The sequence below is a fragment of the Lepidochelys kempii genome, chromosome 19, assembly GCF_965140285.1.
Source record: "Lepidochelys kempii isolate rLepKem1 chromosome 19, rLepKem1.hap1, whole genome shotgun sequence".
NCBI classification, from domain to species: Eukaryota; Metazoa; Chordata; order Testudines; family Cheloniidae; genus Lepidochelys; species Lepidochelys kempii.
In genome coordinates, this window is record NC_136398.1 from 17,769,762 (window position 1) to 17,841,482 (window position 71,721).

The window sequence follows — 71,721 nt, forward strand, 5'->3', positions numbered from 1 at the left end:
CTGTGGGGTCAGCGTGCCCAGGGCGCTGTGGGGAGTGTCCCATGGGGTCAGTGTGCCCTGGGCACTGGAGGGGGGTGCCCTGTGGGGTCAGTGTGCCCTGGGCACTGGAGGGGTGTCCCGTGGGGTCACCGTGCCCCGGGTGCTGATCGGCTGATGACGTGACTCAGGTCGCATTTGGAGCAGCAGGCAAGCGAGAGAGCTCTGGTGGGGGGGACAGTGTCTGCTCACTATCCCCGTCTCAGCAGGATGCTGCCTGGGCAATGCCCTGCCTGCTCTTGGCAGTACACCGTGGGCCCCATTTGCACACAGGATTGTGTGGGGCAGAGGGTGGGGTAGGGTGGAGACCTGGCTTCTGCTCCTGTCACTGCCAGCAACTCACAGCATGACCTGCCCTCTGTGTCCTTCCACCTGCCCCCTGTGTAAAGGGGCCGCCACACGGACCCTGCGCCGAGCCGTCTGGGCCCGGGTGCTGAGGGCACGCCCAGCTATGGCGCACCAGGCAGAGCAGAGGTAGCCTGGCGGCTTGATCCTTTCACCAGGGTCTGCTCCCCATTCCATGGAGCCGGTCAGGGCACCTCCCAGAGCCTCAGGTCTCCAGTGCTGGGAGGAAAAGGCACGAAGAGCCTTCTCTCCCTGCAGGAGGGGCTGCAGCCCCGTGTCGTCTGGGCTGCCCGTTGCCAGGAGGGTTTCCTGGTGAACATGCCACCTCCCTAGCTGGGCAGGCTGCCCGTGGAGGCAGAGCAAGTGCTGCAGATGTTTCCGAAGAGGCTTGCGGATGGGGCAGGCTCCGAGCTGAGTGTCTAAGGAGCAGCTTTTGAAAAGCCAGCCCCATTATAGTCCATGGTAAACTGCCATTGGCTTCAGGGGAGCCAGGCTATCGCCCCAGCCCCGGCTTCCTAATTCAAACAGGGAGTAAGTAAGGACAAGCTTGTGGTTAATGCGCCAGACGTGGAACAAGGGAACCTGGGTCCTAATTCCTGGTCCTGCCACAGCCTTGCTGCGGGGCCTCGGGTGCGTTACACACGTGCTCACTGCCTCGATTTCGCCATCTGTGAAATGGGGATCATGACACTTCCCAGGGTGTCGTTAGGCCAATGCTAATTAGCGTTGGCAAAGTGCTTTCTGCTCCTTTGCTAGCAGGCAGCAGAGGACGGGTGATTATCGTCAATACTGTGAGCACAGGACAGTCACCATTCCACATGGGTGAGACCTTGACTCAATTCAGCTACTCCTGCAGGAGGGCCGGTGTCAGACCTGGTGTCCCCCCAGGGTTTGTTTCTTTGGCGAGCCTCAGAGGACCCGTCACCTTGCCATGTGTGAAACAGGATCGTGGGCGATGGACTTTTATTTAAACAAAGGGTCTGAAATCAGGGGGGAGTTTGTTTCCTGGAAGTGTCACTCTTTCCCTGCCCTCCCCCACCCCCACCGGGTGGGTCATGAAGGGAAGGTCACGTTGCGTCTTCAGCTCATATTTGTCATTGTTGCAATTCACCTCATTAGTAAGGACACTAGCCATGCAGTGTGTTATCACAGCCAGTGGTTGAGTGAGCCCGGGTTAGTGTGTGTGTGCACATGGCAATGTGTGTGTGTGAGTCTGACCTGGCATGTGGCTGTCTGCAGTGGGAGGGTCTATGCACCGTCATTGTGTAACACAGTCCATACCGTGCAGTGATCACATGCAGTAACAGAGTCCATACAGCACAGTGACTACACGCGGTAACACAAACCAGATGGTGTTCTGACCACACACAGTAACACAGTCCATACGGCGTAGTGACCACTCGCAGTAACAGTCCATATGGCACAGAGACCGCACACACTCACACCATCCCTGGGTACCAGGCTTTCCTGTGAGTCTTACATTACAAATTCTGGCCAAAGTGTTCCTAGCTGTGTGGCTCAAGTCGATGGCGGCTGCAGCTGCTCAGCTCCTCTGACAGTCAGGACACGTCTCCATATGGATTTGGGAGCCTAACTCTAGGTGCTCAATTTGGCCCAGGGGCTGGGGTTTGAAGGCCAGGCAAGGCAGGGCTCTAGTTGCTGTTCACTGTCAGCAGGAGTTGGGCTCTGCGCTCCTTTCTGTTCTTTGGGGACAGCCGGGGGGAGCTGCCTTTGAGGTCTGTGGGTCAGTCATGGGCAGTGCAGCCTCTCAGGCAGAACTGCCATGGCTTGCTCTTCCAACTCCGTCTCCATGTGTCGACCCAGCTCCACCGCTGAGGCTCTCATTGGCCTCCTGGACAGGGGAAGGAGACCAGCCTCCCTCGTCCATAACTACATGGTCAGCGTCCTTTTCAGATCACTATTTCTTGGACATGTATCTAGTAACAATATGTGGGTCTTCTCTTCTCCACCTGCCTCTTCTAGATAGGTCACAGGTCCTCATATGTTTATAGCAGCCTCTTGCCCCTTCTTTCCTCCCAGGTGTAAGGGGGCTGTTGGCCCCTCATTAACACTCGGGGGGCGGAGGGGGTTGGGTTGCTCGCTCCCAGTCCCAAAAGAAAGGGGAAGGGTGGATGGGGCATCAGGACCCTGAGACTGACAGTCCCCAGGGGCAATGGGGAGAGGCCAACGCTCCCGGTCAGCCTGATTGACAGGGCGGGCAGGCCAATGAGGGAGTCAGGAGGCCAGGGGGGTCCCCTCGTCCCTGGGAGCTGGAATGGCCTGGGTCAGACCGAGTAGGGCCGAGCTCATGGGAGAGCAGGGGCCCGAGCTGAGCTGGGGAGCAGGGCCGCACCGGCAAGAGGCAGCCCAGGGAGCAGACCGGTGCTGGGCGCAGACGTGCAATAATCAGAGCCAGAGGGGCCAGAGAAGCAGCCGGGGGGAGGGAGGCAGAGCAGCAGCAGCAGGGCTGGGGCTGGAGCCGTCCGGAGCCGGGTGCAGGGAGCAGCTGGGGAGGGCGAGGGGGACCCTGGGCAGCGGGCCCAATGCAAGGGGCCCTGCAGGCCAGACTTGGGGGGAGGGACGACCGTACCCCAACGGCATGGGGGAGGACGCTGACACTGGGAAGAAGGGTCCTGCCACCTAGAGCCTGAGGGCGTGTGGCCACCGCCAGAGCGATTGTCCGACCCGCAGCATCCCTGCAGCACACGTGTGAAGAACAGACTGAACTGCCCTGACATGCCAGAGACGCTGGTTGTGGCGGCCCCGGGCCACAGAGCGGGGAGACGGGTTTCCCTTTCACCTTTCCCAGTTTTTCCTTATTTTTAAATTGGTCGCTGTTTAATAAATTGTATTTGCTTTGAGCTGTATGCAACATAGGTGCCGACTTTCAAAAGTCGACCCCCGGCTCTGCCCCAGACCCCACCCCCATTCCACCCCCTTTTCCCAAGTCCCCACCCCGGCCCCTTCCTGCCCAGATCGGCCCCCTCCCCCAGCACACTGTGCCCTCGCCCCTCCCCCCTCCCTTCCAGCCTCCGGCATGCTGCGAAACAGCTGATCCGCAGTGGGCAGGCGGGAGGCACGGGGAGGGAGGGGGAGGCACTGATCGGTGGGCGGGCAGGAGGCACTGGGTGGGGGGAGCTGATAGGGGGCTGCCAGTGGTGCTCAGCACTAACCATTTTTTCCTGTGGGTGCTCGAGCCCCAGAGCACCCATGGAGTCAGCACCTATGGTATGGAATGGTCAGTGGGTCAGGGAAGCATCCATTGCAGAGAGAGCACCCCAGAGTGGGGACACCCTAGCCCCTGCCCTGAGTGCCCACAACAAGGTTGGGGGTTGAGCCCCCCAGGAATCCTGGGCCCAGCCTTGTTGAGGTTATGAGGACTCTGCCAGACAGGAGAGTGGAAGGGGAGCCCTCGAGTCAGGCAGGCCTCTGGGTGAAGGAAGCGGGAGCGAGGACTCAGATCTTTCTGCTAGCCCATTTCTCCAGGGAAGCCAGGAAAGTTCTCCACAATAGCGGGACCATTCCCCCACTTACATATGTAAGGCTGGTTAAATGTTGTCGAGTGAAACTGCTTTTTGATACCTTAGAGACTAACCAATTTATTTGAGCATGCTCGGGGGTCGCGAGCATGCTCAAATAAATGGGTTAGTCTCTAAGGTGCCACAAGTACTCCTTTTCTTTTTGCGAATACAGACTAACACGGCTGCTACTCTGAAACCTGCTTTTTGATAGAAAATTGGGCTTTTGACTGACCCTCCCTTCCACCACCACCCCCTCCAAAAAAGTCTCTGTTTCCTTGGAAAATTTTGCATTTTCATCAAAAACCTTTTGCCCCCAAACTGAAAATTCTCGAGGTGTTTTTTTGATGCAAATCAGATGGGGGATTCCCAGGGCTGGGGAAGGGGTCCCAGGTCCCAGCCACATGCCTCAGCACAAACACCAGCCCCTCCTTCTGGGGGGAGGAGGGAGGTCTCAGCATTAATCTCATGGAAAATGGGCCAGGCTTGACAATAGAACAACACTTTTATCTAACCCAGGCAAAGCCAGGAACACACCCCGGGAGGTCTCCGGCAGGGGTTATACAGACGGCTTTGCACATGCCTAGCTAGACACACGCAGACTCTGCCCTGCCTCAGTGCAAGCCCCTTGGGTCAGTGCAACCTGTCCTTTCACTCTTACACTGGTGTGCTCCGGGAGCTCGAAACGGGGGTCCTATTGCTTGGCCTTAGCTGTCCCGCCAGCTCCAGGCTGCTTGTCTGCAGCAGTCCCCTCTGCAGCCTCTCCACAGCAGCCCGGGCCCAGAGGATGAGAAAGGTGAGAGGCAGCAAGCTGTGATGGGGGGCAGCAAAAGGAACACCTCCAGATGTCAGTCACTGCTATGGAGCAGGGTGACGGCCGCAGTTTTGACTTCACAGCGGCTGGTCTAGCAGCGCCTAGTTCGGGGCCTGGCTGCCCCTCGCTTGGCAGGTGAGGCTGGTTCTTCTGCGGCTGGGGTGACTCCTTCTTTGTTCCCCTCCAAACTTGTGGGGCTTATTTCCCAGCCTCCTCCCATCTTCTCATTGCTGCAAACCCTCCCCGGTGGTCTGTAGCCAGTTCTGGGTCCTTGTCTCGGAGTGGCACTCCCCCAGCCAGTCGTTTGGTTGTCCTGTGGCCAAGGCTGCACAACGGGCTGCAGGGCAGTGGGGGAGGGGAGGGGCTTTAGCCTCCTCCCTGGGCCCAATCCTCCTCACTCTGCTCCTCCCTGGTCCTGGCCCTGAGGCAGGGTCTGGGGCGTCCAGTGGGGCTCCCCTCAATGTGAGCCACCCTACTAGTGTGATCCAGTGACCCCTGGCCCTGACTCCTGGCTTCTAGGACCAGGATCACTATCCCCTGCCCCGTTTCATGGTGTGGGCTCAAAGTGGCCAGGCCTCAGCACATTTCAGCAGACCCCACCTTCTTGGTCTATCTGCTGACTCTGCTTGGTCTTGTACCCCGACCATTTGGGGCATGGGATCCCACAGATGACGTACGGTTCAGGGCCCCAGGCTGCATCCAGTTTAGGGCACCTCTGCCGCTTGAGTAGGATCCACGCTCAGAGCCAGCATGTCTCGGGCTTGGCCCACGTTAATGGCCATGATCCGGCCTGCCTCACAGAGGCATCGGTGATGCTCCTGGACCCACGCTGGTCCCCCTGGCTCCTGGTTCCCTGAGGTCCCCAGTCACATGCCCAAGGTCATGTCTATTGGCAGCTGGCCGTGCCTGCCAGCTGTCAGGAAGCAGGGGGTGTTTTCAGAAGGGGGGTGCGCCATGTTGTTCTACGCGCCGTTTCAGCTCTGGAAGGTAGGAAGACCAATCTCTCCACCGTGTCTCTGCCAGGCTCCTCAGCCCTGCTACAGTGTCTGGCTGGCTCACTCGTAGAGGCCATTGTCTTGTGGGTGGTAGGCTGTTGTCCTTCGCTTGTGGTTGCTGTATAGAGAGCACAGGTCCTATACATGCCGTGGTCAATGAGCACCTTGGTGGGGTAGCCGTAGGGCTGGACAAAGTAACTCCAGAAGGCTTCTGTGGCTGCTCTGGCCATGATCTCCCCAAGGGGCCCGGTGACCAGGAATTTGATGCAATGATCCACCATGGTCAGGATGCAGGATGCACGCTCTGGCTTGGCTCCATCTTCAGCTGGCCCCATGCTGCCAACTCCAACGGTGCACCGCTCTCTATGGACTGGAGGGGGGCCCAGCCCCCCACTCCAGGGGTCCTGGGGCTGGTGTAGACCTGGGAGTTACTGCACCACTCCCGCACAGCTCTGGCCATCCCCACCCAGCAGAACCTCCTTTGAACTTTCATGTCGGTCTTTTTGGGGCCAGAGTGGCCCAAAGCACGATGGTAGGCTTGGAGGACCACGTCAGCTGCTGTCTGGAGCAGTGCCATCTGGGTGATTCCTTCATTCCTGGGGCCTTGAGTACCGGCCTGCCTTCCTCTTCTTGTAGGTAGGCCTACTGCTTCATTAGCCGGTTCACTCCTAGGAAAAGACTGCCCTGCTCCTTGCTGGATAATTTCTAGTACTTTCTGAATAACAGGACTCTGGCCTTGGATCTGGATGCAGAGGGCCTAGTCCTCTTTGAATTCTTCCAGGGGTTCCTTGTGAGCCTTGCAGTTGATGGAAGCTGTCTGGCTTATCTCTTCAGGGATGGCCACAAAAGGTAATGTCTCTAAGTCCTTGCAGTCATTGGGCACTTCTGGTCCAGGTGTCGTAGGCTGCCTGGACAAGGCTTCAGCCTTGGAGTTGCTCTGGCCAGACCAGAGTTCCACAGATAAGTTGTAGCTGCCCAGTCGCGACGCCCAACATTAGAATCATAGAATCATAGAATCATAGAATATCAGGGTTGGAAGGGACCTCAGGAGGTCATCTAGTCCAATCCCCTGCTCAAAGCAGGACCAATCCCCAATTAAATCATCCCAGCCAGGGCTTTGTCAAGCCTGACCTTAAAAACTTCTAAGGCAGGAGATTCTACCACCTCCCTAGGTAACGCATTCCAGTGTTTCACCACCCTCCTAGTGAAAAAGTTTTTCCTAATATCCAACCTAAACCTCCCCCACTGCAACTTGAGACCATTACTCCTTGTCCTGTCCCCTTCTACCACTGAGAATAGTCTAGAACCATCCTCTCTGGAACCACCTCTCAGGTAGTTGAAAGCAGCTATCAAATCCCCCCTCATTCTTCTCTTCTGCAGACTAAACAATCCCAGTTCCCTCAGCCTCTCCTCATAAGTCATGTGTTCCAGACCCCTAATCATTTTTATTGCCCTTTGCTGGACTCTCTCCAATTTATCCACATCCTTCTTGTAGTGTGGGGCCCAAAACTGGACACAGTACTCCAGATGAGGCCTCACCAATGTCGAATAGAGGGGGACGATCACGTCCCCCGATCTGCTCGCTATGCCCCTACTTATACATCCCAAAATGCCATTGGCCTTCTTGGCAACAAGGGCACACTGCTGACTCATATCCAGCTTCTCGTCCACTATCACCCCTAGGTCCTTTTCCGCAGAACTGCTGCCTAGCCATTCGGTCCCTAGTCTGTAGCGGTGCATTGGGTTCTTCCACCCTAAGTGTAGGACCCTGCACTTATCCTTATTGAACCTCATCAGATTTCTTTTGGCCCAATCCTCCAATTTGTCTCAGTCCCTCTGTATGCTATCCCTGCCCTCCAGCGTATCTACCACTCCTCCCAGTTTAGTATCATCCGCAAATTTGCTGAGAGTGCAATCCACACCATCCTCCAGATCATTTATGAAGATATTGAACAAAACCGGCCCAGAACCGACCCCTGGGGCACTCCACTTGACACCAACTGCCAACTAGACATGGAGCCATTGATCACTACCCGTTGAGCCCGACAATCTAGCCAACTTTCTACCCACCTTATAGTGCATTCATCCAGCCCATACTTCCTTAACTTGCTGACAAGAATACTGTGGGAGACCATGTGAAAAGCTTTGCTAAAGTCAAGATACAATACATCCACTGCTTTCCCTTCATCCACAGAACCAGTAATCTCATCATAGAAGGCGATTAGATTAGTCAGGCATGACCTTCCCTTGGTGAATCCATGCTGGCTGTTCCTGATCACTTTCCTCTCATGTAAGTGCTTCAGGATTGATTCTTTGAGGACCTGCTCCATGATTTTTCCGGGGACTGAGGTGAGGCTGACTGGCCTGTAGTTCCCAGGATCCTCCTTCTTCCCTTTTTTAAAGATTGGCACTACATTAGCCCTTTTCCAGTCATCCGGGACTTCCCCCGTTCGCCACGAGTTTTCAAAGATAATGGCCAATGGCTCTGCAATCACAGCCGGCAATTCCTTTAGCACTCTCGGATGCAACTCGTCCGGCCCCATGGACTTGTGCACGTCCAGCTTTTCTAAATAGTCCCTAACCACCTCTTTCTCCACAGAGGGCTGGCCATCTCTTCCCCATTTTGTGATGCCCAGCGCAGCAGTCTGGGAGCTGACCTTGTTCGTGAAGACAGAGGCAAAAAAACATTGAGTACATTAGCTTTTTCCACATCCTCTGTCACTAGGTTGCCTCCCTCATTCAGTAAGGGGCCCACACTTTCCTTGGCTTTCTTCTTGTTGCCAACATACCTGAAGAAACCCTTCTTGTTACTCTTGACATCTCTCGCTAGCTGCAGCTCCAGGTGCGATTTGGCCCTCCTGATTTCATTCCTACATGCCCGAGCAATATTTTGATACTCTTCCCTGGTCATATGTCCAACCTTCCACTTCTTGTAAGCTTCTTTTTTATGTTTAAGATCCGCTAGGATTTCACCGTTAAGCCAAGCTGGTCGCCTGCCATATTTACTATTCTTTCGACACATCGGGATGGTTTGTCTCTGTAACCTCAACAGGGATTCCTTGAAATACAGCCAGCTCTCCTGGACTCCTTTCCCCCTCATGTTAGTCCCCCGGTGGATCCTACCCATCCGTTCCCTGAGGGAGTTGAAGTCTGCTTTCCTGAAGTCCAGGGTCCGTATCCTGCTGCTTACCTTTCTTCCCTGCGTCAGGATCCTGAACTCAACCAACTCATGGTCACTGCCTCCCAGGTTCCCATCCACTTTTGCTTCCCCCACTAATTCTACCCAGTTTGTGAGCACCAGGTCAAGAAAAGCGCCCCCCCTAGTTGGCTCCTCTAGCACTTGCACCAGGAAATTGTCCCCTACGCTTTCCAAAAACTTCCTGGATTGTCTCTGCACCGCTGTCCTGCTCTCCCAGCAGATATCAGGTGTTGTTCTAGTGCTGCCAGCATGGCAGAGCCCATGTGCTCCCAGGGCTGGTATCCGTGATTATTGTGAAGCAGGTGGCTCCAGGTAGCCCTTAAGCCTCTTGGTGATGGCCCAGACCGGGGCCAGGAATTCTAGTTGGATGGAGCTGTAATACTTATTGTTCCATTATGACTGTTTCAATCCCCAGCTGGCATACACGATTGCCCTCTCCTGACCGTCCTGGCCCAGGGAGAGCAGAGCCCCCAGGCACTGATTGCTATCATCTGTACAGAGTTTAAATGGGAGGGTGTAATCCCAGTAGGCCATTATCAGTGCCTTCACCAGGGAAGACTTCAAGCATTCGAAAGCCCTCTGGCAGCCTACATCCCAGTTCAGAGGCTCTTTCCGGGCAGCCCCGCCATTGGAAACCCCCGTGTATAGGAGCGCAGCCAGCTTGGAAAAGTCTTTCATAAAATGTGTCTAGCATCCAACGAAACCCAAGTACTCCTGGACATCTCATACCTTGGTGGGCGTTGGCCACGTCTCAACGACCTGCACCGTCTCTGTTTAGGGATTACGCCCTCTGCTGTCACAACATGACCCAGGTACGCCACGTTTTCCTTCAGCAAAAGGGTTTGATTGTCAGGCCATACCAGGTTAGTTGGGTGAATGCCATGTCCTGGTGTTCCAGGCGCAACTCAGGTCTCCGAGTGTACAATGGCGTCATCCAGGTACAGAAGGACCGTCTGGACGTTCTCCCTGCACACACAATACTGCACCAGCTGCTGGACCGTCCCTGGAGCATTATAAACCCTGAACATCGTGCGCATGAACTCATAGAGTCCCACGGCTGTGATGAAGGCAGTTTTTTTCCTGGTCCTCTGGCAGCATCACTATCTGCCATACCCACTAGCCAGGTCAATGATGGAGGATAGGGAGGTAGATTTAAGGGCAGCCAATGCTTCCTGTATGTGGCAGAATGGGTATGCACCCTGATGTGTAACTTGGTTACGTTTCTGATACCTGACACAGAAGCAGAGTTTCCCATCTTTTTTCTTGACTGGGACGGTGGATGCTGACTAGGGACTGTAGCTTTCTCTGATAACACCTGCCTCCTCCATGTCACTGAGGGTCTCTTTCGTGGGTGGATATAACCTCTCGGATTGGAGTGTGGCTGGTGGTGATCCAGTGCTGGTTATGGGTCGCACACCTGGAGTCAGTTGGGTGCTTGGAGAACGCGGGGTGGGAAGGCTTCTGAATTGGTTGGGCCAGTCACTTCCTCTGTTCTGCGGTAATCTGCGCAGCACCAATGTCTATCTCCTGGAGCCAGGCGGCTCTGCAAGGCACTCCCTGTGTCTGGTCTCTCTCCAGGGATCACCACGTCTTCTCAGCCAAGGCAGGGAACCGGTGCAGTGACCTGACTGTGGAACAGCCGTATGGGCTGATGGGTGGGGTTCAGGGCTCTCCGCGCCAGCCCTCTTTCCTGCCTGCAGGCCACCATGAATGGGTTTGCACCGGTATCAGGGTATGGCTCCACCTGGGTGGTAAAATCCTTGCCCCCGTGCCAGTCTTTGTCTTGCAGAGGAGGATGGTCCTGGAGTTCGGTTCTTTCCCCACAGGGCGGGGGCCGGGTCATAGCCTTTCCAATCTTGCCGCGTGCATCGGCGAGGTGCTCATGCTGCCATATTCATCTCACAGTGTCTGCAGGGGCAGCAAGGGTTCGTGAGCCCGCAGCACCTCTTGCCATTCATCCTAGCCGTGCTGGAGCAGGTTCGGGCCCAGAACAAGGGTTACCAGTGTTGGCGACGCATCCTGGAGCCCAGCTGTACGTCCGCAAGCACGTACCCCGCAGAGGGGACGCTGAGCCCATTCCCAGGAGCTAGCTGGGGCCAGTTGTTGGGTGGGCTCAGTAAGTGACGTGGCTGCCAGTGCTGGAGAAAAGTCCTTTTCTGGACAGTCGTCCCCTGGGAGGCAGTGTCCAGCAGGGCGTCCACCCGCATACCATTGAGGACGATGGGAACAATCGGCCACTGGCTGACGAATCTGGGTTGTTCCCATTTGGGTGTTGGAATTAGTCGCTGTCCCTTTGGGGCTTGGTCCCGTGCCCCAAGGACCCCCTATTGAAAGCCATCTCCTGTTGGGAGCACCTCCTCACAGTGTAGCTGGCTTCCCCACACGCCCCACAGATGGGCTGGCCAGCTGGTCAAACCGACCATTGGGCCTCTGCCCTGGCCCTCTCTCTACTGCTGGACTTGCATCAGGCCACTGGACAGTCTCTGCAGCTGGGTCTCTACCCATGTGCTGAGCTCATCCACGCCTGGACAACATGGGCAGTGGGGCCCTTGGGCCAGGTCCTGGGGGGTGGAGGCAGGGGCTACCGGTGCCAGTCTGTGAAATTAGGCCGCTTGCTGCCAGGCTGCTTCTGTGTCTCAGGGGGAGATGTTGTGGGTCTCCCCACTGGTTGGGAAGCTTCAGGCCAAGCGTTGGGTGAGGGCTACACAAGCCATGCCTGTGGGTGGCAGCCCAGCCCTGGCTCTCTGGTGCTTGTGACTCAACGGCCTCCACAGCCTCCTCCTTAAAGGCCTCAGAGCCCGCATTGGGGTGTTGGACCCACAGGGAGTTCAAAGCCTGCCAAGAAAGAGAGTCACAGGCCCGTGTACCAACCATTGGGCCAGGTTCTGCTCTAGGCCCTGGGCCAGGGTGGGCTCATCCTGGTGATGGAATGAGGGTCACTGGAGGCTATTGGTGAAGTTCATGAGTGTCTCGGTAGGTTACTGAGCCTGAGCAAAGAACTCTCTCATCTGTTTGGGAGGGAGAGGGGCAGAGGAGAGGATCCAGTCACATAAAAATATTTCTGACTGTACCATTCTGGTTGTCTGCACCTCCCTGGGTCTGCACCACCCACCAGGATCCCCCCCATCTGGTACTCAGGCAGGCAGTGCATGTTAAACTTGGACTCCGGCGCTGCCTGGAAAGTCGGGAAGCTGGTCTGGGGATCCCTTGTACACTGCGGTAAGCATGGGGCCTCCATGGGGTATTTCACAGTGGAGAGGGCAGGCTGCCTGGAGGGGGCTGGGTTGGGGGAGGCTGGCCGAGGGGCTGTATTCGTCAAAGATGCCGCGATCCTCCAGCTGCCTCTGCATCAGACACATTCCCAAGGGTCCCTGCCTAACTCCCCAAAGCCCGTTCGTGACGCCACTTGTCAGGTGGTGGATTTCAGGGTTGGAAGAGGGGTCCCAGGCTGCAGGGCTGGGGAAGGGGGTCCTAGCCACCTGCCTCTGCACAACCACCAAATCTGCTTCCAGGGGCTCAGAGTTAACCCCTGGAAATCCCAGGCTTAACAATAGAGCAACACTTGTATCTAAGCCAGGCAAAGGCAGAGTAAAGCAGGGAAGGCTCTCTAGCAGGGGCTGCCTTGCCCTGGTACAACATACAGAATCAAGCCAGGGGTTGAATCGCTGGCAGGGGTCACACAGCCTCCCTGGCCCCGGGGCAGCATATGGCCCCCAATGCCTCGAGCTTTCATAGAATCATAGAATCATAGAATATCAGGGTTGGAAGGGACCCCAGAAGGTCATCTAGTCCAACCCCCTGCTCGAAGCAGGACCAATTCCCAATTAAATCATCCCAGCCAGGGCTTTGTCAAGCCTGACCTTAAAAACCTCTAAGGAAGGAGATTCTACCACCTCCCTAGGTAACGCATTCCAGTGTTTCACCACCCTCTTAGTGAAAAAGTTTTTCCTAATATCCAATCTAAACCTCCCCCACTGCAACTTGAGACCATTACTCCTCGTTCTGTCATCTGCTACCATTGAGAACAGTCTAGAGCCATCCTCTTTGGAACCCCCTTTCAGGTAGTTGAAAGCAGCTATCAAATCCCCCCTCATTCATCTCTTCTGCAGGCTAAAGAATCCCAGCTCCCTCAGCCTCTCCTCATAATTCCTGTGTTCCAGACCCCTAATCATTTTTGTTGCCCTTTGCTGGACTCTCTCCAATTTATCCACATCCTTCTTGAAGTGTGGGGCCCAAAACTGGACACAGTACTCCAGATGAGGCCTCACCAATGTCGAATAGAGGGGAATGATCACGTCCCTCGATCTGCTCGCTATGCCCCTACTTATACATCCCAAAATGCCATTGGCCTTCTTGGCAACAAGGGCACACTGCTGACTCATATCCAGCTTATCGTCCACTGTCACCCCTAGGTCCTTTTCCGCAGAACTGCTGCCTAGCCATTCGGTCCCTAGTCTGTAGCTGTGCATTGGGTTCTTCCGTCCTAAGTGCAGGACCCTGCACTTATCCTTATTGAACCTCATCAGATTCCTTTTGGCCCAATCTTCCAATTGGTCTAGGTCCTTCTGTATCCTATCCCTCCCCTCCAGCGTATCTACCACTCCTCCCAGTTTAGTATCATCCGCAAATTTGCTGAGAGTGCAATCCACACCATCCTCCAGATCATTTATGAAGATATTGAATAAAACCGGCCCCAGGACCGACCCTTGGGGCACTCCACTTGACACCGGCCAACTAGACATGGAGCCATTGATCACTACCTGTTGAGCCCAACAATCTAGCCAGCTTTCTACCCACCTTATAGTGCATTCATCCAGCCCATACTTCCTTAACTTGCTGACAAGAATACTATGGGAGACCGTGTCAAAAGCTTTGCTAAAGTCAAGAAACAATACATCCACTGCTTTCCCTTCATCCACAGAACCAGTAATCTCATCATAAAAGGTGATTAGATTAGTCAGGCATGACCTTCCCTTGGTGAATCCATGCTGGCTGTTCCTGATCACTTTCCTCTCATGCAAGTGCTTCAGGATTGATTCTTTGAGGACCTGCTCCATTATTTTTCCAGGGACTGAGGTGAGGCCCTTTGATTAAAACCATTTTTTCCTGGTTCTTTGAAATTTTCCTCAGGGAAAAAAATACCCATGTTCAACCAGTGCTTCTCCCTGGGCTTCGGAACTGGTAGCTTTGTCCATGGCACAGAAACCTGGGAGTCTTGTCTGGGCCTTTCTCACTTGGAAAGGTTCTTCACCGAGTCCTTGGGCTCCCTCTGGTCTAAGCGCATTCAGTCTGGTTTGAAACAGTCCTGTTGGGGTTTCCTGTGCAGTGGTCTGGCGTGTGGGCCTATCTATAGCAGTTCTGATTAGCCGGTGGCTCACACCTCTAGAACGCTCCCTAACGGCACTCAGTGGGGTCAGAGCTATTGACGATTTTATTACAATCTAAAGCAAAGACAATTTCTCCTCTCTCCCCTGCACACCACCACTGCTCTCCGCAGACTCCTACACTTCAAGGGTAAGGTATCCTTTGGCGACCTCTTCAAGTGCATGCACAAATAGCAGTGATAGGCCAAGGGTCGTGAACATCAATACTTTTTCACTCTTACTCTTAGAATAAATGTAAGGGGTTGTGACTTTCTTTTTTATTTCCAGTAAGGGGTCTTCAGCCTGCAAGGGTGGAGAAACACTGAGCTGCAGACTAAGGGCCCGGTTGCAGTACCGCGCTCCTGGATCTTCCCTTGACTTTACTCTGATGCCTCTTTAGGAGCCAGCCCAAAGCATTCTGGAGAAGTAACTGGACTAGAGGGGTTTGAATTCATGCCTCTTGAGGAAAATCGGAAAGGCGTCAGAAACGAGCTGTGGCCCATTAGCCCAGTGAGCGCGGCAGGCAAACACAGCCCACGGTGCTCAGCAATCTGAGGAGCAGAAATTGTGCCAGAGCAGCCACTTCTGACAACTGGCTCAGCTCAGGGCCTTTGCTCACCAGGCCTGTGTCTAGCGGTTGCCCAGGGTATGTGACCCACACCCAAGGGCAGCGTGGAGCACTCAGTAGCATGTTTCAGGACCGACGCCCGAGTTCACATTGACTAGTTCCTCTTTCAATATCTGAGCCAGCAAAAATAACTGCTAGCCAAACCTCACATTTTCATTGTGCCTTGGAGATGCTCATGGGCTTGTTTGTGAGCAGCAAGGAATGCCAGAGCTTTGATATCTGTGTTCTTGCACCCCATGCGATATAATCATTCTCTGCTGACAGCTCCATCTTGCTAGAGGAGGAAGGATGTAATTTCTCATCCACCAGACAGCTTGGCTAGAAAGAGTGTGTTACATCACTTCCGGCAACACTGGGTTCTTGTTAGCGCCTGGGTCCCCACCACATTACTCCATTTTCACGTCAATGGAACCACTTTGGTTTCAATGCGGATACACTGTCCTGCACCTGCAGTAACTCAGTAATGACTGCAGCCCTTACAGCCTGATCCAAAACCCACTAACATCAATGGAAAGGCTTCTCAATGGGCTTTGGAGTCGGCCTTTCGTTTCTGTGGCTCTCTCCTCTTGGGCAAAGGGAACATCATTTAAGGCCATGTCTAAACTACACAATTATGTTGACCTAACTTATGTCGGCACAGAGCCACCGCAGTTATTAAATCACTTACGTGTGTGCACACTGGGCTCCTGGCGTCTGCAGTGCACACCCTCACCGGTGGTGCTTGTATCAATTGTATTGTTGGTGTGGGGCATTGTGGGACAGCTCCTGACAGCCAGTAACAGTCAATGTCTACACTGACACCGAATTACATTGGGCATGACTCTGCCCCACTCTGGGAGGTGATGTTACTACATCGGCGTAGAGAGGCGCTGATGTCGGCAGGAGCCAAACTTAAGTGAAGACACTTCCACAGCTCGGTCAACGCAAGGCAGCTTATGTCAATCTGAGCCTGTAGTGAAGACAAGGCCTCAGAAAGAGCCCCTGACAACTGATTCTGCCTCTCATTGTGTTACTGCTCTCAGAGCTGATCAGGAAAGCAGCATGTTGCCCTGAAGATGTCTGCTGGATACCATAGTGAGACCCGTCATGGCTGCTGCTGAGGTGGAATAAATATCACGATACTAGACTAGTGACTGTCCCCAGGGGTATGATCAGGGATCGTGCTACATTCTGTCCAAATCATTATCCATGAAGCTGAATTACTCTAGAAAAGAAGCCCCAGTGTTGCTGTCTCAGTCTGAGAGCAGGTGCTTCCAGCCTTTGTTAATGTTCCTGCAGGAAATGGGTTCTCATTCCCATCTTCCCATATGGGCAAAATCACGGCTTCCCTCACTGCTGCGGAAGCATGGCATGTGAACAGTAAGGGCAGCTGTGCATTCCAGGTCACCAAAAGGCTGGAAATCAGCTTTGCTTCTGCTTTTTCTTCAAAAGCTTTAGTTTGCTTATTGGTCCAAACCCACGGCATGTGTTTCTGTAACAATGAAAAGATTGAACTTATTTTGGTAGACAAGCTGGGAAGGCACCTTCCACAGCAGACTAACAGCACATAAAATGTTCTCAAATTGCAAATACCTTTGGGTAAAGCCATATCCTCCATGGCTTTTCTTATAAGGGAGGGGGCCCCTTCTGCACCTAGGCTATGCCCAAAACAAGCAGCTTAGTTTACTCTGAGCCAATATTTGTGTACCCTTTTTAGAACTTCTTCAATGTTTCTCCCACATTCCTCTGTGTTTCTACCAGTTATTAATATCTCATCTAAATGGGCAAATGGGCAAATGCAAACCTTGGCTGGCTCTGGCCACACTGACTCTTTGGAATGTGGCAGGGGCTGCCGCTACACTGGGTGGAACCCTTTCACAACCAAACTCCCTTCCAAGGTGGTCTCCGGGACATTTTTTCTAATGCCACCTGCTGGTGGGCTTGGGACAGGCCAGGTTTTGGGAGTGCTACTCCTTGACCCTCTGGCAGCTGAGCTAATGTCTCTTTTGAGCCTGGAATTAGATTCTGATTCAAGCTCAGCAATGGTGACGTTACAGTCCCACAAGCCCTCACCATTCCATCACTTCGAGCAGCGCACAATCTGTGCAACCCATTCACTAAACTCTACTGGAGAAGTTACTTTCTGCTTCTGAAATTCTTCCCCTTGCTGTTTCATGGGTTGTCGTGTAGCAGAAGGCACAGGATAAGCCTCGAGAGGTTCATATCTGGCACGTTTAACTCCCTGTCATTTTGCTCTCTTGCTAAGTTCTTGTCTGTATCAAAAGCAGACTTCTTTTTCTCTTGTAAAGCTCCCATCATGTCTACTTCCTTGGTGCCCATCCCCAGCCATCTTCACCTTGCTAAGCAAACTGCGGACAATTAGTGACGGGAGCATTTGCCAGTGTCACAATCAGTGGTCACAGCAAACAGGACTCCTGGTGCTTTACACTGGTCTGCAGCCATCATGAGACCTCTGGATCCCCTTGACTATAATTTTTCAACACCGCATCAGATTCTCTGAATTTAACATTCACATTAGTTATTTGTACATTTCTCCAGAAATCACAGCTCTTGCAGAACCTGCATCAATTTCCATTCCCATCAAACAGCTTCCAACTGCCAGTCTCCAGGCACCTGCAGGCAAAAATATGTTTAAAGAAACATAAATACAAAAAAAATATGGTAAGAAAGTGTTTTCCCTTTAATCTCAGCCTGTACACCCAGAGTTCAAACAAGCAGGCAGGCGCGGTAAGGATACTGCATGTTGCTTTCCTAGATTATGATAACTGGCTTCTGCAGCAAGTGTGACCTGGAATCCAGAGACAGACAGAGCAACCCCTTTGTTAGATGTCCCCTTTAAATGTCTTTTTGTGAAGGGGGGAGGTTACTGCCACCTTAAACTCTCTGCACTGATTCATGGGCAACAACAGTGACACCCAGTGGTGAGTCAGAGTAAGGGCAGACAGCTGTTCCTAAAGGATACCCCCCCAGGAGACATCCTGGTTCCTGTGCCTTATCTCAAAGGCTAGCGCTGGGGCAGACCCTTACTGCTGGCTCTACTTGGCACGTCAGAGCAAAAGTGCCTTCCCTGGCGGGGCGGAAGGAAGAGACCGCAGCAATTTAGAGACACTTCAGATTTCCTGAAAGTTCCCAAGCTGGGTGTCATTGGTATGCAGGATGTATCCTCGCTCAAAGGGACCAGAACTAATGCTGTCCTGTTAATGAACTGAGTGAGTAATAGCCATGGGTATAGAAAGCTTATGTCTGAAACTAATCCTAGTTAATGAATCTATTGTTACAGGTATTAAATGGTGACAGGGGGTTTCATCCATCAGCCCTCCATTAATCACAGCATCCCCGCCTATGCTGATTATTTAGACGCCAGCAAAGGGGGCTTAATGATATTAGTAATAGACCGGTTGTGGTACGTGACCTAGGACAAGCTGGGGATTTAAGGTGATGAGTGTCTGATTGTATAAAGCGCTTTAGAGGTGAGCCGAGCAGCTTTGCTCCCCATGGCATGTTATCTTGTCTCTGCCAGCCTGCTCCGTTCAGACAGTGTGCTGCTCTGGGAAGGCACTGTGCACAGCCCCAGTGCAGCCACGTGGGGAACTTCACCTTATCCTCCTCTGTGAAACAGACAATACGGAATAACCGCTGCTCCGAACCCCACCTCCACATCCCTGCACTCACACACACAAATACGCAGACACACACATACAAGTACACCTGCATGCCCACACACATAGACACGAATTTACACAGGCACATCACAAAGGGCTGGAGAATAAAAGATGCAGAGGTTTCTTTGGCAAGATGAAAGATGTTTGCCTCTCATTCACTCCAGGTTACTTTCTCCACGGAGGCTGCCAAGGAACACTGGTGTCTAGTAATGTACGCAGATGTAACTCAAAGACAGCCAGAGAGTAGCTGTGTAGCATGAGAGGATGGCATCTTTAAAGTCACTTTTCTGTCCACACCAGCTGGGTGATGGTTCCTCTCCTCTCAGAAAACCTTTTGTCATTCCCTAACTCCTTGACTGCCAGCTTCTCGTTCTTCAGCGCATGGCTGCGGTGCTGGGAATGCCCGTTCAGACAGACATGAACTTGCTGCTGTCATAGAAGAGCTCTCAGATAAGACAGCTCAAGAAGAAAATAAGAAATGGCCACAAAATTCTATTGCAGAGTCGCTGTGGGGAATACCTAGATATTACGGCAATGGGTGATGGGATTAGACAGACAGGAGCACACTTCACCAACAATTCACCAAATTGTCTGTGTCACTTTATTAGGGGCTGTCCACATGCATATGTTTTGTTTGTAGAAAGTGAGTTTTAGGCTCACAGCTGAGATTAGTTTAAACACAGACTGAGCTTCATTGTAGACGGCTGCAGAATTAGGTAGGTCAGCCTATCAGGAACAGCCACAACGCCATGTGGCTTAGGCGACCAATCCCAGAGGCACAAAATGCTTGATACACACAGCTGGAGGACAAGCCAGAGGTCCCAATATGGTTGCAAAGCCTGTGCCCTGAACAATTCCAGGTAGCAAACGAACTCTGGCCAACCATGATCTGCCCACAGACAATCTGCAACCTGAAAGGAAGCGACATTTGGGAGAGGAAATGTTTGCAACCAATAGTTCAATCAGCTCCAGCAGACAGGTTAGATTGAACGCCCGGCTGCTCTATAGACCGCTGCAGCATCAGCTGATAACATGAGCACCACAGCTCCCCAGCGATTCCAGCACATGGGCTGCAGCCAGCAGCTCAGGTGATGCTACGAACCTCCAGTTGTCAGGCTGATCCTCAGATAGAGCCGATAACCAGTGCGGTTGCCTAGCATTGGGCCAAAGTTTTCAGAGGTGGCCACATATTTTGGGTGTCTCCATTTTTGTGTATGCAACCTAGAGTGTCTCCACCCAGGCCAGGTAAGATGGAGTACTGGAGTGATGGCCCCCATCAGCCTAGTCCTGCTAGAAAACAGGCCCCAGTGTGTTCACGTAGCTGCACTGTCCTCAGGTCCTAGGCAGGGGGCACTGCAATAGCACAGCCTGGTGGAGGGGGACATGCCTCTCAATCTTCAGCCCTACCACAGTGTGAGGGGAGCCAACGAAACGTGGTGAAGGATGGAAATATGGAGCCCCTGTGTTTTGTTGCACATCCCACCATGGCTGGCGGATTATAATGTCCGTTTGACCTCTCAAGGGTGTTCTACGGATGATTTCTCATTGTGTGAATTAAATAAACCAGCAGTTTAAAAAGAAAACCAGAAAACCTGAAATTCCATCTTCTACCATCACATGGATCCCTGACATGGGGCATGGCAGGGTTGGAACCAGGCCTCTGCAGATTCCCCACACAATGCTCTACCACGGGGTGGATTCACCATCTCTTGAAGGCTGCAGATCAACACTGGAGGCCTTTCTGGAAGCGATGCTTTAATCCTGATGAAGTCCTGTGGCCAGGTGTGCCGCAGGATAGGCTAGGTAACCGAATCCTCCCTTCTGGCTTTATAATCTATGACCCCCCAAGCGGAGCTCTCGGCGTGGAGCTCTCGGCGTGGCCCAGCCGTGGGTGGGGATGTGACACACATTTATAATCTATGACCCCCCAAGCGGAGCTCTCGGCGTGGAGCTCTCGGCGTGGAGCTCTCGGCGTGGCCCAGCCGTGGGTGGGGACGTGACACACATTTATAATCTATGACCCCCCAAGCGGAGCTCTCGGCGTGGGTGGAGCTCTCGGCGTGGGTGGAGCTCTCGGCGTGGGTGGAGCTCTCGGCGTGGCCCAGCCGTGGGTGGGGACGTGACACACATTTATAATCTATGACCCCCCAAGCGGAGCTCTCGGCGTGGAGCTCTCGGCGTGGCCCAGCCGTGGGTGGGGACGTGACACACATTTATAATCTATGACCCCCCAAGTGGAGCTCTCGGCGTGGAGCTCTCGGCGTGGCCCAGCCGTGGGTGGGGACGTGACACACATTTATAATCTATGACCCCCCAAGCGGAGCTCTCGGCGTGGGTGGAGCTCTCGGCGTGGGTGGAGCTCTCGGCGTGGAGCTCTCGGCGTGGGTGGAGCTCTCGGCGTGGCCCAGCCGTGGGTGGGGACGTGACACACATTTATAATCTATGACCCCCCAAGCGGAGCTCTCGGCGTGGAGCTCTCGGCGTGGCCCAGCCGTGGGTGGGGACGTGACACACATTTATAATCTATGACCCCCCAAGTGGAGCTCTCGGCGTGGAGCTCTCGGCGTGGAGCTCTTGGCGTGGGTGGAGCTCTCGGCGTGGAGCTCTCGGCGTGGCCCAGCCGTGGGTGGGGACGTGACACACATTTATAATCTATGACCCCCCAAGCGGAGCTCTCGGCGTGGAGCTCTCGGCGTGGAGGTCTCGGCGTGGGTGGAGCTCTCGGCGTGGGTGGAGCTCTCGGCGTGGGTGGAGCTCTCGGCGTGGCGCTCTCGGCGTGGGTGGAGCTCTCGGCGTGGGTGGAGCTCTCGGCGTGGGTGGAGCTCTCGGCGTGGAGCTCTCGGCGTGGGTGGAGCTCTCAGCGTGGGTGGAGCTCTCGGCGTGGCGCTCTCGGCGTGGCCCAGCCGTGGGTGGGGACGTGACACACATTTTTGCTACTAGGTTTCACAACTAGCTTCTGGACAGCAGAAAACCATTGAGGCCCCTGAATTCCTGGGTTCTGTTCTTGCCCGGGGAAGGAAGTTGTAATCTAGTGGCTAGAGACCGGGATCATCAGGACTCCTGGGTTCTGTTCTTGCCCGGGGAAGGAAGTTGTAATCTAGTGGCTAGAGACCGGGATCATCAGGAATCCTGGGTTCTGTTCCTGACTCTGGGAGCAGAGTGTTGGCTAGTGATAAGGGCAGATGGATCAAGCATGCTCTGCTGAGCAGCTTAGAGACCTGGGTTCTGTGCCCAGCCCTGCCCCAAGTGACCTGGTGCAACCTCTCTGCTGCCTTATTTGTCAGGCGGTGGGTGCTGTCTGCCCCTTGTGGCACTGGGGAGCAAGGCAATGCTGAATAGGAAGGGGCATGGGTGCTCACCATCGCCGGCAGGCAGTGTGGAAGCATCCGAGCTCAGCGCACCATCCCCTGGACCAGAAGGTGTCCTGCTGCGGTGTCTCTCCCTCCTGCCCATGGAACATGGTCCCACTTGCTCGTGCTGCCAAACAGGGATGCAGAACATCCCTCATTAGCCAGGCAATCAAAGGAGAGGCTGCCCACAGCTGGGCCTGAGGAGGACTGGCGGCAGCTCTGAGCACAGCTGTGCCCTGGCCAGAGATAATGTGGGGGCCAGCAAGACCCCAAGGGAAAGGCCTCCCCTAATGGCTGGAGGGTAGATACCCTCCACAGAGCCTGGCAGTTCTTGTTCCTCCGCATTGCAAGGACTGAATGTAACCCAGCGACCCTCAGGCAGGGGCAGCTGGGAAACAGGGCGTAGTCTGCTGGCGCACAGCTCCCAGATCCGATCTGACAGAGGCTGAACAAGGGAGGGCGGCAGTGCTCTGGGGACGAGAAGCAGCCGCTCGTTGTGACTGGCTGTATCCCCTACGGCAGACGCCAGTGAAAGGAGTCTAACAGCTCTGCTGGGGAAGAACATTCCTCTTCGGGACAGGGCCAAGTCTCCCGACAGCTGGCACCAAGGGTCAGAGCAGTTTTCTTGCCACCGTCATCCACCCCTTGGTCTTACGGTTCCCGTGATGTTGTGCATGGTGTGTCTATGGGTGAGTGTTTGAGAGAGGGAGCGAGAGTTTCTGTGCTAGCAGGGAACTAGCAGGATTACAACAGCACCAAACGATAGCAGGAAAAAGAAAAAGCCCTTTCCCCTTGCAGAGATTTCCCTAACTAAACGCTTGGAGAGCTTGCACTGACAGGACAGATGAACAACTCCATAGCCAGCTGCAGGGTTTCTCAGCCTTTATCTGCTCTTTGTGGCGGCTAAGACCTGTGAATTCCCCATGATAACTCAGATCAGGTAATTTGCTGCTTGGTTTTATTTTTAGCTTAATAACAGATGTGTTTTTATATATCTATATTCTCTCCCCAAGGATTCAGTGCCAGTAGCTCACCAGTCGCCAATGTTTAAAACAAGCCCAGATATAACATCAAACACTGTACACACACCTCACCCTGCCAGCCAGCCAAATATTTCCCCTGCATTTCTGCACTGCTAGCTAGTGCTGTAACAAATCCATGGGCAGGCAGGACTTCCCAGCGCACCATGCTTCATGGCAGCATAGTGGAAAGAACTCAGCTTCTGGGGCTCCGAAGACAGGCCTCGGCTTCTTGAGCAAAGGAAAACCTCTGTTAGCTGTCTGCACTATCAAGCTTATGACACACAGTTGAGTAGTTCTGTTTCCATCCAGGAGAGGGCAGCATTGCACACACATGCAGATGCACACCCCTTCACTGCAGTGTTATGATCCGTTGCCTTGTGCTGAGCTGTGAGGTGTTCCCTGACTGTACCAGACCATGTAGGTTGCAGTCCCCTCCTGGCACCAAGACATGCATGAAGATGACTTTATTATTCACAAGGAGACACTGAGGAGCAGCCCACTGACCCCCGCCCCATCGCCCAGACATTCCTTTTGGCTGTACTTTCCACTTACAGCCTTTTCCCTGAGTTAAGCATTAGGCGCCTCTAGCAGAAGAGCTGAATTACTAGATCCTAATGTAGCAGAGCTATGGGACTAGCTCTAGGTTAGTGCTAGGTGCTGTATACATACATAGTGAGAGCCAGTCCATGTCCCCAAAGGGCTCACAGTACAGACAGAGGAAGGCCCATGGACTGCTCCTGCCAGAGCTGGGAACTGGAGGCAGATCTCAGTGTTAACCACAAGATCTTTCTGCAATAAAGCAGCAGGTGCTCTGTGCTCCAGGCTGTTAGTGACTGGGGGCTGCGGGAGGGTCAGCGCTTCCATCCCAAAGGGAAGAAAGGTCCATCAGGGCATTTCCTAAATGGGTGTTGACTTGTTCTTTAATGACAAGGAATCAGTCTTATCCATCAGCCCTCCCACACCCATCCGCTAAGCATTGGGAAGCCAGACTGGAACCAAGGGCCAGGCCCCCCAAAGTCTTGAGCGTAGCTTGAAAATCAGGAGTTTTTTAATGAATAATCAGTGTGGCAGATCTTTGCATTTGCCTTCTGCACATTGAGCCATCTGGGGTCACGTTTTTCAGCTTTTTTCCCCACCCAGGATGGTTAGAGGCTTGCTTCTTGTTTGAAATGAAAGCTGAGAGTCACACCTAACCACGTGCCTCCGCGAGCTGGGGCTTTAATTAAAAAGCCAGATACTGCGAGATTCACAAGGGTTGGTAGCACAGCAAGGAGTCACTGAGCCCATTGGACTAGAACCTGGGCACAGCCGCTGACTATGCTGCTGGCCATGCCATGAGCGCCTTGGCAAGAGCGGCCACCTTGTGTGTTTGGATGGCCCCCCATGCCGGCAGGCAGAAGGAAGAGGAGAGAGAATTCTTAGTGATTGAAACTGATTGAATGAAAGAAGGACAGATGCTCCCTGGTGGGCCTGTGGCTTAAGAACAGGAGGGCCAGGGGAAAACTCCGTCCCAGCCTGGGGTGTGCTGGGACATGAACTGAGTGCACACAAGCCGTGAAACCCACATGCTCGTGTACTGCGACTCTTGTAAATTCAGACACAGGAACTGGCTACAAAGTGAATCTCCAAATTCACCATTTTATGGGGACAAAACATTTTGCACTTATAGGCACCTTCCCTCTGAAGGTCTCACAGTGCTTCCTAACAACCCTAACTCATGCCTCCCCAGGGATGTATTATAGTCCCATTGTGCAAAGGCAGGAGACGTTTATGGGACTTGGGTAGAACCCACATGAGTCCAGGCAGTGCTGGAAAAAGGACCCAGGACTCCTGGCTACCAGGCCACTGCTCAGCCAGCCGGATCTCCCAGGACGTGAAGCTAGGTGCAGCGCTCAAAGCCTGGGGAGCCCTCGTGGCGCTCCCGGGGAGTGAAAACAGCCTCATTCTGCAGACGCTGAGGACTGGGGTTTTCCGCACACAGACTCCAGATCCAGACCAGGCCTCCCAGAACGAAACAGCACTACAGAGATTCTTCTTCAGAGACCTTGAGCTATCCAGGGGAAAACTGCAAAGATGTCACCGATGCGTAACCCGGCAGAGAAATGCCTGCTGAGCTGGCAGAAGGCCCTGTGATGCATGGGTCATGGTGCGTATTTAATGCCATCGAATATGGAGATGGAGGCCTTGTCTTGGCAATGTTACCAGCGGTTGTGACGTGTCTTTGGCATTAGTCCAGGTGGCTTTCGTGCCGGGACAGAGCAGCACCAGGGATGCATTAAAGGGACTGAGCGCGAGTCTCCAGCCACGGGCAGCAGTGTCACCCTGGGGACAAGCTGCACAGCTCTTTGAGACCAGACTGGAGCCCTTGAGAGGGAGATGCAGCCCAGGGAGAGGAGAGGCTGAAGTGCAGTGCCCCGCACGAATGGAGCAGCAGTGCATGCCGCACTTGTCGTCTGGGCCTGGGAAGGTGCGTGTGGTAAGCGGAGCACACAAACTCTAAGACTGCTCCCACTGGCAGAGAATCTCCTGCTGCTAGAGTGCTGTGGGGAACATTTGGGGAGCAAAAGGCCCTGGGTCCTGAGTTATATCCCTACTGATGACCCCAAAGTCCATGGGGTATAGCTGGCAGCCGCTGGGAGACTCGATGTCTGCCGTCTCTGTGTGAGCATATAGCTGAGATCAGCCATGGGCTTCAGCAATCCGCTACGGTAACCAGACTGATCCATGTGGTAACCGTCTGCAGATACTGCCGGGACTAGTGAGGAAGGCTGGTCCAGTGGGCTTGGGCGACCTTGGTTCAAGTACCAGCTCTGACACTGACTTCCTGCATGACCCTGGGCGAGTCACTCAGTCTCCCTGGGCCTGGGGCTCTGTCTGCCCAATGGGGATGAGAGCCCAGCCATGCGGGGTGTTGGGATAAATCCATTCACAATTGTGAGGGTCCCCACTACTGCAGTGGTGGGGACCAGACAGTACCTCAGCTAGGCAGGTCCACATGCCCCAGCTCAGGGAGAGGGACCGGTGGAACTAGTGCTTTCCCATCTCTAATGTCTGGGGTTTTCTGGGTGGCGGCCGGAGGCTGCTGCAGCGTTCGCTGTGGGGCTGAGCGGGTGACAGAGGTGAAGCACTCCCAGGTCTGAGAAACACAGCCCCCTCTCCCCCCGCAGGGAGAGCAGCCCAGGTTGCTATGTGCTGGTGGAGATGCATCTGGGCTCCCACCTGCCCCTCGCAGGAGCTCGGAGTCAGGACTTGTGGGAAGCCTTTGGGGCTGCTCCTGATAGAGTCTGGTGCTCACAAGGCCTGATGCTCAGGGGTCACTGAGTCAGCCAAAGGGCGCTGAGGGTGTGAGGCCACTGAGAGCCAACCCTGGCTCCCGGGAACACGGTACTGCTAGGCTCCAGGTGATTCTCACCGGCGTGGAGGTGTTTGCCTCCGTGTACTGGGCATATTGCACTTTAGCAGATCACATGCTGCACCCTAAAATCTCCCTGCACTTTCAGCTGGGTGCAGCATCTTAGTCACTTCCTGTTGCAGGGTGTTCTGTCACACTGATGGGTGCAGAGCGGCTGCAGTTTTCCACCCCAGGGGTGGCTGCATTTCAGTAGTGGGTGAAGCAAAGAGCTGCGTACACCAACATACTGAGCCAAATGCAGCTCTGTTACACTGCTGTAAATCAGGAGTGACTCCAGTGAACCTGGGCTTTACCCAGGGCAACAGAGCAGAATTTGTCCTTCTGGTTGAAAGGCACCATTTCAATCAAACACTCTGTAGTGTACACACCTGCCTCACTGGGTTTCCCCCTCCACCCTCTCCAAAGCATCTCATGGGCTTTTCTGGTCAATTTTAAATCTCACCCCAAAATTCAACACTCTGGTTTAACAGACAAGAATCTTCTCTGATGGGGCCTTTGGAGAAACAAAGGGTGCAGTCGTCACAGGGTTGTTGCTGTGATCTCCAGCCTAGTCTAGAGTCAGAGTTGCACCAGTTTAAATCAGTTTTAAACCCATCTTAAGTTAAATGGGTGCAAACCCCTGTGTGAACATCGAAAGTTTATGCTCAGATAAATTTGTTAGTCTCTAAGGTGCCACAAGTACTCTTTTTCTTTATGCTTAATTCAGTTTAATATTGGTTTAGTTTAACTCAACAAGGAAGTGACAGGTTAAATCCCAAAACAACAGTCTTGATTTCAATTAAGAGCATCCCCGGTGCCTTGGGCACCCATCTAACCACATCAGTTTAATGCCAGACCTTTGGGTGACCCAGTGCGGCAGTGTGTGTGGAGACAGACCCCTCCAAAGACGCAAGCTTTGACACCCTTGCTGCCTTCTCCTTGGCAGGCTGTGCTCCTGTACCCAGCTCTCCGGCGGGGGACGTGCGCCCGACCCCGGGTCTATGCCTTGCCCAGGGGCAGGTGCTGGCCTGGCATGGCACTGACCCCAGCCCCCTTCCCTCCACTTGCCAGGCCAAGACGCTGGTGGAGCGTCAGCCACTGGACCACAGACAAAGGCTCATTTCCCGGTCCACGGGGCAGGTTCTGATTTTAACAAGGCAGTAATGCCAGCGACACCAAGGGTCGTACAGTGAGCTGGAGCTCAGAGCCAAGCCCACGGCAGATGGTGCATGCTCATCACGAAACCTCGGCCAGCTAGAAAGGCCCTGGGCAGCCTCCCTTTTACAACACTACATCAGCCCTGGGCTGGCACCTGCCAGGCTGAGCTCTCAGGGACACCGAATGGGGCAGATCAGCGAGTGCCCAGTGCCCTCTACTGGAGAAAACGCTGCCCAGCAGCACAGCCCCGGAATATTGCTAAATTACCAGAAAGATTCTGTTGCCAAGGAAACGGTGTGTTCCACTCGTTATCACACGATGAACATTTCCTTTGGCCGTGTAACTCTTTTTGATGCGCTTTGGGGGTCTGAGAATCCAGGGCAGGCTCAAGGAATGTCAAATATCCCGGGGAAGAACATGGAAGCTGTGGTACAGGCAGCCAGCCGGCCCCAGAAAGTCAAAGTCAGGCGCAGAGGGACCTGCCAGCGTGGCCTGGAGCAGAGGCCGGTGCCTTGCAGGGCAGGCTCCTGTCTCTGGCAGCGGCTGGCACCAGATGCTCAGGAGAACGAGCAAGAGCCCCCAGAGTGGACAATCACAAAACAGGCTGTCCCTGGGAGACGCCACTTCCTAGTCTGCAGTGCGGCAACCCTTTGAAGAAGGGAGGACAGCCCATTCCCTGTAAATCTTGTCTGTTGTGTCATTATCCATATACATGTCTACTCCTTTTTGGAGCCCTGCTAAACTCTGGCTTTCAATAATATCGTGTGGCTGTGAGTTCCACGGGCTAACTGTGCACTACGTCAAATAAAACTCCTTTTCCTCATTCTTAGAGCACCAGAAAGGAGCCCAGTTGCCTTCCCAACACCATTGCCCATTGCCTAGTGCCTTCCTATTTCTCTCGCCTCTAAAGCATCAGCCCCAGTATTTTCAACCCTTGTTCCAGCACCCGCCCACGTTTCCACGGCCGGGTGAGGCTGGGAGATCAGGACTCATCCTGGTGCCAAGGCAGGGGGCTTTGTCTGGCGCCGGGATTCTCTGCCCTCGGCCTGCGGTGGTCGGGACGTGGTCAGCGTATTCGCCTGTGAACGTTCCATCCTCCCGCTCTCGCTCATGGGTAACATTGAGGAAGGCGTCCCTGGACATGGTGCTGCAAACGCCCACCCTGCTCCACAGCATAGCCCAGCAAACAACCCCGGAGCCATCCGGTGGGAGCCCAGGGGTCTGTGTAGCAGCCACATACAGGAAGGGTTTTCTGTGTAAATAGCCAAGCCAGAGACACCGCTGGGCCCCTGGAGTCCCCATGTGAGTTCTGCGTGTGAGCCTCTTGACCCAGTTAGTCTGATTGTGGGCTGGACTATGTCCTCCCCCACTAAACCTCATGGGAGGGAACTTGGGCATAGGACATGCACCCCTCATCGTTCCATCGGTGATGGCTTTCCCCCAGCCCTCTGCAACAGGCCCTGGGATCCAGACACAAATCCCACCCATCTCCTGGAGCAGCGTGGAGAGAGGACAGAGCAGCCACATGGAAGCCCTGTGTCTCCACGGCAGCTCTGGCCCCAGTGCCCATCACAGCAGCCCAGGCTGTACAATCTCCTCCTTGCCCCTATTGGACCCCCAGAGCAGGGCACAGACCTCGTGGAAGGGAGAGATACATGATCTGTGGAACTCTCTGCACAGAGACCTGGGGGGCTGATCTCACCCTGTGTCCCGTTAACTCAGCCATTGCTCGGCAGGAGTCGGTTCTAAGGCACTATAGGGCGTCAGTAGGGTTACCAGCTTTCTAATCACACAAAACCGAACACCCCAAGGCCCCGCCCCTTCCCTGAGGCCCTGCCCCCTGCTCACTACATTCGCCCTCCCTCCGTGGCTCACTCTCCCCATCCTCACTCGGCTGTGGCAGGGGGCTGGGATGAGGGAGGGGATGAGGGCTCTGGCTGGGGGTGTGGGCTCTGGGGTGAGGCCGGGGATGAGGGGTTTGGAGTGCAGGAGGGGGCTCCAGGCTGGGGGGGTGGGGCAGAGAGATATGGGGTGTGGGAGGGGGCTCTGGGCTGGGGTAGGAGGTTGGGGGGCAGGAGGGGTGAGGGTGCCATCTGGGGGGGTGCAGGCTCTGGGATGGGGCTGGGGATGAGGAGTTTGGGGTGCAGGAGGGGGCTCTGGGTTGGGGGGCCTCAGGGCTGGGGCAGGGGGTTGGGGGTTAGGGCTCAGGGTTGGGGTGCGGCTTACCTGCAGAGGCTCCCGATCAGCGGCACAGCAGGGGAGTTAAGGCAGGCTTCCTGCCTGTCCTGACTCCATGCTGCACCCCGGAAGTGACCAGCAGCAGGTCCGGCCCCTAGGCGGAGGCGCGGCAGGCGGTTCTGCACACTGCTGCTCTCGCCCGCATGCACCGCCCCTGCATCTCCCATTGGCCGCGGTTACCAGTCAATGGGAATGTGGAGCCGGTGCTCAGGGTGGTAGCAGCACACGGAGCCCCATTGCCCCCCGCCTAGAAGCCAGGCCTGCTGGCCGCTTCGGGGGTGCAGCGCGGAGCCAGGACAGGTAGGGACTAGCCTGCCATAGCGCCGCAGCACCACTGACCGGACTGTGAATGGCCCAGTCTGCAGTGCTGACCAGAGCCAACGGGTCCCTTTTTGACTGGGTGTTCCAGTCGAAAACCGGACACCTGGCAACCTGAGCAGGCCGCACTGACTTTCACTTGCATCCCATCATGTCCCACCTGTATCACTGGATCCCATTTGTGCCTTGGAAAATCTCCCCGTCCAAAGGGGAGCGAGGACTGGGGGTGTCAGCAACGCTGGTGGGGAGGGGTCGATGTGGGTCAGGAGTCAGGTGCACAGGCGCCGACTCCAGGGGTGCTCCGGGGGTGGGGCACCCATGGAAAAAACTGTGGGTGCTCAGCACCCACCAGCCACAGCTGTTTGGCTGTGCCCCTGATCAGCTGTTAGGGAGTTGGGGGAGGGTGGAGAGCAGGGAGCAGCAGATGGGCGGGGCCCTCAGGGGAGGGGGCGGAGCGGGGGGCGGGAAGAGGCGGAGCGAGGGGGGCCTCGGGGGAGGGGGCGGAGCGGGGGGCGGGATGAGGCGGAGTGGGGGGCCCTCGGGGGAGGGGGCAGAGCGGGGGGCAGGATGAGGTGGAGCAGGGGGGCCTCAGGGGCGGAGTGCGGGCAGGGCTTTGGGGCGTCGCGGGGGTGAAGCACCCCATGCCCAGCGGAGCTGCGGTGCGGAGTCCCCACGCGGGAAGAGCAGGACGTGCTGCAAGCCAGGAATGGGGCTGCCCCGGCCGGGCGGGACATCCTGGGGGACAGGCGGGTGGGCTGAGGCCTCGGCTGGGCTGTTTGGGGGACCCAGCGCTGGGCTGCGGGGTGAGCTGGGAGGAATCTCACCCCACATCTGTCTTTTTGGCTCTGGCCAGGCTCCGCCCCGGGCACCCCTCAAACCGCAGCACAGAGAGGAGACTGCCCAGGGCGGGGGGCACCGAGGGAAGAGTCTGAGAGAAAAGGTGAAGTGACAAAGTCCTGCACCCTATCCGGGGGTCAGTTCATTCCTACTGCAGCTTCACTGCCTGGGGGGCCAGGGGAAGGTGCCCCCTAGGGTGTCTGCTTCCAGCCTGGGATGGGGCAGCCCCTGCCAGCTCTCGGGCATTGTCCATCTCATCTCAGCGGGTCTGTGCCAGGAACAGGGAACAAAGCTGCCCTCCGGCAGGAATTTTTCTAACTATGTTTAAGACGAATCATAGAATCATAGAATCATAGAATATCAGGGTTGGAAGGGACCCCAGAAGGTCATCTAGTCCAACCCCCTGCTCAAAGCAGGACCGACCCCAACTAAATCATCCCAGCCAGGGCTTTGTCAAGCCTGACCTTAAAAACCTCTAAGGAAGGAGATTCCACCACCTCTCTAGGTAACCCATTCCAGTGCTTCACCACCTTCCTAGTGAAAAAGTTTTTCCTAATATCCAATCTAAACCTCCCCCACTGCAACTTGAGACCATTACTCCTCGTTCTGTCATCTGCTACCATTGAGAACAGTCTAGAGCCATCCTCTTTGGAACCCCCTTTCAGGTAGTTGAAAGCAGCTATCAAATCCCCCCTCATTCTTCTCTTCTGCAGGCTAAACAATCCCAGCTCCCTCAGCCTCTCCTCATAACTCATGTGTTCCAGTCCCCTAATCATTTTTGTTGCCCTTCGCTGGACTCTCTCCAATTTATCCACATCCTTCTTGAAGTGTGGGGCCCAAAACTGGACACAGTACTCCAGATGAGGCCTCACCAATGTCGAATAGAGGGGAACGATCACGTCCCTCGATCTGCTCGCTATGCCCCTACTTATACATCCCAAAATGCCATTGGCCTTCTTGGCAACAAGGGCACACTGCTGACTCATATCCAGCTTCTCATCCACTGTCACCCCTAGGTCCTTTTCCGCAGAACTGCTGCCGAGCCATTCGGTCCCTAGTCTGTAGCTGTGCATTGGGTTCTTCCGTCCTAAGTGCAGGACCCTGCACTTATCCTTATTGAACCTCATCAGATTTCTTTTGGCCCAGTCCTCCAATTTGTCTAGGTCCTTCTGTATCCTATCCCTCCCCTCCAGCGTATCTACCACTCCTCCCAGTTTAGTATCATCCGCAAATTTGCTGAGAGTGCAATCCACACCATCCTCCAGATCATTTATGAAGATATTGAACAAAACCGGCCCCAGGACCGACCCCTGGGGCACTCCACTTGATACCGGCTGCCAACTAGACATGGAGCCATTGATCACTACCCGTTGAGCCCGACAATCTAGCCAGCTTTCTACCCACCTTGTAGTGCATTCATCCAACCCGTACTTCCTTAACTTGCTGACAAGAATACTGTGGGAGACCATGTCAAAAGCTTTGCTAAAGTCAAGAAACAATACATCCACTGCTTTCCCTTCATCCACAGAACCAGTAATCTCATCATAAAAGGCGATTAGATTAGTCAGGCATGACCTTCCCTTGGTGAATCCATGCTGGCTGTTCCTGATCACTTTCCTCTCATGTAAGTGCTTCAGGATTGATTCTTTGAGGACCTGCTCCATGATTTTTCCAGGGACTGAAGTGAGGCTGACTGGCCTGTAGTTCCCAGGATCTTCCTTCTTCCCTTTTTTAAAGATTGGCACTACATTAGCCTTTTTCCAGTCATCCGGGACTTCCCCCGTTCGCCACAAGTTTTCAAAGATAATGGCCAGTGGCTCTGCAATCACAGCCGCCAATTCCTTCAGCACTCTCGGATGCAACTCGTCCGGCCCCATGGACTTGTGCACATCCAGCTTTTCTAAATAGTCCCTAACCGCCTCTATCTCCACAGAGGGCTGGCCATCTCTTCCCCATTTTGTGATGCCCAGCGCAGCAGTCTGAGAGCTGACCTTGTTAGTGAAAACAGAGGCAAAAAAAGCATTGAGTACATTAGCTTTTTCCACATCCTCCGTCACTAGGTTGCCTCCCTCATTCAGTTAGGGGCCCACACTTTCCTTGGCTTTCTTCTTGTTGCCAACATACCTGAAGAAACCCTTCTTGTTACTCTTGACATCTCTGGCTAGCTGCAGCTCCAGGTGCGATTTGGCCCTCCTGATTTCATTCCTACATGCCCGAGCAATATTTTTATACTCTTCCCTGGTCATATGTCCAACCTTCCACTTCTTGTAAGCTTCTTTTTTATGTTTAAGGCAGTGTGACACACCCGCTGAGCCCCACCCACATACCTTACACCAGCACCCAAGGAGCTGTGGCTGCTAAGATCCAGGGAGTGAACATCCCCAGCACCCACATTCCAGCATGGGGGGTTCGTGCCCAACCTGCTCCCCAAAACTGCGTTCCAGCAAGGGGCAGGGGCCTTTCCTTTCTCCTTCTCCCCACCTCCTTTGCTTTTTCTCTGTCCTCCTCTTCTCTCGTGCCACTTGAGTTCCCTGGACCCACGTGCAGGGCCAGGCTCTGCAGAATGGCGCAGCACCCTCTGTTCGGGTCACAAGAAGCTAAAGAAATTACGTAACTGACAAGGGCTCACTGGCAGAGCTAGTTGAATAATGGCCGTGAGTTTTTGGTAAAAACTTTGAAAATGTTAAAATAATTTTCATAGCAGAGATTTAGAAAAAGGGTGACTTTTTAGTTTGATATTTTTAGTAAAAATAGTTATTTAAAATGTTTGTATTTTATTTTGTTACTTTTCCTTCCTTTCTTCCTTCCCTGCTCCTCGCTTTTTTTCCTTTTTCAGTGTTGTCACTGAAAAGGGAGGAAGAATTGGAGGGGGGGGAGAAGCAGAAAAAAAACCAGTTAAGCCCCATTTTTGTCTCATTTTCAGGTTTTGTCAACCCCCCTGAACATTTCAAATAAAAAAATTTGCAAAAAAGTCCCATTTTGGAAAAGCAGATCTATCTTCCCTGGGGGGGGAATCATTTGAAAAAAAATTCTCCAATCGTGTTGGGCTACCTGCCCACCCCCACCCCCACTCCCACCCCCACACGGCCGTCTCAGGCTGGAGGAAGGGGCTGTCTGTCTGGACAGCACCGGTCATGCTGTGGGAACTCCTGTAACAGCAGCAGTGAGCAAAGGAGAGTCCCTTGGAACCGCAAAGCGCTTTGGTTCCGAATCTTAAGTGAAATACGGTTTTGCACCAACACCTCTCAGCTCCTCAGCCTCTCAGGTTGAGCGGCAGGTCTCGGCTGCACCCCAGCTGGAGCCAGAAGCAGCTCTCCTCTGCGCCTCCCCCCCCCCCCAACCCGGCAGCATCCAGTCCTGGCACACCCTGGGCCCAGCCGTATGTTGCTTTTACACAGCTGCTACGCAAGGCCCTTCCTCCCAGGCACCAGCTGGAGCCTGAAACGCCCCCGCACTGTCCTATGCCCCCTCCTGCAGCCTGCGCCGCCCAGGAGATCCCAGCTGACCCAGAGCAGCAGGGACAGAGAAGGTGGCAGTGACTCCAACCTGCCTTTGGGGAAGGATGCAGCATCTCGGGAATTTGTGCCTGGATCAGATCAGTCAGGGTGGGCAGTAGCAGCCAAACTCTTCCCTTTCTCTCCTGCTTCCTGCACTGGGACGGGAAGCTGGAACGTCCTGCATTACCTAGAGACTTCAGCAGTGTGTACAGAGCATTGTGGGCTAGCGGTCTGTGCACAGGGCTGGGAGCCAGGAGACCCCGGAGCTCCACTGGTTCTGACACTGACTCATGGTGTAGTCTTGGGCGAGTCCCTTAACCTCTCTGACTCTGTACCATGAAGATTGTGAGCACGATGGGGAGCCCAGGCAGAATCATGGTGGGGTTGCAGCTGCACCAAGCGAGAGAGGCTGCCATGGCAATGCTGGTTCATTTTCAGAAGCATGTGCCCTGCACTGGCCTCTCCTCCCAGATCTCCGCACTGCCCCAAGCAGCAATGCCGGCCCACGGCACGGAATGGGCCAGGAACCCCTCTGTGCCAGTGTATGAGCCCGTCGTTCCCAAGAGCTCAGCCGGCCCAATGGGATTCCATCGTGGAGTGCCCCATTTCCAGGATTGGCAGCCTGCCTTGTCACTGTGGGGCAATGCCAGGGCCTCTCTCCCCACCCTGGCAGCCCCGAGCAAGCTGGCTCAGCAGGAGGTGGCCCTGTTATGCAGCTGCAGCTTGCCAGTTGTGTGATGCGGGCAGGTGTCGATGCGCAGGTGATGCAGTGTAAGCTGCTGCGATCCAGCACCAGCCAGACCCCGCCTGGCAGTGGGGGGCCCTGTGCACACGGGGTGCAGGGAGCAGACCCCTGGGGGAAGGCCCATGCTCTGGAGGCTCAGTGCTGACTCCTGGCTCAGGGAGGTGGAAGCCCAGAACGTGAACCTCGCCTGCTCACATTGCTCAGTGCTCTGGATAGTCTGGCAGAGCCAGACTCACCTCCCTACACACAGCAGCTGCCAATTTGTTAGATCGTTTCCCCAGGAGCCAGGCTCACTCCCTACCACTGTATTAGAGCTGGGGGGACGTTTTTCGCCCAATAGTAAATCTGCCAAAACAAAGCGTTTTTCAAGGCACTGAAACAATCTGTGACTTCGGCTTGAATTTGGCAAATAGTTTCGGCCAAAAAAATTGATTTTTTTCCACTGAAGAAGTCGGAACAGTTCATGTCAAACCAAACATTCTGACTGTTTGTTTCAAAACAACAGTTTCTTTTGGCGCTTAGCTATAGTTATTAAATAAACAAAAAAAGTGAAAAACACCTGCAAACAGAGCGACCCTCCCCCCAATCATTTTTGTTTCAGCCTCCAGACGAAGAAAACAGTCTCCCTTTGGCTCTGCGCTGGGTGTATCGGTTGGGGTGGCACCCGATGGAAAGTCTGCACCTTCCGTTCCGCTCTAAGGACTCCGGGTACGGCGGCGCGGCTGCTATGCTGACTGCAGAGCAGATCGGAGCCAGTTCACCCTCCTTCCCAACATACGCAGAACCCTCCTGCCCCTCAGAGCCGGCAGCAACAAGGGCCGGCTTCCATTCCAATAGCACAAGGCAAAACCGGCTCGAGCCCCCACCTAGAGACCTGGGGCAATTACATACCACCCCCCGGGCACCTCTGAGAGGCAGTACTTCCCCTCTCGCAAGCACAGAGTCTGAGTGTAGCAAAAGGAGGGAAACAACGTGGCATTATGTTGGGGAAACACCACCAACAGGATTCATAACACCAACCATGAGCAAAAGACCCACCCCCAAGCGAGTTGGGCAGTGTCCTTTTCCCCTCAGTCTTGAGTCCAGCAACCCAACAGTCACCCCTCCAGCAGTTTCTGTCCTTGGTTTCAGAGTAGCAGCCGTGTTAGTCTGTAGTCGCAAAAAGAACAGGAGGACCTGTGGCACCTTAGAGGCTAACCCATTTATTTGAGCATAAGTTTTCGTGAGCTACAGCATCCGATGAAGTGAGCTGAAGCTCACAAAAACTTATGCTCAAATAAATGGGTTAGCCTCTAAGGTGCCACAATCCTCCTTTTCTTTTTGTCCTTGGTTAGTGCAGCACCCCAGAGTTCAGAATTTCATCTGCAGAGTTTACCTCCCAACCTGGGTGGAAGTGGGAGGTATGGGGTCATCTTGCATGCTCCACTGCTCGGATCGACGGCAGATTGCCACGCCTCTCTGTGGGGTTCTGCTGCAGTCTTCACCACCGCCCGCACCACTCCACCACTTCCTGCTGGCCACTCACAAATATCTCTTCCGCCCCCCGCCCCAGCGCTCAGTGATTTCAGCAATAGGAGGGGAGCTTCACGGCTGGTGCCCTCGGAACCACTCATCAAAGTAGGTCTAACGCGTAGCGACTGCAGCATGCAACAAGACTCCTAATGGTGTCAAAATGAGCTCGGCTATTACACAGTGGCAAGAGGAGGGGTCAAGGGGGTGTTTTAGGCCCCCACTACCAGGCACACATACCTGCCCCCAACCTCTCTCAGTTCACTGGGTTTTGGAACCCATGTCCCTTGCCTAGCGAGTGCTACTTAGTTGAAGGCAAGTCCCTTCATCATAAAATGCCAAGTACAGTTCTACTGTCCTTGATTCACATAAGCAGGATAACAATGATTTATTACTCCTGACCCAATAACAAAGAGACTGGGGATCCCACAGCAGCCAAAGGGTCCATTGGGGCAAGCAGTCCCATCCTGCTAGGCAGAGTGGGTATGCCCATACAAACGAGATCAGCCCCTGAAGTCCTTTTCCACAGCTCACCACCAGATATCAGGGTAGAGCTCATTCTGACTCTGCTTACATAAAGAACCACACTCAGCATCTTGCATCACCTCAACCAGAACAGCAAAATGCCAGAGGGCCAAGAACTCAACCCACTCCTGTCAAACCTCACTGCCAGGTCTCAGAGACCTCCTGCCAAGAGGAGCAAACAACCCCACCCAAAGCCCGATGATGCTCAAGATGCTAGACAACACCTAACACACCACACTACAAGTCACTGTGAAGAACAGCTCAGAAACAAGCTAGCATGCCAGGGATCTCAGCCCAGGAAGATCACACCCCTCATCAAAGCCAGGGCAGATGCTAGCCCCATACAGAATCAGGGAAATCCAGAGCATGGTTTGAGTGCAGAGAGGAGGACTATGACAAGCAGAGGCTGAGAAGGAGAAAACTTTTCTACTCCAGGAGCCGAAACACTTGGGGCTGTGAGAATTATGCCTCCAGCTATTGAAAATGCTCAAGGAGTTTTCATCAGAAAGTGATGAGGAAACCCTGGGCCTGGCGCTGGGCAGGAGAGCCAGAGCAGAGATGGCCCTGCGCCGCACCATGGGGGACAGACTGGGGGGGCATAGGGGCACCGGGGACCCAGACCCCTGGGAAGCCCCAGTCACAGTGGATGGCTGATATCAAGTTTATTTCTTTATTTGGATTTGTGCCCCAAAAGAAGCACCTACCCAGGCTCTAGGTATCTTGCCCATCACTTTGGACTCATGCTCGTTCCTGCAAAAGCCAAGAGCTCTCACTAAGTCCAGTGTCCTGTTCTCATCACATGCTCTAAAGACAAAACCACTGACCAGCATGGAGCTGAAACCACAAACCCTCCCAGTAGCCCTCAAGACAGCAACCCACCCCATGCTCCCTCCTTTAAGACCTGGAAAGAAAAGACCAGCTTTGCAGGCTGGCCAACAGAATCAGGCTGTCTGGACTTTGCTGTTCACTCCCTGTGCTGGCCGGACAGCTTGAGTCCACTGGGCTTTGCTGCAAAACTAGCCTTCTCTTGAAAGCCCAGATCAAGGGGGCCCCTTTGCACTTGGGCAGGATTTATAGAGAGAGTCGTTGCCACGGAGTAGAGCTGAGCATGTCTGCGGGTGTGCCCATCTCTCCCGGCCGTGTGCCTCCCCGTCTCTGTGCACATCTCTGAATGCGGGTCTCTCTGTCTCGGCAGGTGTGGGTCTGTCTTTGCCTCTGCACGCGTGTCTGTTCCTCTCTACCTTGAGGTGTGTGTACGTGAGTGTCTCTCTCTGTCTCTTTCTCTGTGCTACAAAGCGGCTCCGATTGCCGCTCTCAGCCCAAACTCAGGCAGTGGGGGAAGTTCGGTGGCTGTTCAGAGCTGCTCCCTTCAACATCACGGCTGCCTTTGAAAGCACATGAAAGGGAGGCAGGGAGCGTGTGACCAAAGCTTTGCTCAGGGAGACAAACATCCTTCCACACACTCCCAGCCTTTCCTGTGAGGCGTGTGATCTTCCCCGCTCTCCTGGGCCTGGCTGGGAAAGGCCTGGGATCGCAGCAGGGCTGTGAGGATCTGACAGGATTACAGAGGGCCGAGGAGCAGGCTGGGTGCATCGGGGAGCTGTTGGGGGCCATGCCCCATGGCCTGCTTGGGGGGAAGCTGGACAGCATGTTTGAACTGGTTTGATTTGGTGGAGAAGATGGACAATGGAAGCGTCACAGCCCTAGGGACAGCCCCCCGGTGCCTGCACCCCCACTTTCTTCTCCCTTCCAGCAGAGCCTGTTATGACGAAGCAGGACTGTTCTTAATGTTTCCTCTGAATAGTGTGGGAGTGCCTCAGTTTCCCCTAGGCATTTCTTAAGTATCTAGGGGGTGGGGTAAGGGAGTATGATCCTTGCAGAGCCCTAGAGGGCAGGTGTGTGCAGGGGTCTGGACACAGAGAATGGCCGACACCCTGTTTCCTGGCAACTGATGGCCTGGGCCCTTCCCCCTGCCAGGTGAGGGCTAAAGGGTTGGAGAACAAAGGAATCAGGTGACCTCCTGGCCCGGGAAAGAGACAAAGCCCAGGGGAGGAGGGGCTGGAGGGAGTTTCAGTTTGGGGCTGGCTGGGACATGGAGTGAAGGGCAGACGTAGTTGTCTGGCTCACTGCCCCCCAAAATGGACCCAGCGGAGGGGTCCTGTTCTCTGCACCTGCAAGCTCTGTGTTAGACCATGTTCCTGTTGTCTAATAAACCTCTGTTTTACTGGCTGGCTGAGAGTCACGTCTGACTGCGGAGTTGGGGGGCAGGACCCTCTGGCTTCCCCAGGACCCCGCCTGGGCAGACTCGCTGTGGGAAGCGCACGGAGGGGCAGAGGATGCTGAAGGCTCCGAGGTCAGACCCAGGAAGGTGGAAGCCGGGTGAGCTGTGTGTCCTGCAGACAGGCTGCGCAAAGAAAGGGGACTGCCCCAGAGTCCTGACTGGCTTCATGGGGAGCAATTCCAGAGCATCGCCCAGGGACTCCATGACACTTGTCATTCCATATAAACGCTCCGACTCTGCCCACAGGCCTCAGCCTGCCCCCTCCACAAGAGCCAGTCAGCGCGGGAGCGAGGGGAGAGAGTGCTCAGCTGTGCCCAACAGCCAGGGACAGCAGACCCCCGCCTGCCGGGCTGGCTCCCTGTGACCTGAGCCAGTCCTGAGCCAGTGCAGGGCCCATGCTGGGATACAGACAAGCAGCTTTCACCTTCCCTACTTGGGCTGCCAGGCTCCAGCCCAGCCCAGAAGATGGAGTCCCCTCCTGTTCCTGCAATCCGCTCCCGCCCCATCCCCAGCAAGTCCCCTGTGCTGGGGACAGGATGTAGAGGCCCTGGGACTACTTGCAGGTAAATGTGTGTGGAAGGTTTGGAGGATCTGGACTTTAACGGCTACCATAGATGGTGCATGATAATATTTTATCGTTAAAGTGAGAGCAAGAGATTGCTATGGCTAAGGTCAAATAAGTTTCCATTCTAACCCCCTTTTTTCAGATGCTCATAATTTTCTGAAACATTCACTTTTTCAGCTGAGATTTCCACCTGTGATCTTTCATAGAATCATAAAAGATTAGGGTTGGAAGAGACCTCAAGAGGTCACCAAGTCTGACTCCCTGCTCAAAGCAGGACCAACTCCAACTACATCATCCCAGCTAGGGCTTTGTCAAGCTGGGCCTTAAAAACCTCTAAGGAAGGAGATTCCAGCACTTCCCTAGGTAACCCAGTCCAGTGCTTCACCCCCCTCCTAATGAAATAGTGTTTCCTAATATCCAACCTAGACCTCCCCCACTGCAATTTGAGACCATTGCTCCTCGTTCTGTCATCTGCCACCACTGAGAACAGTCTAGATCCATCCTCTTTGGAACCCCTTGACCACGCTCAGGAGGCTGCACATTGTGTCCCCATTACAGAGGGGCCATGACTCTGCCCGATCCCCCAGTAAGACACTGTCAGAGGCAGGCTCAGCTCCCAGCAGTGCCTGGCTCCCAGCCTGGGAGCCCACCTATCCCATGGCACCTCCCTGCATAGCCCCCAATGGCCTATGTGCAAACACCCCTCAGGCTGGCTCAAGTTATCTCAGATAGCTCCATCAGCAAGGGGTGTGAACAGACCACGTCCCTGACTGACAAACTCCCCAGTGTGGACACAGTTGTGTCGACAGAAGCGTGTCAATCGACATCGCTAACATCATGCAGGGAAAACTCCTCTCGGCGTAGGCTGCATCGATGCTGGAGGGCTCTGTGGTGTACCTCACGCTGTCTGGAGAGGCTCTGGCTCACAACTGTGAGTGTCGACTTCAGGGTGCTTCCACTAACTGAAGAGTGGCCGTGTTGGGGGTGGAGAGCCAGGGCTCTCAGCCCCACACCGGGAGCCCCGTTGCCCCCTGGGCTTTGCACTGGGAGAGGGGGCAAAGCAGCCCAGAGGGGAGATCTGCACCTGGAGTCCATTTGGCTGCTGTGCTCCTGGCAGGGAGCCAAGAGCCAGGGGGGAGCCAGACTCCCAGCTGGGAACTATGGGGCAGCTGGGCTCCAAGCAGGGAGCATGGAGCCAGAACCCCAGCAGGGAGCGGAGCGGGGAGTCTGGGTGGCAGCCTGGCTTGGAGCAGAGACCTGGCAGCAGCCAGGCTGGGGAGCCAGTGGAGACAGGAAATTGACAAGACAGCCAACAGCCGATGCGTCACCCTAACTGCACAGTCCAACAGAGGCCCTACGCCTCTTGTGGAGGTGGAGTTAGGTGTGTCTACACTATGGACCTTAGAGAGGCTGCAAAGTCTCCTGTGGAGCTGCTCCATGCCGGCGGGGAGAGCTCTGCCGCTGACATCACTCACCCCCCCAGTGCGTGGCGGTAGCTGTGTGGGTGGAAGACACTCTCCCGCTGACATTACGCTGTCCACACCGGCGCTTGTGTCAGTGAAACTCGTGTCGCTCGGGCTGTGTGTGTGTGTGTGTGTGTGTGACACCCCAACCAACAAAAGTTTTGCCAACAACCGTGCAAATGCAGACAAAGCCTTCTTACGTCGGTGCAGCGGACACGTCTGTCGGTGGGACAGGCTGTAGCGAGGACATGGACATAATTAGGTCGACACAAACTGCTTTAGACTGGGCCTGAGCCCCCCCATCAGACGTCAGAGACCCCGTTCCCAGGAGATGGCACAGAGGCTCCGTGCATACGTGGACTCCTACAGCTGGACATCTTCCCGAGTGGAGGGGGAACAGCAGCAGGAGTCTCCCACGTGTCAAAAGACGTCATCATTCACAGTGCAGATACAGATCTTCGTGCTATGCTACCCTGCCCTGTTCTCTCATGCTTTCATCAGCAGTGAAATAGTTAAGTTGACTTTTAAGTATTAATTATTCAGCGTTAAGGCCCCATTGGAACAAACCGGGCAATTTGCACCTTCCGGAGCTATTCTTTCCTGCATTTCGAAGGTCTTCTTCACAGCTACAAGGGCCAGAGCCATACTTCGGTCTGGAGCAGAAGCTGAGATCCTGAAGAGCACAGCAGCAGCTCAGAGGAAGCGGGAATGTACCTTGCAGCCATGTATGACCCCAGTTCAAGCCCTGGGAACATTGCCAGAACATTCCAACCATTGAGTGCAGTCCTGATGCAGGCACCTCCTTCTTTAGGTCTTTCCCTATACCTGACCCCCCCAGTCGGTCGTGTTCACGTTAAGTGTTAAGAGGACAGTTATTTATTAGAGAGGAGCTGAAGCTGCAAATTCTAGAACCGGAGCTGAACATCTCCAAATTCAAACATATGGGTCTAGGCCCAGCTCTAATTTCATTATATTTGCTTACGTTAAACAGCACCCCAAGCACGGTAGTCTGGGGACATACATAGAGCTTTTGTTGTTGTGGCAGCCATCACCAGCTGGGCTTGCCACATTCGTCTGACAAGTTCTTAGCATGCAAGCACATTGTTCATCTTTGAAGAAGTGCTATGTATTGCTGTTAGATCTGTCGTTACAGATTCATGGAGGGGGCTATCTGTTGCAAACAACAGTAAAGTTTGCAGGATCTCTAACGAGAATCACTTCTTCAGGCAGAGTCATTCCCTGGGAAGTAGGCACTGGCTTTGGGGCTGAGATCCCTTTAAGGGGGGATTGCTTGTGTGCCCTTTGTGACCACCTCTGTGCTAGGGCTGGCATAGATCTAGTGTAAACAAAACAAATCACAGAATATGCCAAGACTCATATCACTGATTTCCCCTCTACCAGGAAGCCGACCTGCATGGCCCTGGACATCCGCTACTGCTCAGCAGCCACTAACGACAGAACAAGGCACTGGTGTCAGACGATGGGGCAAAGGGCAACAGTCAACATAAAAATCCCATTTCTACCTGGAAAAGCTGCTGGAGCTCCTAAGTGCTGTGATCATACACATAAATAATAATAATAGTGAATAATACCTCCCGTTGTTACAAGTAACAGTTACGATGGCTGTAAAATGAAAGAGCTCAAAGAACAAAAGATTCTCCCTTTTCCCATTAGTTTCCGTTGTGCTTTGACAGCCCCGGCCCCCTGCTGGCTCAGAACCCCCTGGTGTGAGTGTGCGTATTCTTCCACTCACCAGCAGAGGAGCGGAACCATTCTGAGAACTAGGCCAGTGGATTGCATCCCCGCAACAAAGAGGCAGAGAGACTCAGAGCAGGCAGAGGGGCTGGAAAAGAGCTGGATTTTGAGTTAACGGCATCTGCTTTAGTGTTATTATTTTTAATAATTACAATTGTTAGCCTGATGCAATACAGAGCCCCAAGCAGTGGGATGCAGCAGCTGGCTGGCGCCTCAGAGAGGTGAGGGAAGCCAAGCTCTGTGGCTCTGTGGCTGGGTTTTATTACAGTTCTCTGCTATTACGAAGGACAGGATAAAAAGCCACCTGGAGCCAAGCTGCCAGTGTCCCCTTAGCTGCACCTGCCACTATGAGTGGGCTGGGATAGGTGGACCAAGGGGATCCTTGCTGGCTTGGACAGCCTTCCTTTCTCAGGTATGTCTCCCAGGCTTTGCTGGGAGAACAATGCCAGGAAGAGCTGGCAAAGCCGTCATGGAAAGGACAGCTGGTTATGGGACACAGATACCACTGACCTGGCAGCCTTCCTCCAACAGTGGGACCATTGTAGCGAGTTTCCTCGCCTTGCCGCCCAGAGGATTCAGGGGGCCTGGGGCAAAGCTGCTGAAATCGCCCCTGCCCTGTCTGTGGGGCCCGGGGCAAATTGCCCCACTTGCCCCCCACCCCTGGGTGTCCCTGTTCCTCGCTGCAGATAGAGTAGGCGAGACTGGCCTGCCAGCCTAACCTGGGGCAGCTCAGACCCAGCTGTCACAGGGACTCATCTCCTCCTCCCTCCTCCGCAGCCAAATCCAGCTACAGCCACTTAAAACGCTTATAGACAGATCCCAGCTCCGCCCCAGCTGCCTTAAACGCAGCTGTACTGAGAAAAGCCATGGACGGGCAAAGCGAATGGCGGCAGGTGTGCTCTGAACTTGCCTCTGCCATGGGGGTGATGTGCTAGTGAGAGCTGGCAGCCCCACCGCAAAGAGAAACGCGGCATGTCAGATTAGAGGAGAAATATTCCATCATTACAGGGAACATCAACCCTTCAGGAGAAGACCCGATCTCAGTTTGAACCTCAGGGGTTTTGGGGTGGCAAAAGGGCACAGGCTGCATAAATCTTCCCACATGCAGCCTGCGAGTGTTATCGACCTTCACGCCCTGTCATTTACCAGCAGGGCTTTTCGGGTGACTGGCTTCATTAGCCTCGCTGGACTGAGGTCTATAATTGTCTCTCCACAGTGACAGTCTGGTGCAAACACTGCCAGTCTCTCACCAGAGGCTCAAAGTAGGGAGGGGCCATTGGCTCCCCTCCCATCAGTCCAGGAATGACAGCTCATCTCCAGACAGCAAAGCACTTGCGAGGTGAAATATCTCCCCGGTAACACACTTGATCGTGGCACATCTGAGAGCTGGAAACTTGGGCACATGCAAGAAGAGCGAACAGCCTCCTGTCCTCCCATAGCGTCATTTTCACAGCCAGCTGAAAACAGGAGACACATGGGCAGGGGTTCAGGCTGCCAGAGGGACACCGATACACAGATTGCAAGAACCGAGAGAAAAGTCAGAACCCAGTGAAGGAGGCACTTACCTTCATGCCAGCTTTGGCTTTTACTCCCTTTTGTGCAAGGCAGCATCTCCCATAACTATGCAGAATCCCATCTTCCATTTATACACCGCTTTTCACCCTGAAAGACTTCAACATACTTCATTTTCCCCACAACACAAGGTGAATCAGAGTGGCTAACAGTGCGAGGACAGGAGGTGACAAGAGTGCCATATGCAATGGAAGCAGTAGGGGAAATCTGGGTTAGCAGAGTGTAATTACCCAAACTGGAATTTGGTCAGGATCAAAGGTTCTTCTGATTAGTGCTGGGGGCTCTTCAATGAGCCAGGTGATCAGGACTGTGGTTTTACCCTCATCTGAAAGCTGCACGCAGGACTGGTTTGATAATTCAGTGAAGAGAGCATTGCAGAAACATATCATCGGGCAGACACCGCAGACCTTAACTAAAATCAGTGCGTGTTGTCTGTATAAGGACTGCTGGATTGGATCTTCTCATTTAAAACTGAGTTACAGAAAGAAAAGGAGTACTTGTGGCACCTTAGAGACTAACCAATTTATTTGAGCATGAGCTTTCGTGAGCTACAGCTCACTTCATCAGATGAAGTGAGCTGTAGCTCACGAAAGCTCATGCTCAAATAAATTGGTTAGTCTCTAAGGTGCCACAAGTACTCCTTTTCTTTTTGCGAATACAGACTAACACGGCTGTTCCTCTGAAACCTGTCAGTTACAGAAATGTAACCCATGCTGGTATGTGACTCTCCGTCTCCCTCTAGTGGCTACTCTATGTATGGCGCTTTATGGGTATGCGACAGGCTTCATGCTTCATTCTGTCGCTCCGGCATTAGGAAGTCGTGCTTTTAGATCCCAAGAACCTGGGTCCAGTGTAGGCCAGTGACAACTCCCTCAGAGACGTGGTTACAGAAAGCTGGACCCTGATCCTGCAAACACATGCACTCCAGGGGGACTACTTGCAGGTAAATGTGTGTGGAAGGTTTGGAGGATCTGGACTTTAACGGCTACCATAGATGGTGCATGATAATATTTGATCATTAAAGTGAGAGCAAGGGACTGCTATGGCTAAGGCCAAATAAATTTCCATTCTAACCCCCTTTTTTCAGATGCTTATAATTTTCTGAAACATTCACTTTTTCAGCTGAGATTTCCACCTGTGGTCTTTCATAGAATCATAAAAGATTAGGGTTGGAAGAGACCTCAAGAGGTCATCAAGTCCGACTCCCTGCTCAAAGCAGGACCAACCCCAACTAAATCATCCCAGCCAGGGCTTTGTCAAGCCGGGCCTTAAAAACTTCCAAGGAAGGAGATTCCACCACCTCCCTAGGTAACCCATTCCAGTGCTTCACCACCCTCCTAGTGAAAAAGTTTTTCCTAATATCCAACCTAGACCTCCCCCACTGCAACTTGAGACCATTACTCCTTGTTCTGTCATCTGCCACCACTAGAAACAGATGAGCTCCATCCTCTTCAGAACCCCCCTTCAGGGAGTTGAAGGCTGCTATCAAATCCCCCCTCATTCTTCTCTTTGGCAGACTAAACAACCCCAGTTCTCTCAGCCTCTCCTCATAAGTCATGTGCCCCAGACCCCTCATCATTTTCGTTGCCTTCTACTGGACTCTCTCAAATTTGTCCGCATCCTTTCTGTAGTGGGGGTCCCAAAACTGGACGCAATACTCCAGATGTGGCCTCACCATTGCCAAATAGAGGGGAATAATCACTTCCCACAATCTGCTGGCAATGCTCCTACTAATGCAGCCCAATATACTGTTAGCCTTTTTGGCAACAAGGGCACCCTGCTGACTCCTATCCAGTTTCTCCTCCACTGTAATCCCCAGGTCCTTTTCTGGAGAACTGCCACTTAGCCAGTCGATCCCCAGCCTGTAACGGTGCATGGGATTCTTCCGTCCTAAGTGCAGGATTCTGCATTTGTTGAACCTCATCAGATTTCTTTTGGCCCAATCCTCTAATTTGTCTAGGTCACTCTGGACCCTGTCCCTACTCTCCAGTGTATCTACCTCTCCCCCCAGCTTAGTGTCATCCACGAACTTGCTGAGGGTGCAATCCATCCCGTCATCCAGATCATAAATGAAGATGTTGAACAAAACCAGCCTGTAACAGAGTATGGGGGAGTCAGGGTCCTGCACACCCACTTCCTGCGATTCACCGTGACTCTCAGCCAGCCAGTAAAACAGAAGGTTTATTAGACAACAGGAACACAGTCTAAAACAGAGCTTGTAGGTACAGAGAACAGTACCCCTCAGTCAGGTCCATCTTCAGGGGTAAGGAGCCCAGACCCCGGTTCAGGGCCTCCCTCTGTTTCTCCAGCCAGCTCTAAACTGTAACCCCCTCCAGCCCCTCTTCTGGCCTTTTTCTCTTTCCCCGGCCAGGAGGCCACCTGATTTCTTTCTTCTCCAACACCTTCAGCTGGCACCTTGCAGGGGAGGGGACCAGGCCATCAGTTGCCAGGCGACAGGGAGTCGGCCATTCTCTGTGCAGACAGCATCACACTGGCCCTCTAGGGCACTGCAATAATTGCACACCCTTATCCCATCACCTAGATACTTAAGAAATGCCTAGGGGAAACTGAGGCACCCCTACAGTATTCAGAGAAAACATTAAGAACATTCCCACTTTGTTACATCTCTCCCCGCTTCGAGACCAAACTGAGCGGGGTCACTTTAGCCGGTGACCTGGGGAAGTTCGAACCCACCAATGTTCCCATGGATGCCCCAGCATCTTTCCCATTCCTTGGTGGGAGTTACACCAGGCCTTTCCAGTTTTACACCCTTCCAGTTTCACGCCCTCCCATAGGTCAGGGGTGGTCGATAGCACCTGCATGTGGGAAGGTTTATGAGGCCCATGCCCTTTTGCCACCCCAAAACCCCCAGGGTTCAAACTGGGATCGAGTCTTCTCCCCGCGCTCCAGTCTGGAGGGCTGTGATTCGTGCTCTCTTGGTTAAGAGCCCCCATCTTGACCTTGGCCACCCTCTGACCATGTGTCTCTGTCCCCCACCGCTCAGCATCAGCCCCTTTCAGTTGGTGCAGCCACGTCGGGACAGAGGGGTCCGTGTACACCGCAAAGCGCCGCCCAAAGAGATCTGGCCCATGGCCAGGCATTTGCAAAGCTAATGTACTCAATGCTTTTTTTGCCTCTGTCTTCACTAACAAGGTCAGCTCCCAGACTGCTGCGCTGGGCATCACAAAATGGGGAAGAGATGGCCAGCCCTCTGTGGAGATAGAGGTGGTTAGGGACTATTTAGAAAAGCTGGACGTGCACAAGTCCATGGGGCCGGACGAGTTGCATCCGAGAGTGCTGAAGGAATTGGCGGCTGTGATTGCAGAGCCATTGGCCATTATCTTTGAAAACTCGTGGCGAACGGGGGAAGTCCCGGATGACTGGAAAAAGGCTAATGTAGTGCCCATCTTTAAAAAAGGGAAGAAGGAGGATCCTAGGAACTACAGGCCAGTCAGCCTCACCTCAGTCCCTGGAAAAATCATGGAGCAGGTCCTCAAAGAATCAATCCTGAAGCACTTGCATGAGAGGAAGGTGATCAGGAACAGCCAGCATGGATTCACCAAGGGAAGGTCATGCCTGACTAATCTAATCGCCTTTTATGATGAGATTACTGGTTCTGTGGATGAAGGGAAAGCAGTGGATGTATTGTTTCTTGACTTTAGCAAAGCTTTTGACACGGTCTCCCACAGTATTCTTATCAGCAAGTTAAGGAAGTATGGGCTGGATGAATGCACTATAAGGTGGGTAGAAAGCTGGCTAGATTGTCGGGCTCAACGGGTAGTGATCAATGGCTCCATGTCTAGCTGGCAGCCGGTATCAAGTGGAGTGCCCCAAGGGTCAGTCCTGGGGCCGGTTTTGTTCAATATCTTCATAAATGATCTGGAGGATGGTGTGGATTGCACTCTCAGCAAATTTGCGGATGATACTAAACTGGGAGGAGTGGTAGATATGCTGGAGGGCAGGGATAGGATACAGAAGGACCTAGACAAATTGGAGGATTGGGCCAAAAGAAATCTGATGAGGTTCAATAAGGATAAGTGCAGGGTCCTGCACTTAGGATGGAAGAATCCAATGCACCGCTACAGACTATGGACTGAATGGCTAGGCAGCAGTTCTGCGGAAAAGGACCTAGGGGTGACAGTGGACGAGAAGCTGGATATGAGTCAGCAGTGTGCCCTTGTTGCCAAGAAGGCCAATGGCATTTTGGGATGTATAAGTAGGGGCATAGCGAGCAGATCGAGGGACGTGATCGTTCCCCTCTATTTGACATTGGTGAGGCCTCATCTGGAGTACTGTGTCCAGTTTTGGGCCCCACACTACAAGAAGGATGTGGATAAATTGGAGAGAGTCCAGCGAAGGGCAACAAAAATGATTAGGGGTCTAGAACACATGACTTATGAGGAGAGGCTGAAGGAGCTGGGATTGTTTAGCCTGCAGAAGAGAAGAATGAGGGGGGATTTGATAGCTGCTTTCAATTACCTGAAAGGGGGTTCCAAAGAGGATGGCTCTAGACTGTTCTCAATGGTAGCAGATGACAGAACGAGGAGTAAGGGTCTCAAGTTGCAGTGGGGGAGGTTTAGATTGGATATTAGGAAAAACTTTTTCACTAGGAGGGTGGTGAAACACTGGAATGTGTTACCTAGGGAGGTGGTAGAATCTCCTTCCTTAGAGGTTTTTAAGGTCAGGCTTGACAAAGCCCTGGCTGGGATGATTTAACTGGGTCTGGGGAGTGGGCCAATCTCTGATCGTCTCCACCTGGGCCGGCTCTGGGCTTGGGCAGCCGGTCCCTACCTTGTGGCCCAGGTACGACACCTCTGCCATCCCTACCTTACACTTTCCAGCTTTTACCTTCAGTCCTGCCTCCTTGAGGCAGCCCAGCACCCTCTTCACCTGGGACACGTGTTCCTCCCAGGTCTGGCTAAAGACACAGATGTCATCAATCTACACCAGGGCCAAGTTCTCCATCCCCCTCAGTAACAGATCCACCCGGTGCTGGTAGGTGGCCTTGAGGTCGAAAGGCAGGACCAGGAGCTCAAAGAGCCCCAAAGGGGTGGTGAAGGCAGATTTCAACCTGGCATCTGGGTTCAAAGGCATCTGCCAGTCGCCCTTGGTGAGATCCATAGTAGAGTGGTAATGACTCCCCCGCCCCCAGCTTGTCTAGAATCTCAGCAGGCCTAGGCATGGGGTAGGCATTGGACACGGTGATGGCTTTAAGCTTCTGATAGTCCCCACAGAACCAGATTGACCCGTCTTTCTTGGGGACCAACCCCATGGGTGAGGCCCATGGCCTGTTGAATGGCTGGATCACCTCTAAAGCCAGCCTGTCCTTGACCTCTCTCTCGAGGTTCTGGGCTGTTTTTCCAGTGACTCTGAACGGGGGACACCTGATGGGAGGATTGGCTCCCACCTCAGGGAAGAGATCCACCAGGGGGTCTTCCCCCTTTTCCTTCCAATTGTCCCTTTCCAGGTCCAGGGGTCCCCTCACTCTTCTCCCATACAGCAGCTCAAAGGGAAGAACCCTGTGGATTCCTGGGGCACGTCCCCGTACCACAGGTGGGGCAGGTGTGTTACGAATTACACCTGAGAGGACACGCACACCGATGCTGTCAATTATACCTGGTAGGACACGCACACCAATGCTGCGAATTATACCTGCTAGGTCACGCACAGTTCGAATCTAGGCTGAGGCACATAAACAAAGTCCACAACTGCAGAGTTCCCAAAAGACACTAAGTTTATTACGCTCGAGCGTGGTGCCCCCCTGCTAGCCAGGAGGGGACCCTGAATACAGATTATACAAAGGTTATATACTTTTTAGCAAAGCATGTTGCCTTCGTGCATCGGAAACCTTAGCCAATAAACAAACCCTTGTCTTATCTACCACCTATCCCTGCTTGGTGCATTCCTCGTGCTATACCAGTATGTTAATTACACAGCATGGTCCTAAAGCCATGCATCAGTAACCTTTATTATCAGGATGAGAGGCCTCACATCAAGGCCAAGAGACAGGGAGTTAGAGACTGACAAAAACCAGATACTGGGAGTCAAGGCAGGCTGGAGACAAGGAGGAGGATTTTCACAGGGATTCAGTATCTAAGGATCACTCCTCCTGGTGTATGATGTACTGGCATTTAAACAATGGTGGGCCCCAAACCAAAATGGAATCACATGTGCTAACTTTTCCTTAACAGGTGCTTGTCCCAGTCCTGCAGATACTGATTCATAGAAGTCCTCAGCATCATCCCCAGGGTCCCATAAACTCTCTCCACCAGCCCGTTGGAAGGAGGGTGACCTGCAGAGGCCCAGGTGGGCCAGACCCCACATTTCTCCCACCAGTCCCGGAGCAGGGCTGACATCATTGGACCCCTGGTCTGTAAGGACCTTGCTGGGGTCCCCCCCTCTGGTAAAGATGGTCAGCAGCGCGTCTGCCCTGGTGTCTGCCTCGGTGGAGGACAGAGCCCCCACCCCTGGGTAGCAGGTGGCGAAATCCATCTCCACCAGGATGTATTTCTTCCCCAATGGGGTCGCTATGCTGAGGGGCCCCGCTATGTCCATGGCCACCTTCTGGAAAGGTTCCTCTATTATGGGCAGGGGTCTCAAGGGGGCTTCACCCTTGTCCCAGGCCTTCCCGCACCTCTGGCCGGGGTTGCAGGACCTGCAGTGCTGCTGGGCCGTGTCCCAGACTCCGGGCCAGTCACGGTTCTGCAGCAGCTGCTGCCTGGGGCCTGGATCCCCCGGTGTCCTGAGAGAGGGACATCGTGGGCCAGGTACGACAGCCGGAGGCGACACTTCTGGGGTACCCCCAGCGGCCTCCTGATCCCCCACAGTTCTACTTCCCCTGGGGGAGCCCCTTCCGGTACAAGAATCCCTTCTCCCATGGGAATCTGTCCCTACAGCCTTCCCCACAGGGGTTTGCAGCCTGTGGCCAGCACGTTCCCTCAGCTCCTCCAAGGAGGGATCCTTCTGCGGCTTGGTCTGGAATTCAGCTGTTGGGGCAGGGATGGGGACCTGCTCCCTCTCACTGGCTGGGCCTGGGGTCACAGCCCCTCTGAGCCCTGTCCCGGGTTGCTCCCTCCCTACCATGGGATCACTTCCCAGCAGCGCCTCTGGACCAGGCAAACCTGGTTGGCAGCTGACCTGCCCTGCCTGTGTGTGTCCCCCGATTCAGCTGGGGTCTGAGCTCCCACTCAGCCCCAGGGGTCTGGTTACAGACAGGCAGGTATCTGGAGCCTAGCAGCTCCTCCCCCTGCCAGCCAGGTCATTTGCATTTTCACTGACAATTTCAGTCTCAGACGATTGGTTCCCTGGATTCAAATTCAAACCCTTGCCCGTTACAGGAGCAGGGCCTTGATCCTGTCCCAAAGATACACAGTCCCCCACAACAGGACCTCACAGCCGATATCTTGGAGAATCCAATGACCAGCCAGCCTGACCCCTCCTGTGTCTGCACAGGGATCTGGGCCATAGGCAGGGCGAGGGGCTTCATCCCTGGGACCTTCACACAGCTCACACAGCCCCTCAGCATCTGAGGCTGCACCATCTGGGGCCTGACAACAGTTCTCTCTGTCCCAGGATCTCACCACCCCAGGAATGTCTCCCCATTGACCATCACCTTCCGCTCCCCCTGGGAGTCCAAGGGGACTGAGCCCAGTGTCAAATACAGAGGTAACAGAACCTCCCAGCTCCTACTCAATATTCCTTTGTTTATTCATCCATGGATAGTATTAGCCCTTTGGGCCGCAGCATGGCCCTGCGAGCTGATTATCCACCATGACCCCCAAATCTTTTTCAGAGTCACTGCTTCCCAGGATAGAGTCCCCCAGCCTGTCAGTATGGCCTGCATCCTTTGTTCCTAGGTGTGTACATTTACATTTAGCTGTAATTAAATGCACATTGTTGGCCTGTGCCCAGCTTACCAAGTGAACCAGATCGCTCTGTATCATAGAATCATAGAATCATAGAATATCAGGGTTGGAAGGGACCCCAGAAGGTCATCTAGTCCAACCCCCTGCTCAAAGCAGGACCAATTCCCAGTTAAATCATCCCAGCCAGGGCTTTGTCAAGCTTGACCTTAAAAACCTCTAAGGAAGGAGATTCTACCACCTCCCTAGGTAGAGTGGTCAGTGGCCTGTCTTCTTCTTTATTTATCAATCCCCCAATTTTTATGTCAGCTTCAAACTTGATCAGTGATGATTTTATGTTTTCTCTTGGGTCACCGATAAAAAGGTTAAATATTGCAGGGCCAAGAACCGATCTCTGCAGGTCACTGGTGCAGCCCCTCACCCCCAGTGATGCATCCATATTTACAATTACATTTTGAGACCTGTCAGTTGGTCAGGTTTTAATCCATTGAATGTGTGCCATGTTAATTTTGTATTGTTCTAGTTTCTTAATCAAAATGTCACGTGATACCCGGCAGATGCCTGACAGAAGTCTAAGTATATTACATCAACACTGTTGCCTGTATCAGCCAAACTTGTCATCTCATTAAAAAGTAAAATCTCAAATCAGTTTGGCAGGATCTATTTTCCATAAACCCTGTTGATCAGCATTAGTTATATTACCACCCTTTAGTTCTTTATTAATCAAATCCTGTTTCAGACATTCCAGTATTTTGCCCAGGATCATGGTCCTGCTGGCAGGCCGATAATTACCAGCTCAACCCATAAATGCACGTGTAAGGAAGGCTGTATTGCACACGCAGGCATGGCTAACTTACCCGCCGAGTACGTGTATGTGATGGCCACCAGCACAGCTTGAAATAGGGATCTTGGGCGTGAAATCGAAGTCTCTATCATTGCAGCTACAGATCCATGCTCTGGGGCTGACAGCTTTAATAGCCCCATCTGCTCTGTGGGTGGGGCACAGACAGAACATGCACCTGACTCGCGAGTTATACATGGGCTGAAGCAAGAGCTCCACAAGGAATGCGCTGTGCACCAGGAACAAGCCAAGCCCTCTTGGAAATGTTATTCAGCGATTCATTTCCAAAACCAGACCTGAAAGAAGTGTGACCTGCTCCCAGACAGCTCCAAACAGAAACACAGCAAAACTCACCCATGCATTATTTCTTCTGAATTAGTCACCTGCCCATTTGTGTTTCTAACTGATTTTAATAGCAGATCTTGGAGACACCCGATTTGTTTGAAATGACAAGCAGGGCTCAGGAGGACACTTTACTTACAGTATCTACAATTCCACATGTCATGTTCTCGCTGACTGTGTCGCACGTCCTCTCGGTGGGAGCGCACAGGAGATAAAACACTACTGTTACTCCTTAATGGCTTCTCTCTGTTAGCTCTTTTAGTGACCCCTGGAGATAGGGGCTTGTCACTAGCGCTAGGGGGACATTTTCTGACAAAACATTTTTCCTTTGGATTTGTCGAAATCAAAACGTTCCTCGGGAATGTGTCACTTTCACCGAAACATCCAATGCAAACCTGCCTGGCTTCCTGCCTGCCTCCCTGCTCACGCACCAGGCTCCCTAGGCTGGCCCGCTCCGCAGCTCACTGCTCCCATGGCTTCCGGGCTCCCATGTTCTGTGGCAGCCAGCATGCTTGGGAGCTCGGGCTGCCAAGGCTTCCAGCTCACTCCTGGGAAGCTGGCGAGGAGCCTGAAGTGATACCACGCTGCCACTTGCCAAGCAGGCTCCCACAGAGCCAGGACTTTCTGCTCTTCCAGAAGCCCTGGCTTCTCAGCACCCCACCCCAGCTGCTGGACAGATGGACTCCCTGCGCGGGCCGGCTCCCAGATGTGCAGGGTCCCAGATCCAGAGTGGGCAGGCACCTTGGGAGTTGGGCCTCTCAGGCTCACACCTGGTGAACTACTGAGGGGCCTGGGATCCCTCACAGCCTGCCTGGCAGGCAGGCAAGGAGCTGGGACCCTGCTCCAAGGCAGCTCACCAAGCGGGCTGTCCAGCTCTCAGGGATGCCCTGCTCCTGCCTAGGGGAGTACTGGGCTTCCCAGGCTTCTGGGTTTCCAGGCCTCCCTGCTGCATGGCAGCCTGCTGGGGTTGCTGGAGGTTCCAGGTTCCCTGGCTTCTCGGCAGCCTGCCCGGTGGAATTCCAGGCTCGCAAGTGCCTCAGAGTCACCTGCTCCCTCGCTGCCTCCCTAGCACCTGCCGGCCTCCCCGCTGGCCAGCTCCGTACCTCAGGCTCCCCATGGATATCAGGCTACCCAGTTGGCCAGATCCCAGGTCTTCCAGGCTCCCAGCTGTGCGGCAACCCACCTGCAGGCTGCCATGGAGTTGGGGTTTCCAGAGCTTGTAGACTCCCAAGGAACAGGGAGCCGGTTTCATTTCGGAAACACCCAAATATCCCGGAATGAAATCCTGGGGAATTTTACTGCTGCCAGAAGGTTGGAGTTTGTGGCTTTTCACCTTGAGATGGGGCAAACTGTATTCCCAAATCTCAACATTTTTCAAAGAAATGAAATTCAGTTTCCTAGTCAGTTCTAGGGGGTACACATCAAACAGGTGATACTCTTTGTTTGAGAAGTTACCCTGCAAATCTGGAGAACTGACCTCCACTGGGTCTAACCAGGTATTCAGTTCCTTCTCTGTACTCTTTGTCCTCCCTAGCAACCAGAGCACCCGCTTGTGCGCCCTTCCTTCATTCTCCTGCCCTCTAATGAATGGAGATGGGGTGGTCTGGGGTGTTTTTGTTTGTTTGATTTTAAAGGGGGGAAAAACCCATAACGGCTTGGTGGGTTTCCACACAAACTTTGCAATTCTGATGCTCTGATTTACAGGAACGGATGGAGAAAAATTCTCAATACCAGAAACATTAGTGTGTAACTTAAAGCTGTAGATGACAATTTTGTTCTCAGATCTGAAGAGGGAAGTGATGAAAGAAAATCAAGGCTCTTGCTGCTTCTCTGAAACAATAAGTTACAGATCTACATAGTAGCCTGGAGTGAAAGGAGAGATTCTTTAGTGATTGCCGAGAAGGACATGGCTAGTGGGTGGTGTAACAGGGTCTTATCCAATCAGGCATCAGCACCAGCTGCTGCCTCAGTTTCCCCTTCTTGGGCTCTCCAAACATGCACCTAGCCATTTGTGAGTCAAAGAACCCCTGTTGTTGGGGGTCTGGTTGGTTAAAAAGCATTACAGTTCAAGTGTCAACTTAAATCAAAACAGTCTTTTCTCCCACTTCACAATTTCTTTAGTGCCCTACTGGGCCCATTATTTTTGACTGGCTCTACTTTCCAGTTGGTCAGGATTGCCAATGGGCACTCCACCCAGAAAAGGGAGCAGCACATTGTGACAGTTGTGATGTTTTCATCTTGTACCTAATATTCTATTCCTGTCACGTAGCGGGATCTTGTCGTTCCTTCATCTTTGAAAGTAGCATCATCCCTTTAAATGGCCCGATGCTGTGGTGTGGTGTGAAAGTTCTTTATTAGTGCCTCCTTGAAGTATTTTTTGCCATGTAAAATAGTTTCCTCATATGAACTTTTATGCCTCTTGAGATCATTTCCTCTCATTAATTGCTACATCTTTTTATGGCACTTCTTGCTTTTCCTCTGCTAAAATTCCTTCCATTCTTTCCTCCTCTGTGCTGTGACATCTTTTTGCAGCTGTTTGCATCCTTAACTTGCTGCTTTTTCTTAAAAACATGTCCCCTCAAGAAACTCTTTGATCTTCTGCTTATTTCTATGCAAGTTCCATTTCAGGAAGCTGTATATTGCCTTGCCAATGGTGCACACAGAGGTCTTCATCCTTATTATTTGCATTTCTGGATTTGCTCTCCACGGGTCAAGGCCTCCACCTTGAATAGCATTGGCGCCAATTGCCCAAATAAGGAGGGAAGGGGCCAGAGCAGGTATGCCAATCAACCGAGAAGCTTCTGGAAGGCATGTGAGGTCATAAAAAGGGCAGGCAGTTCTGGTTGAGGAGAGAATGTGAAGCAACTGCACCATCCAGAGGGGAGAGGGGAGACAACTTGCTGTCATACTGTGGAAAGGTGTTGGTAAGTGATGCTGGAAGAGCTACAGTTCTAAAGGACAGAAAGGGGGTAGCAAGTGGCAAAACGGGAATGTGGGTCATGTTAGCAGGGCCACACCTCCAGGGATGACTGAACCAGGCTGGACTTGTGGCTACAAAACTGTTATGACTTGGTTTCCCTTCTGCTACAACTTGTTGGAGAAACACAACTGTGGTAGTCCATATAAAAGCTCAGTTTTTGGACCTTCCCCATAACGTGCTGCATCAGTTTCGCCTCACAAAATGGCATCTGCCCCTGTAGATAAGCAGACTCCTAGAAATTCAGTCATGCACTACAGGGAGAACTAAATCGCATCACATACGTAGGCACCCCAAACCTATCAGCCCGCAGAGACCAAAGCCAAGATGGCCAAGCAGCCAGACATACCCTTGTAGTAGGTTGTGACAGGGTGGACTGGCTTTATACTGGAGCAGAAGAGGTTAAAGCAGTGCTCTTAGCAGCCGAAGCCACGCCCCCTCAACCCTGCTGGGCATGCTCCAACTGCTGCTGCAGTATAAAAGGGAGCAGCCTAGCTCAGTCTGGGCTGACTGCCAAGGAGGAAGGAGGCTTGTTAGAGGCTCCAGCCCAGGAGCCATTACAACCCTTGCCTATGGGAGCCGAAGAGGCCAGGACCTGGACCCAAGGCCTGCCGCTATCAGAACCCCAGGGAGCATCTGGCACTGAGGAGCCTGGAGGCCCCAAAACCCTATGGACTGCTTCTGCAAGAAAGCCATTTGGCCACGCTCCCCTGCAGACAAGGGAAGCCCTATGAACTCCGACCATTGGGTCACGCTCCCCTGCAGACAAGGGGAGTCCTATTGACTCTGGTCACTGCACCACGCTCCCATGCAGCTAAGGGGAGTCCTATGGACTCCGGCCATTGGACACGCTCCCCTGAAGACAAGGGGAGTCCTATTGACTCTGGCCACTGGGCCGCATTTCCCTGCAGACAAGGAGAGTCCTGTTGCCTCTGGACTACACAGCCTGGTGGCTGAGCGCAACCATATTCACTTAACGATGGGACTACCATGCACATACCCCACCCCCGGGTGATTTGGGTACTGGCACCATGACATAAGGGTAGAGCTGGCTGGAAAATGAAAATCTAGTTTACCAAAAATATTTAAATTTTGAAGTATGTGTTTCGCACCATTCCAAAACACCCAGTTTTCATTTAATTTTTTTTTTTTTTTTTTGCAGAATTCCACCCCTCTCCGCCACCACACACACACTAAAGTTTTCTTGAAAGCATAGAAACCACGGTTGAAATGTATTCTCTTTACAAGAAAGCTGGGTTTCAATACAGTAAACATTTATATAATCATTTCAATCATGTATTTAGTAAAGTTTTGGTGAAAATCATGATTAAAATGTCAATTTTTCTTGAAACCTTTTCTTTAAAAAAGGTAATTTAAAAAAGAAAACCCCAAACTTTTCATTCAAAAAATGTCACCCAGGTTTAATGAAGAGGATGGGCAAGAGTGGAAACTTAAGGGGACAAATTACATCCTGCGAAACATCAGTTTATCCATCTGTAATACAGAGTTCTGTTACATTAATGACCACAAACCTCTTACTCATCCTCATACAATGGTTGTACCAACTTCAACCTTCATCACAGCCGTACACAGTCCATAGGAAAAGATGTACCGTTGACAACTCTGTTTAGACAAATAGCATAGGGAAGGCAATCATCCCCCACCCTTCAGTAAAATACTGTGTGCTACAGTGATAAAGATATTAAACACAAAGCTAGCAGATCTATGTATACAACTCTCCTGACCAAGTTCGTGAAGTATTTTCACAAAAACAAAGAAGGTAATGTAGCCTCCCACTTAATAGCAGAATGTATGGGTCTATGGGCAACGGGTGAAACAAATTGTAAACCCAAGGCTATGGGGCACACATTCTGTCTGCCTCATGCTATACCAATATAGGTCATCTCCAAACTCAGTACGTCTGCAGACATATATTGCAGCCTTTTTAAACTCCTTATGTAAATGGGTAATGAAAGAAAGAGCAGAGGTGGTATGGTCACTTTATCAGCATAAAGAAAAGGAGGACTTGTGGCACCTTAGAGACTAACAAATTTATTTGAGCATAAGCATAGCTCACGAAAGCTTATGCTCAAATAAATTGGTTAGTCTCTAAGGTGCCACAAGTACTCCTTTTCTTTTTGCAAATACAGACTAACACGGCTGCTACTCTGAAATGTATCAGCATAGTGGGTTTTCCAAATGAAAGATGTCAGCAGGCATAGGCTGCAGGTTTCTTAAAGCCTTTAAACAAAGTCCTGACTTTTTAAATGACACATCATGAAAAATAGATATGAAAAACACAAAAAAGGGGAAATGGAAAGGTAGTAACACTAGGGGATGGAGTTGAGGTTGCTAGGGTGGTTTTTCTGTGTGTTTCCATGCTTTCAAATGTTTCAGTGTCTTTAGAGATGTAACCTCATGGGTTTCTACTGTGTGTTTGCCTTACGATAACTACTATAAGGCAATTGTCAAGAACCTTCATCCTTTTCATCGTGTAAAGTTTTTTGTCTGAGAATAATAAAAAAAAGAACCCTATCTCCCGTCAGTGTTCGTTTGGTTAAGCAAAAGAAGCCAAGCTCCTTGAGTCTCCTTTTGTAAGGTAGGTTTTCCATTCCTCTGATCATCTTAGTAGCTGTTCTCTAGACCTGCTCTAGTTTGAATTCATCTTTCTTAAACATGGGAGATCAGAACTGCATACAGTATTCCAGATGAGTAAGGTTAAGATTTTGTCATTGTTATTTTTAGTAAAAGTCAAGGATAGGTCACAGGCAATAAACAAAAATTCATGGAAGCCCATGATAAATTCTTGGTGCATGGCTTTGCACTATTAAATTTCATCCCATTTCTATTACTCCAGTTTACAAGGTGGTCAGATCTTCTTGTATGACATTCCAGTCCCCTTCTGTATTGGCAATACCTCCCAACTTTGTGTCATCTGCAAATTTTATTAGCACGCTCCCACTTTTTATGCCAAGGTCATTAATGAAAATGTTAAATAAGACTGGTCCCAAAACCGATCCCCGAGGAACTCCACTAATAACCTCCTTCCAGCCTGCCAGTTCACCTTTCAGTAGGACCCATTGTAGTCTCCCCTTTAATCAGTTCCTTATCCACCTTTCAGTTCCCATATTAATCCCCATCTTCTCCAATTTAACTAATGATTTCCCATGTGGAACTGCATCAGACACCTTGCTGACATCCGGGTAGATTAGATCTACGGCATTTCCTTTGTCTAAAAAATCAGTTATCTTCTCAAAGAAGGAGATCAGGTTGGTCTGGCACAATCTACCATTTCTAAAACCATGTTGGATTTTATCCTAATTACCGTTTACCTCCATGTCCCTAACTACTTCCACCTTCAAAATTTGTTCTAAGATCTTGCATACAATTAAGGTCAAACAAATGGGCCTGTAGTTTCCCAGGTCACTTTTTCCCATTTATTAAAAATAGGCACTTTATTAGCAATTCTCCAGTCATACGGTACAACCCCCAAGTTTATGGATGCATTAAAAATCCTTGCTATTGGGCTTGCAATTTCATGTGCCAGTTCCTTTAGTACTCTTGGATGGAGATTATCCAATTTGCCCCCCGCCCCCGATTTGGGCCCATTAAATTGTTTGAATTTGACTTCCACCGTGGCTGTGGTAATTTCTACTTCTATATCCTCATTTCCATTACCCACCCCCCTAAGCTCCTCGTTACCCTTATTAAAAACTGAGGTACAGTATGTGGTTACATGTTGGGCCATGCCTAGATTATTCTTAATCTCCACCCCATCCTCAGTGCTTAGCAGTCCCACTTCTTTCCTTGTTTTCTTTTTATTTATATGGCTACAGAACCTTTACCTATTGGTTTTAATTTCCATGACAGATATGCTGGAGAAAGTTTTGTTTTTTTATAGGTATAGGTGATTTGGCATTAGTGTTAATTCCAGTGAGGAAGAACAAGATGCAAGATTGTTGGGAGGAAGATGATAGAGAGCTGTGCAAACAGTACATGTCAATAGATTGAAGGCTTGCCATGAAAGAGAGATGGTGGGGAACATGATTTGTTGTGCTGATAAGAGGACATTTACTTGATCAGGGAGAGAAAGGAACAGACTCCATTGGAGAGCACTACAATTTGGGAGGATTTGGATCCAACCCAAGAGCCAGAAATGTTGGCCCTCTTGAAATACCACAGGCAGGTATTTTCCAAAAACCCATGAGATTTTGTGAGAAGTTTAGAAGGATAAATGCCATCACCCAACCTGATCCTTACCCCACATCCTGGCTACATTAGTCCTGACCTACAGGGAGGGAGCATTAGCAAATTCATACGTACACTGGATTTGACTCAAAGATATAACCTAATGCAAATTCCTCTAGATGCCGATACCCAGGAAAAGTCCGTTTTCGTAGTGGATTCTGGCCTATATGGGTTTAAGGGTATGCCTTTTGGATTAATAAATGTGAGGGCTATTTTTCAGAGGCTTTTCAATGAGATGCTGCAGGATTTACAGGCCTTTGCCAATATATAGAGAATTTGGCTATTTTTAGAGACTACTGGTAAGACCCCCTGAACCATGTGGGAATTGTATTGCAGAGGCTGAGAAGCCGGCCTCACTATCAAGGTCTCCAACTGAAAGATGGGGGCCTCAGAAGTGTCTTATCTAGGGCACAGGGTGAGCAGTGGGTTTGTTCGCCCTGAGCCTTTAAAAGTAGGTGCCATTTGGAATTGGCCCACGAACCAAGAAGCAGGTTTGATTCTTTATCAGTCTGGCCAACTGTTACTGGAGATGTGTAATGTGGTTTAACAACATTGTGGCCCCTGCAGTGAGGCAGTGTGGTGCCCACCACCCGCAGAGGGAAGAACCTCCCCAGACACCAAAGTGGACATAGCCAGTGGATTCTGCACCCGCCCCCCAGAGGTCAAGGCGCAGGACAGGAAGTATAAAAGCCCAACCCCCGAGCTCACTTGGGCGGCAGCTGCCAGAGAGGCCAGACGCCTGTGGCCTGGCTCCAGCTTGGGAGACCCCAGCAATCTGTGGCTGACCCAAGGACTGGCTGGACCGGCCAATGCCTAACGCTGACCGATGCACGGAGGAGCCGCCTAGCTTACCCGTCACCACCTATCCAGAAGAGCTGCCAAGCCTTATTTACCAGGTTAAAGCAGGCAAACATAGATACACAGATGAGTTCCAGTCTTAAGTTTCAAAAAGTAATAGAAGCTTCTGTAATAAGTAAGCTCTAGCTGACCTTTAGAGGTAACCTAAGCTAAGCACTGGCAATCTCCTGCTTATGCCTATTAAACCTTGTCCCCCAGAGTCCAAGCAGCACAGAGATAATCAGTTTCTTCTGCATGGGGATTTTAACCCTCTCCTGCCATGTGCTCTGAGCTGCAAACTCAGCTGATTGGAGTAATCTACTCGCATGACTCATCTGTATATTCAGGGGAGGAACAGCAGAACAAAGTCTTTTATCCTCTTTAATGTCCCATAATAGTCAGCTTATGTGGTCTTAGAGTGACATGTGACCATGTCACCTGATACTGGAATCCGTCTTAAACCTGGTGCTTTTCCATTTAGAAGGATGGGTGGGGACTCAGAGAGACAAAGGGTTCCCACCTTGGGCCAAAACTATAAAAGGGGGTGGAGCAGGACAAAGGGGGTCCCAGTCATGAGAAAGCCCTGGATTTTCACCTAAGATGCCTGCTGGAACTAACAAGGACTGTACCAGGGGAAAGGATTGGGCCCAGACTAGGAAGGAGTCTAGTCTGTGAAAGAAGCTTATTGGAACATCTCTAAGGCTGAGATTTACCTGTAATCAGTTTCTTAATGTATTAGGCTTAGACTTGCATGTCTTTTTTTATTTTGCTTGGTAACTTACTTTGTTCTATCTGTTATTACTTGGAACCACTTAAATCCTGCTTTTTATACTTAATAAAATCACTTTTGTTTATTGATAAACCCAGAGTAAGAGATTAATACTTGGGGGAGCAAACAGCTGTGCATATCTCTCTATCAGTGTTATAGAGGGTGGACCATTTATGAGTTTACCCTGTATAAGCTTTATATAGCATAGAACGGATTTATTTGAGGTTTGGATCCCATTTGGAACTGGGTGTCTGGATGCTGGAGACAGGTAACCTGCTGAGTGGTTTTCAGTTAAAGCCTGCAGCTTTGGGGGCATTGTTCAGACCCTGGGTCTGTGTTGCAGCAGGCTAGCGTGTCTGGATCAAAAAGGCAGGGTTCTGGAGTCCCAAGCTGGCAGAGAAAATGGTCTCAGAGGTAATCTCAGCACATCAGGTGACAGTCCCAAGGGGGTCTCTGTGACTGAACTCATCACACAGATGTTATAAGTGAGATTAATGCCGGCAGCAACTCACAAGCATTCAATAAAATCTAAACACTAAAAACATTCTTATCATTATAATACCTATTTTAACAACACTAACACACAGGTGAGCCAGACTGATTCCAGCCATGTATTTGTCAGTGTTCAGTAGAGACGGGTTCTTGACCATGATCTGGAACCTCGTCTGCAAGCATCACAACAAGAATTACCCTTGATGGATACACTCACTGCTCCCTTTCTCTTGTACAAAAAGGAATAAAACCTTCTTAGCTCTTGGTAAGACATTAAACCCAAAAGAAATAGTAGGTTTAATCAATCACCCCACAATGAAATAAGAGGGATCCATTTCCCTTCTATGTTACGTTATCAGCTTAGAGTTTCTTCCAACTCTGGAAGCACTGTAGGTCTATCACCTTGCTCTCTTTCACTTGTTATTGATTACTTTGAAAAAGAGTGGGCTTTTCCATTAGCTGTCTTTCCTGGAGTCTCTTCCCTTTTTTATGTGTATTCATGTCACACAATAATGGAGACCATGTCCTAGCTTTCAGAGATGGAGCTATCTGATGAAGAGTTTCTCTGCATGTCTTCAGTTGGTTTAGTCCAAAATTCAGAATGGACCCTCTCCCCACCCCAAAACCAAACCAAACCACATTCTCCTTTGACATAATTGGTTCTCTGGAAATCCTCATAAGTAAAGACTCTCTCACTCCTGCACCCTGAAACTTTACTCAGAATTAGAAACATTTCCATTTACAGGCTAATCAGCTGTGTATGTGCCTCCAGACGCATGACTGTATTCGCTCAGGCAAAGAACAACAAGTGACGCTTAACCACACTGTGACCCACCTGAGGCCTCCACTGACAATGAAGCACTAGAGCCTTCATCTCCCTGCTGTGCATCACGAAAGAACTTTCAGGGTAAAGGCCTGAGGAAGAGGAGCTTGCAGCTCACTCAGCCAGCAGAATTGGAGGGTGGTTAGGAATGGAATAAATGGGGAGTTTTGAAGGGAGGGGGGAAGGGAGAGGATAGAGTGGAGGGAAAGGAAATCCAAGTCACCCTCCAGTTCCATAGAAGCTCCTTCTGGCACTGTACAAATAAATCTCCCTGTATTTGGCAGCCCTGCATTGTCACAGCCCATAGTAACCCACACAGGTCTCCAAACTAACTAGAAAGATGATGTTGGCATGACATTTCCCCATACTACTCAGAGAAAACTGTGAACTAAATGTTTCAGCATGGCTAGACCCTTGTCATTTATTCAACAGTTTTCTCTAAGCCACCTGAACACAGTTTTAATCTACTTAATAATGTGGTCTTACTGTTGTTGGTAACACACAAGTAATCCTCCTAACCATTCATATATATGCTCCTTGATTGCACTCATGTGACCCAGCTGTGGGGAAAGGATTTGAGATATTAACTTCATGTCTAGCGCTTCCCTTCTCCTCTCCTTCCCTCTGATAGTGTTCAGTTAAGAGGATCGCTGCCCCCTGCCCCGTGTGGGAACCTTAGAGATATTTAGATATTCTTGCATTAAAACTAATTAATTAGCAAGAGGCTCCAAGCTGAGCCTGGAACACTAACACCACTTATTGCAACATGGGGCATAATACGAAAAGATTTATTTGTGCCATCGAACAGTCGCAACAAATCCTGCATCTTGGCAGGGGGCTAGACCAGATGACCATTGTGGTTCTCACCCTATGACTCTCTCTGGAGAAAGCTCTATGAAGCACAGATATCTGCCAGAGACTTTTGCTTATAATGCATAAAATACAAATTTCTAAATCAATATATTGATAATTCCATTTTGAAAATGCATTTGTTTTAGAAACAGCTGCTCTTGTTTCAGCATCTCCATTCAATGACATGGGCTGGCATGTCTTTCTTTCCCCACCCCCGCAATCTCAATGGGGCTGCCATTTTAACACCTGATCCTGTTGTTCTTATCAAGCAAAACTCCCAGTGGAGTACAGTTCTGCTTGAACTGAAGGACACAATGAGGTTGATGCTGATACCAGACAGCATTCTACTTGTTCATAGGCTCATTTTCAGAGGTTGAGTGGATTAGGACTCAGGGAACCCATTAGAAGCCATTGGAAATTGGAATGTTCCACAGTTACCTTAAGGAAAATTCTGTTCATGATTAATTCATGTTTTAAAATAAACTCTTTGTTTAAAGTAATCAGACAACCCTGAAACTCTGATTTCTAAGAAGACCTAATTTTTGTGGTGTTAATCTACTACAAGTCAGTCCGAATGCTGGGTTCCTGTTCAAGGTAGGTAGAATGTTTTAGGATCCTCCTTCTGGATGAAAGACACTATAGGTCATTTTAATTCATCTGCTCAGATTCTGACAACATCACAAAGTTCTCCTTCTTTGCTTTCAGTTACCATGATGTCTCCAGAACTTCCACCTCCAGAGGTACATCTGTGGTCCCTTTTCGACCTGCGGGGTTAGTCAAAGCTTGGGGCCTTTGGGTGTTACCGCTAGGGGTAGAACTCGATGATTGGCAAGTATTTCTTTGATGTCATTTTGTTTATTTGCAAAGATGTACAAAGTCCTGTATCCCTGAATGCAAAAGCAAATAGCAGTAAATAACTTCTTTTGCTTGCACAAAGAGCACTCTTTTCAGTCTGCACTCCAACCCAACAAATCTCTTCAGGTTTCTTCCAGAGTCAGCCAGCATGCTTTCAGCGGCTCCTTCAGGCTCTCTCTCTCTTTCAATCAGTTGCTGTTGATTCTAGTCTCAGTTTCTGTGTGTTCTCCCTTTCCCACCTCCACCTACCCAAAACAATACACAACCAAAAAGGTGTTCACACACACACCCCTTGTCTGAGGTAGGTACTTATTGTTACAGTAATGTTAATTGAAGAGTGAGTTCACACCTACCAGGCTCAGTGGGGTTTAACTCAATCCATAACAAGGTTTCACCCAGCTCATAACAATATTCATGCCTGACACTTCCGATTATAAGGCCTTGTCTACACTGCCACTTCACAGCACCGCAACTTTCTCGCTCAGGGGTGTGAAAAAACACCCCCCGAACGCTGCAAGTTTCAGTGCTGTAAAGTGCCCGTGTACACAGTGCACCAGTGCGGGGAGCCGCACGCCCCTCGTGGGGGTGGGTTTTCACAGTGCTGGGAGAGCGCTCTCCCCGTGCGGGGGCCGCGGCTACCCCAGCCACCATTGCTAGTGAAGACACACCCTAAGACTCTGTCTTTAATTGCTGATAACTGCAAAACATTTTGCACTTCGGCTGAAGTTTCCATTCCAGGCACCCGCCTCAGGCTGATTACTTTCTTTCTTTTTTTTTATTTCAGCCAAAACAGTTCAGCTGCTCTGAGACCTGGGCTTGGTAAAAATATGTTGTTTTGCACATCTTAAAAAAAGCTTTGTGACCTTTTCTTTGAAAAATTCTGGCACTGTTATGCTTTGGAGCAAGGACAGCTGCAAACAATTCACAAGACACTGGAGAATCAGGGCCACTACATATAATGAACAGGGCCAGATTTAGGGGCAGGCAACCTTCTGGGGTGCCGTAAAGCATCGGTTCTCAAACTTTAGTAACTCAAGGATCCCCATTTTGATTTAAAATTTTGCCAAGGACCCCCAAGCTCCCCTGCTCAGCCCCAGGCCCCACTCCCCACTACACGCCTTCCCCCAAAGTCCCACCCCTACCATTTAATGCCCCCTCCCCCGCCCCTCCTCTTTCCACCCCTCCCCAGAGCATCCCCCCCCCCTCCCTCCCAGCGTCTGCTGGGGAACAGCTGCTCCCTGGCGTGCAAGAGGCACTGGGAGGAAGCGGGAGAAGTTGATCAGTGGGGGCAGCAGCCCCAGACACAATTCAGCCCCCTCCCCTGAGTGTACCCCATCCCCACTCCTCCCCCTTCCTCCCAGCGCCTCCTCCAGGGGGAAGAGTTGATCAGCAGGACCCGTGGACTCCCTGGAGTACCCTTGTGGACCCCAGTTTCAGAAGCGCAATGGTAATGTAACCCTTCTGCCCGTCAGAGTTGGCAGCAACAAGGGCCGGGTTCAATATCTAGGGGTTCCATTCCAATAACACAATGCAAACCGGCTCGAGCCCCCACCCAGTGACCTGGGACAAATCTATACCACCCCCGCTGGGCGCCTCCAAGAGGCAATACTTCCCCTCTCGCAAGCACCTAGTCTGAGTGTAGCAAAAGTCTTTTAATAACAGAGAGAAACAATGTGGCATTATGTTGGGGAAACACCACCAACCGGATTCATAACACAACCCATGAGCAAAACAACCCCACCCCAGGCAAATTGGGGCATGCCCTTTTCCCTTTGGTTCTTGAGTCCAGCAACCCCAAAAGTCCAATGCCCCAAAAGTCTCTGTCCCTGGTCAGGGCAGCCCCAGAGTTCGAAAGTTTATCGGCGGAGCTTTACCTCCCAACCTGGGTGGAAATGGGACGGGGGTAAGAGGCACCTTACGTGATCTGAAGCTGACCGCCCCATAGCTCCATAGCGGCGCTCCGCTCCGCTCCGCCAGCCGCCCCACAAAACTCCTTCGCGCAGCTGCACTCCGCTCCGCCAGCCGCCCCACGAACTCCTTCGTTCAGCTGCGCTCCGCTCCGCCAGCCGCCCCACGAACTCCTTCGTTCAGCTGCGCTCCGCTCCGCCAGCCGCCCCACGAACTCCTTCGCTCAGCTGCGCTCCGCTCCGCCAGCCGCCCCACGAACTCCTTCACTCAGCTCCACGGCCCACAAGCAGCTCCTGCCATCCACACACTGCTCCGTGTCGAACTGCTTCACCAGCCCTCCCGCAAACTGCTCCACAATATATCTTCAGGCTCCCCCACTACTTAACACAACACTCAGTGATTTCAGCTCTTAGGTGAATTCAGCTTATAGTAGGGGAGCCCCAGTGCTGGGGCACTGTCAGCCCAAAGTGAGCTCAGCAGCCTATAACTAGACTTCTAATGAAATCAAAATTAGCTCTGATATTCCACAGTGGAGAGAGGAGGAAGTGCAATCAGCATGTAAGGCCCTCACCAAGGGGCCCATGCCACCAAGTATTAATACTTGTCCCCAGCCTCTCTCCATTCACACAGTTTTGGAACCCATGACCCTTGCCTAGCGAGTGCTACTTAGATGATGGTGAATCCCTCCATCGTAACAAAAGGCCACGTACAGTTCCAAGCACAGTTCCCATAATCAGGGTAATAACAATTTATTCTTCCTGCCCCAATAACAGAGACACTGGGGATCCCACAGCAGCCAAAGTGACCATTTGGGCAGCTATGGTCTCATTCTAGGCGTGGTGGGTGTGCCTATGCAAATGAGATCTGCCCCTGAAGTTCTTTTCCACAACTTGCCACACCTCACCACCAGATGTCAGGGTGGAGCTCATCCTGACACTGCTTACATCCTCCCCCCAGCCGAGACTTTGTCGTCCCGACAAATCACACTCCCTTTATACCAACTCATTGGTTTCCTCCAAAGGGCCTCAGGAAGCCCACTTTAGCTTCCACAAGCCTGTGTGCTAAATGTATTGGCTCCTCACTAGTCACCCCAGGTGCATCATAAGTTAACCGTTTCACTGGTCTTATCACCCTGTCTCGTCTATTGAGAATCTCTGTTGCCGAAGTAAGGGGAACATCCTCTTGAGTGACGGATGGAGAGGCTTCCCTGGAGGGTCCCTCGGCTACTGGCGTAGGCCCCTGCACTCCTAGTTCTAACGCTGGAGGGTCCAAGGTGCCCAGGACATCCTCTACCTGTCTGTCCCCATTGTCCAATAACCTGTGTGTGTCATCACAGGGGGGTCTCATCAGCAGCACCGGGGTATCAGAAAGGGGCCTAAATAGTTCCGCCATTGGGTTTAGGGCGGAAGAGGGAAAACTCTCGTTTGGTTCAGCTGATCGAGACTGAAATCTTGTCTCCATCCCAGGATACACCAGGGTTGTGTCTTCCTCCTCAGACTCACTCTCAGATGTGCAGAATAGGGGTAAGTTAGCTGCAGGGGGCCCACTGTCTGTGTTGGATGGCGGCTTTGGTCTAGCACCTCTGTTCTGCCCGGCGGCCCTGCCGTGGCCCATCTCACAAGGGGTGCTTACCAATTCCCCCACAGGGAGCAAAAGGTTTCTATGCACCGTCTTTATTTGCCCTGGACCGTCTTCAGGTTTGATCTTGTAGACCGGCAGATCTCCCAGCTTTTCCATCACCAGGTAAGGTATTGCCTTCCATCTGTCAGCTATCTTGTGTTTGCCAGCAATACCCAAATTTCGCAGCAGGACTCTGTCCCCCGGCTGGAGCTCCTGCGAACGCACTCTAGCATCATATCGATGTTTGTTGCGGTCTGCGTTCTTCCGAGCCGCAGCGGTAGCTAAGCGATAAGCATCCCGCAGCTTTTCTCTTAGTCGGGATACATATTGCTGATGAGTTTCATAGCTATCTCCATCCTCTGATACACCAAAGCACAAGTCTATGGGTAATCTTGGTTCTCGCCCAAACATCAAGAGATATGGGGTGACTCCCGTAGCATCGTTCTTTGTGGCATTGTAGGCATGCACCAGAAATGCGACATGCTGGCTCCAGGTTGCCTTCTGCTCTGGTCGCAAAGTTCCCAACATATCTAATAGGGTTCGATTGAACCTCTCTGGCTGAGGATCACCTTGGGGGTGATAAGGCGTTGTCCTAGACTTTTTAATTCCTGCTATCTTCAGCACCTCCTTCAGAAGGTGACTCTCAAAATCCCGCCCCTGATCAGAGTGTATCCGAGCCGGGAATCCATAGACTGAGAAATATTTGTCCCACAATACTCGAGCAACGGTGGTGGCCCTCTGATCACGTGTGGGATATGCTTGTGCATACCGTGTAAAATGGTCAGTCACTACTAGAATGTTTCCAACATTCCTCTTGTCTACCTCTACAGACAAGAAATCAATGCATACCAACTCCAAAGGTTTGTTGCTGGTGATGTTCTTGAGATATGCAGCCCTCGTGGGCAGAGTTTTCCTTTGAACACATTGAGCGCAAGTCTCACATTTCCTGCGAACATCTTCAGCCATTCGGGGCCAATAGAACCTACTACGAATAAGTTCCAGGGTCCTCTCCATCCCTAAATGCCCAAAGTCATCATGCAGGGCCCTCATGGCCAGGGCTCTGTACTTTTTTGGCAGTACTAGTTGTGCTCGTTGTTTTTGTAAAGGGTCAGTGGTCATTCGGTGTAGCACTCCCTGAATCAGTTTTAGTTTGGTCCATTCTCTCAATAGTAGTTTACCCTCCGGGTTAGGTGGGACAACCGCAGTCGGGCTTCGCCCCTCCCTTTTGGCAAGTAGTGTATCACGAATGTCAATATCTTGCCGCTGGGCTTCTTGCCAGTCAGCCGCATTGAGCATGGGCAAAGGAGATTGGTCTAATGCAATATAGTTCACCGAAGCAGAAGGCATGCATTCAGGGGGCAGGCCCAAAGCTTCTGCAACACATCCCTGAAAGTCTTCACGGGCCTCTGGCTCTCGGCGACTCACACTGCAAATAGCTCTCACTCCATCTGTGGGTATCACAGCAACTTCTGGAGCCTGCGGACGCCTGGACAATGCATCTGCATCTACATTGCTTCTCCCTGATCGGTACTGAATGCTGAACTCATAGCTAGCCAAGGCGGCCACCCATCTCTGCCCTGTAGCATCCAGCTTAGCACTTGTTAACACATAAGTCAGTGGATTGTTGTCTGTCCACACCTGGAACTGAGCACCATACAAGTAGTCTCGAAATTTCTCAGTGATGGCCCATTTCAAGGCCAAAAACTCCAGCTTGTGGGTGGGATAGCGAGTTTCACTATCAGACAATCCTCGGCTGGCAAAGGCTACAGGTTTACATTTGCCTTCCACTTCCTGGTACAGGACTGCTCCCAGACCCTCCAAACTGGCATCAGTATGCAGGATAAATGGTTTGCTTGGGTCAGCAAAAACTAGGACTGGAGCATGAGTTAGGCAAGTAATGATTTCTTGAAAAGCCCTTTCACATCTCTCATCCCGGACGAGCCCCCAAAAATGTAACCCTTCTGCCCGTCAGAGTTGGCAGCAACAAGGGCCGGGTTCAATATCTAGGGGTTCCATTCCAATAACACAATGCAAACCGGCTCGAGCCCCCACCCAGCCCTTTCACATCTCTCATCCCACCGTGGCCCAAATGGTGCACAGGGGCCATTGTGTCTCTGCACAGGAGGCTTTGGGGACCTCCCCTTATTCTTGGACTTAGATTTGTTCTTGCTGGACTGATGTCCCCTGGTAAGATCATTCAGAGGCTTTACAATCGTAGCATAGTTTTTCACAAATCTGCGGTAGTAGCCACTAAATCCAAGGAAGGTCTTGAGTTCTCTGTAGTTACTTGGACGTGGCCATGTAGTGAGTGCTTCTATTTTATCAGGATCAGTACTCACACCTTCTTGGGACACAATGTGACCCACATACTTCACTGAGGTTCTGCAGAACTGGCATTTGTCAATTGAAAGCTTCAGACCATAATCCTCCAACCTATCAAGCACTTTAAGAAGTCTTTCTTCATGCTCCTCTAAGGTTCTTCCAAACACAATCAGGTCATCCAAATAAA